Here is a 72,089-nt window from a genome sequence, read left to right on the forward strand (position 1 = left end):
ATAATCTCAACTAAAGGTTATTGACTGATACAATCTCAATTGAGTTTATCGTCATCAGTGGTCCAAAATAAAAAAAATGGCTCATAGTGGTCCTTAGTTTAAAAAAAACTTAACGGTGTTAACTTTTTTCGGAATTTCAAACTGTTATTTTAGGAATTTTGATAAGAAGGATGATATGAGTCGACTAATGTAAAAATTAGCTCGAAACATTCCTACAAACGGCTTAATTTTTGTTAATAGGAAGTTCAAACACCCGATTTGAAGCACTAATCAAGCCGTTTGGAGCATCATTTCGAGCTAAATTTTACATCAATCGACCCGTATCACCCTTTCGATCAAAAGCCCTAAAAAACAGTTCGAAATTCAAAAAAAAAAAAGTTAACGTTGTTAAGTTTTTCTAAAGGGGGGCCACTAAGAGCCAATTTTTTTAAATTTGGGACCACCAATAACGCACGATAAATTCAGTTGTGATTATTATCGGCCAATATCCTTTAGCTGGGATTATTATAATCCAATAAACCAAATTGAAATACATGCAATGTCCATAAATAAGATGAAAACTTAATACAATTTAGACAATAAAAGTATATATATCCCACCAAAGATTTGCGTATGTCATATTATACTAAAGAGGTGATCATATGATGCGGCGAGAAACACAACACACTAACACGGACAACAATAATAATCATAAATTTAAATGTTTAAAAAAAGTTTATAAGAATAAATCCACATATATACTATTAAAGCAAAACTATTTTTTCACATGTCATTTAATTAGACTCTTCACACTAAATGTACAAGTTTTCATTTTTACAATTTCTCCTTCATGAATGATAAAATGTAAAAATGAAAAATATGTTGTTGATAAAAATTGAACTCACTATTTTGCCTCTAAAATGTTTGTGACTTACCAACTCAACTAGAATTAATTGATGTTGGTCTTCTCTTTTTCTTAATTGGTATAGATTCACAAACTTCCCTTTTGATTTCTTTTAAAATACAAATACAAATACAAATTGTTCTTACTAATTATTTATATCTTATGAGTTCATAAGATATGTTATTATGTATATTCTTAAATTTAATTTTTTTTGTTTTATTTTTGTAACCACCCCTGTATCACACAGACTCTATCCTAGATATGAAAGCATAAAAAATAAAAACAATTTTGAGAATTTAGCTAAACAAGAAATTCATTGTTTACATAATTAGATTTCTAAAGGAAGTTATTAATTGTAACAATTACAAAATTGAAGTTGTAGTATAACTAATTTATGGTACTTATCTATAATTTATAATATATATATATAAATGAAGGACCCAAAAATCCTACGTGTCGCGATGTCGTTGCTCCCTTTTTTTTGAAGTCACCAGATTTGCTTGATTTTTAAATTGAGGCTTCTCATGCATTTGACCTGAATTCACGGGTATGGGTCTTACCAAACCCATATATTTCTTAAACAGGTTATAACATCTTATTAAATTAAAAACTAATCTTACCAAATATTTGATATAAAATCCTATAAAGTAGATATATACTAAAAATTAATATCTGATTTATTTAAAAAAAGATATATATTATTTATAATTAAAAACCAATTTTATAGTAAAAAAATAAACGGATCTTGGGTCTCATCAAACCCATATAACTTTTAAATCGGGTTATAACATCTCATTTATTTGTGAAACAATTTATCATCAAACCTAAGTATATTATTAACTTTCATACAATAAAAAAATAAAAATTTAAAAAATAAATAAATATTAGAAACAAATAATATAAAACAACCCCCGTAAATTTATGGTACTTATCTATAATCTATAATATATATAAACGAAAACATAAAAATCTTACGTGTCGCGATGTGGTCGCTCCCCCTTTTTTGGAGTCACCAGATTTGCTTGATTTTTAAATGGAGATTTCTCATGCATTTGATCCGAATTCATGGGTATGGGTCTTACCAAACCCAAATATTCCTTAAACGGGTTATAACATCTCATTAAATTAAAAATTATTCTCATCAAGTTATTGATGTAAAAATACTATAAAATATGATATACTAAAAATTAATATCTTATTTATTTTAAAAAAGATATACTATATGTTATTTAAATTAAAAAACAATTTATAGTAAAAAAATAAATGGGTATTGGGTCTAATCAAACCATAAGGGGGTGTTTGGTACAGAGAATGGAATTGTAGAGAAATGGAATTGCAGAGAAAGGGAATTGGTCTGGAGAATGAGAATTGACTGTTCTGTTTGGTAGTACAGAGATTTCAGTAGAGAAATATAGCTGAGAATCATTTCTCTTGTTTGGTACATAGGAAATAAACAGAGAATTATATCAACTTTATCATTAGCACAAGTATTTTTTTCATAACAAATATTTATTAAAAAATAAAAAACATATAAAAAGATGCATAAATTCCAACCAAAATATGCATTGATCAAACCAATTCACATACAAAACATAGTTTTTAAGCAAAAAATATCAACCATAGTTAAAACCAATTCACATACAAAACATACTTCAACCATACACAACTATCCCATTGAACCATCGGTATACAACTCGACCATCTCAATTTTCTCTTCTATTGTCAACGCAAGAAAAGAACGTCCTAGATCCACATCTTTACCAATCAAATGAGCTGCTTTGAACCGTTTTTCGTAGTGATACCTGGTAAAGCTTTCAACTCATCACTAACCTTTTCATAGATTTCACGAGCCTCCATACCTTCTTTGCTAAGTTGTTCACCCACCATCTCCCCAAATCGAAGCAATACTTCCTTGATATCTTTGCAAGACTCTCGATATATCTCATCTGCATCCGTGCTTCTACCTCTTTTGCGCTTGCTTGTTACACTTCCTGTTTGTCCTTCAGATCTATCAACATTTGGAACGGCTTCATCAACAAAATCAAAGTCTTCAATATCAACAGGTGAGCTTTTTTGCGTCTCTTGAACAACATCTTCTTCTCCAAGGTCAACTGCTTTACTACCAGTAGCTCTATCCTTACCGAATATGGTACACAATTTGTCATAGAAAGGAAATGACTTGTCACGAAAATTCACAGCACCTTTGTGAGACTACAAGACAATTACAAATAAATTAGACTAAAATTTTAAAATCTAAAAAATATATTTTTTAGAATATACCTTCACGTATTCATTCCAAACACTATCATCGGCAATAGTACAACATTTTTGTTCATCCCAACCAAACCCACTTGTATGCACCATATCATATACAATGCTAAAGTGTGTCTTCCATGTCTTCATCCTAGACTTTATATGTGGTTCTGCTTTGAGGCCAGAGTTAGGAAGACTTACATCTAGCAATTGTTGAACACCATTTAAATAACCTGGTTTGAATCCATTGTCAGCACCAGCATACTTTCCGGATGCATGTATCTCCACTAATGCATCAATTAGCTTTGCATCTTCATCATTTGTCCAGGTATGCTTGCTCCGAGTAACTCCTCTCACTATATTTGAATCTGCCATGTCTACGTACAAATGCATAATTATACAATTAAAAATCATAATTCATGTAACTACAAATACAAATATAACAAGAAACATTAATAAGAAACAAATAAAGTGCATAAATAAACATTAATAAGAAACATCCTTGGTTCTACAAATAAAAAATACATAATTGTCAAACATAATTAAGAAAATTGTTGGCACGCTGCGCACGCATCGCAGTCCAACTATTAAACATTTCATTAGCAAGAAGGTCTCTACGATCGGTCCATTCTTGTGAGGGCTCGATCATAGAAATAACATTGTCATGGTCATTTGCAGGTTGTGTGTGATTTACTGGGATTTCGTTATCAAGAGGGTCTTCACTCATTGTTGTTCGTATAAAATTGTGCAATAAACAACAAGCAATGATGATACGTGGCATGGACTCTATGGGATGATATGAGTTATCACGCAAAATAGCCCATCTATCTTTAATCATTCCGAAACATCTTTCTATAACATTCCTGGCCGATGAATGTCTCATATTAAAGAACTCCTTAGCATTCGTAGGAGGATGAGACCAATCGTTAAGATGATAACGTTGACCTCGATATGGAGTTAAAAATCCTTCACCATTTGTATAACCGGCATCACAAAGGTAGTATGTTCCTACAATTAACCATAAACTCTATGTTAATTATCATACTTAAATCTATGTATATTCTTTGAAAATTGTCTATCACATACCCGGAGTTATTTTAAGACCATTGGGTCTACTGATTGCATCACGCAAAACTCTACTATCAGCTGCAGAACCCTCCCATCCCGCTAAGACATACGTAAATTAAAGGTCTCTCGTACATACTCCGAGTACGTTAGTACAAATCTGCCCTTTTCTTGTCCTATAAGGTTTTCTATCAATAGCAGGGACTTTAACTTTAATGTATGTTCCATCTAATGCTCCTAAGCAACCCTGAGTTAAAAGAAAACATTACTTACTAATTTATGTTAGCAAAAAATATCTTTAATAAAAAATGTGTTTGACTAACCTTAAACCATTTCCATCTTTCATCAGTTTCATTATCTGGCAATGGCACGGGTGACTTGTAGAGTTCTTTGTGTAATCGACATATAGCATTTAAGACTAACTTGAAATACCGACTTACAGTTTCCCCGGACCGATGAAATCTGTTGACTAGTATCCTATTCTTTGCATTATGAGCAAGGGTATGTAAAAACATAGCAACTTGCTCATCGACTAGCATGTTTTTACTATTCTTTAGTCCCCCTCTAGTTTCTAGCATATCACAAAGTGTTGTAAATGCATGTATATTCATTCTTATGTTAACAACACTCGTAACATCACTTTCATAAACCATCCTCACCATGTTTTCACGCCTATTATGGTAACTCATTAAATATTTTGTACGTAAAGTCATTGACTCAATCGACCGACGCAAATGATAAGTATACAACATCCACCAACGAATCGTAACATAAATGACATAAAATGCACCTATGGCAACTATTCTTTGTCTGGAAGGTGATCTTGCCATCTACACATAAAAATATAAGAAAATTCAAGAAAAGCAAATAACTCCAAAATATAATCCAAATATTAGCAACAAAGTGATCATGAAAGCAAGAAAAATAATTACAAACTACTTTATTCACTGACTTGCTGAATGTTGTTTAATTGCCAATGTTTACATCAATATATATGTTATTTTGGATGAAATTGAACATCCAAGTTTCCATGTGAGTTACAAGTCAATGTTATACAAGATCCCTAAGATTTCCATGTGAGTTACAAGTCAATTTCTAGATAAAAATGGTGTAAAAAGTGATGATTTGTTGATATGTAGAAATCTGAGTTGTTTGGTCAGATTTGAGTTTGTAAATATAGATTTATTTATCAACAAAACAATTAAAATAAATTATGAAAATATTTTCATAGAAACTTCAACATCTCTAGGTGTTTATATATTTTTCTCAAATTTTTAAAGTATGCATAAGGTTTTCAACTAAAATGCTAATTATCAAAGGTATCTAAAACTTATTGTTCAGAGTTTGTAAATGTCAAAATTTCTCAAAAATTGACTACTCGGGATTTGCATACAAGGCCAATTGGGAAATATTCTAGACACTTAAAATGTTCATTAGAAAGAGGAATGAAGTCTAAAACTTCAAAAACAAGAGAGTTATGCTCTTTAGAAGTGGACCTAAAATCTGTCAGTCAAAAACAGATTTGACCTTCGGTTTTATTTTTCACGTTTGGATAATCAAAACTTCTCTAAAAATTACGAAACCAGTGGGATTTGAAACTAGACTCTTTGAACTTAATGTTAGACTCAAGAAACGATCAATTTGCATCTGTTATGATCAAAATATTGTTTGAACAAAACAGCATTATAGATTTCATCAGCAACAGCATTCAAGCAACTCATGTAAACATTCAATTTATCGGTTCCAACATTCAACCTAGCATCTAAATATCATTCTAACATAAAATTCATGATTCAAACTCATCAATTTCATACCATATAATGTTCAATTCCCAACCTAGACATCAAAGATTTCATCAAGAGTCGAATTAAACATAAACCATTGAAATCTAACATATCTAAATCGATTACCAACAACATACAAACATCCCACGATAACAATCGACATCAGCAGCTGAGTTTGGATGGAGGTTTAGGTCTGGTCGACCATAAGAAAGTCGAAAAAAATGAAAGTTTCATACCTGGGATCGTTGGAATCGAAGCAAGGATCGCGAATACGAACTCGGTTCTTGGATTGGAGATGATTTGTGGGTGATTAGAGGCTGCAAGTCGATCGAACAGCAGGGAGAGGCTTGAGTTTGCTGCTGTAGATCGAACAGCAGGGAGAGGCGTGAGAGAGTGAGGCTGAGAAATGAAACCCTAGAAATCCAATTCTCCGCTTTTTTTAGAGAAACAAAATCAGAGAAATGGAAATCGTTTATTTCCATCTCTCACCTCTTTCTTTCATAAACAAACAAGAGAATTATTTCCAATTCCATTTCTCACCCCTCAATTCCCTCTACCAAACACCCCCTAATTTTGTTATTAACTTTCATAAATATTATTTATAATTAAAAAAACCAATATTATAGTAAAAAAAATAAACGGGTCTTGGGTCTCATCAAAACCATATAGCTTTTAAACCTAGTTATAACATCTCATTTATTTGTGAAACAATTTATCATCAAACCATAATTATATTATTAACTTTCATATAATAAAAAAATATAAATTCAAAATAAATAATATTAGAACAAACAATATAAAACAACCCCCGTAATACGGGAGATAAAAACTAGTATATATATAAACGAAACTTTTAAAAGCTCTATAATTGTTCCCTACATTCTCTAAAGCCACCAGATGACATTATTTGTAAATGGAGGTTTCTTATCAATTTGATTCGAATTCACGGGTATGGGTCTTACCAAACCCATATATTCCTTAAACGGGTTATAACATCTTATTAAATTAAAAATTAATCTCATCAAATATTTTATATGAAAATCTTATAAAATAGAGATCGATATACTAAAAATTAATACATGATTTCTTTAAAAAAATATATATTATTTATAAGTAAAAAACAATTTTACAGTAAAAAAAATAAATGAGTCACGGGTTTCACCAAATCCAAATAGCTTTTAAACCGGGTTATAACATCGTATTTATTTGTGAAACTTTTTCATCATCAAATACTAAGGTGGTGTTTGGGATTCCTTATGGTGCCCTCCTTTTAGCTTTATTAACTTTTGGAAGAAGTTAATTGATTAAAAGATGTTTGGTAACCCACAAGTCCTTTTGGGTTTTAACTTCTCACCAAGTGTAAAATGGAAGTATTTTTAAAGTTAAGAAATCCTAACTTTATGAACTTTTGGGTTTGATGAGAAGGCACCTTGCAGCTCTTAATCATCCCTACCACCACCAAGCTCTCAACTACACCTTGCCACCATCAATTTAACACCCGCATATCTCAACTACATCACTACCATCATCAATTTAACACCAATTTAACATCTACGGTTCTCAACTACATCCCGACCATCATCAATTTAACCTTTGTAGCTATCCCTATCACCATCAATTTAACCTACCACTATCAATTTAACACTAATTTATCACATATTGACTTATTGTTTATAAGTTAATCCAAACACTTTTCTTGAAAATTCCTTTTTGAAAAGTTATATTTGATAAGTCATTTTACAAGAAGTCCTTTTGGACTTGAATAAGGAATCTCAAAAACACCCTAAGTATGTTATTAACTTTTGTATAATATATAAAATTAAAATCCCAAAAATATATAAATATTATAGACGAATAATGTAAAACAATCTACGTAATACGGGGAATAAAAACTAGGTATCAATATTATTCAGTTACTTTTTTTAATAATAATAACACAATTAGTATGTGTGTGTAAAAGATAATTAAGGTAGTTAAGTTCATTAAAAAAATTTTACTCAATTAAACTTTTGAAAATTAATGTAAAAAAACAAAACAATCTCATCCTCTTAAAATATATTATGATAGATATAAACAAACTAGAAAATCATTTTCTCTTGTATATAAAGTATGTGAATGAATTATATAGTATGTTGGTGAAAGGGGCAGTGATATAGTAGTTGAACATCCAAGTCATTCAAGTCCATGGTTAGTAAGTGGTGGCTGAAATAATTAAAAAAAAAACGTTAATAGAAAACGTCAAAAGGTAGGTGCCACCATGGTAAAAGGGTTTCAAGGTGTTGGTTCCCCTAACCCAGACTTTGGATGACCATTATATATGGTGTGCGACTTTTTCAGGTTATCTGTGGAAAAGGTATGTAATTTATTAATAATTAAGCAGTCAAATCTTTCATTTATTTTGATGAATTTTAAACTATTATAACTTAATTTATTTTTATTATTACACGCAACCCTTTTTTTAATCAAGTAACAAATTATCAGTTTATATAATAAAATTAGGCTCAGCTTTTGTGAAAAGATAAAACACCTTTTTTAACAGCTAAAATTATCAAATACCATCAAATCATGACTCAAGTGAGGCCCGAACCCTTGTCGTTTTGACCGGGGATAACATCTATACGACTATACCGTTAGGGCATGCAATTGCGGATTGCTCTTTGGTAAAAGATAAAGCACCTAGCTATAAGATAAAACACCTATCTATCTACTGAAAAGTTATATAGAAGCAAAATCTTAAAAGAAAATAAACTCATGCGATCACTTACTTGGTAAAAGCACGTGATATTTATTATAAGTGACTTGTAGCAATAACATTTGATGACCAAGTTAGTGAGATAAGAATTTGTTATTACGTAGAATTGAATTAGACAAAGTTTTTATCTATGAATTTCAGCATGACTAAAGATAATAATATTTGTCCATCGTAAGCAAAAAATTTGGAAAAACAAACTTCATTCAGCAATTCATAATTAATAATATAATTTATTAAAAATAATCTACTTTCAGAAAGCACAAACTCCTCAAATTTGACCCATTAAACAAACTACAAGCATAGGAAAGATGGTGTTCTTTTAATGTTAATGTGTAAATGTAATCTTTTGGTTTTGATGTTTTGTTTTGGTGGATTTGGTGGTGCTTTTTTGTATTGGGTCGGTTAGCTTCTTGCTATTCCGCGTTTTGGCGATGAATACAAATTTATTGTTGGTCGTTCAAAAAAAAAAAAACTACAAGCAAACCCTAATCGATCCAATAAAAAAGCAAATTGACTAAATCGTTTTCATTGAAAGTTTACTGATTTTTCAAGAAAACCACCATCACCACCAACCATACCTAGTAATAAATTCCACCAACAACATCACTAGTAGGGTAACAATATCACTAGTAGGGTTTGGAGAGGATAAGATGTAGGTTAACCTTGCATCTATCATAAACTAAAGAATAGAGATAAAGCTGTAAATGAACCAAACGTTCAGTGGACAACTCGTGAACCATTCAGTAGGAAATTCGTTTATGTTTGTGCGTCTAATAAATGAACGGACATGAACAAGAAATCTCATTTGATTAGTTAAACGAACAAAGATAAGTAGAGACCTCGTCCGTTCAATTGTGTTCCATGAACGTTCAGTAACGTGCTCATGAGCGTTGTTCATGTTCATTTGTATAGGTTGCTCAAGAAAGTTTTTGTACATTTATTTATTTTATCTAAACATTTTATAGTCTTTAATTTATTAACCCATAACATAAAATATGACCAAATTTTCATATTATTTTTGCATTGTTCCTCTTTCCTTCTAATTATTCATAATGATGAATATAACGACCTCAATCTCTAGACTTCGTCAATTTTATTTGTGGTGTTTGAGTTCGTAAACACGTTCAACTCCTTAATGAACGAACGAGAACATAAAGTCTCGTTTGGTAAGTGCTCATAAGCCGTTCGTGAACACATTACTTCTTAACGAACGAACATTAATAAGGCTTTATTTATATTCGCTCGGTTCATTTGCAACCCTAAACAAAGAGACTGTTTTTCTTTCCACGGAGGCTCCGAGCTCCAAAAACCTATATATTTATCAAGAAAACCCTTTCAATAATATTGGAAATTAAAGTACCTGTATATATATTATCTAATTAGTATAATTAAGAGGTTTGATTTCATGATTTTTTATAATATTTTGTTAATTTTGTTTTATTTTTATTTAAATCATTTTAACACGTGAAAAATTATGATCTCTTGGTATGTTGATTGTTTATAACTTTATTAAAGTGTGGGAAAGTAGATGAATGAAAGTATGTAGGTTCAACAAATATCTAAAGCAAAATTTGAAGATAAATTTTTTTTTTACATGGACACCTTCATTCTTTGAATATATTTCTTGTTTTTTTTTTCTTATATGTTAATTTGTTGAAATTGTTATTCAGGTTTATTTATATATCGTAACGAATCTATTCGATACTCATCGAATTCGCTTCGATTCATTGTCGCGACGTCCGTGCTTTATCGATCAAATAAACGCTATTCTAAATATGTTATTTTTCATATCGAAAGCTATATGAGTGCCACAATTATACCAAATTAACGTCGGCTTGCCGCCTGAACACGTGTTTTTTAATATGTTAAATGTATTTAGGTGTTGAAGAATTAATTACTTGCTTAGTTTCGGTTACGTAACCCAATACTGACCGAATCCACGTTGGCTTGCTACCGCAACACACATATACGCCAACTGCATTCGCTACATATAAGTTATATAACAGCCAAACAATACGCGCCGGGCAAGTCACCTTAAGAAATGGCGTTCCTTGATTATTTTATTTAGCCACTTTCAAACACCACTTAACGCACGACGAGTACCAATTCTTTTTGATTTGTCAACTGATTCTTACATGACGTTGAATCTATAGCTGCTATAATTTTTATATATTGATTGGCCAAATTATACTTTGATATTTAGTTTCATCATTCACACATGAATTTAACGTTAACGCCATTTTCCAAATTATACATTGTTTATATTGTTAATTTTTCTTTCTATCTATCTTTCTTTCTTTTTTTTCTTATTATTTTTTTTTCTAAAACACTTGCCACTTAGATAAATTATCTAACTAAATGTTTAATGAAGTTTGAGGTCATGCTGTAACACAAGATATGTCACGTTGTACCACGGGATACAATCGTAGCGTTCAATAACCGATTGCTAGTCCAACCAACTCTGTCAATACAACTACAAGTTACTCTCACTCTATGCAATTACCACGTCTGTGATCCAAGTGTCAAATAACAAATTTACAATACTTATATAAATCTAAAATACATTATATCAAACTCTTGATCAATATTTAGAAAAACGAAATAAAATAAGAAACAAAAGGGTGAGCTTGGGCATGGTTTATAACTTATTTAGTAGCCCCTATGATCTTCTATTGTATCAAACAACCTACATTCATATCGTATTAGGCTTGATAATGTAACCCTAGCGGGCTATCTTGAACATATTAGCTCGAGCTAAATTGAGTTATTTAAAAATTTAACCGGTACCCTTCTTTATCTTGACGTATTCTCGAATCGGGCTCCTGTATGTTGTTTGAAATAAAGATGAATGTGTCGTTACAATACCATCAAATATTAAAAGCACTAGGAGAAAAGTCAAAGAAGTTCTATTTCCGGTCTATGATAAATGTGCAAGTGGTCAAAAATGTTGTCCACAAATATATAATTTAAGATCGGCTTGTCAAAAATACTAAATCAAGCTAAAAAGTTAATTAATAAAGCTCGTTTAGTAAATAAACACAAGCACGACCTAAATTAAATATGGTTTAATAAACAAGCTCAAATGGCTTGATAAATCAAACTTGATTAGACGGAAGCACAAATGATTTTACTATTATGCAAGTATAATTATATTTTATATAATCACATTTATGGAACATTTCCATCGATAATTGAGTTGAAATCTCCACACGGGTGTTTCCTCTTGATAACAAGCAAGAAAGTCAGGATGTTGAGCAAGAACCAAGCTTTCTCTCTAGGACTCACATTAATTTCTCTCATTTGAACTTGGTCAAGAAGGATAAAACGAGGAGATGGTGGTGGCTACTAGGGGTATTCATCGGGTAAACTTGATCGGGTTTCGGGTTAATCGGGTTGGGTTAGTCGTGTTTTCCTTAAAAAATATCTAACCTGCAACACGACCCTATTAAGTTTCGGGTTAGTCGGGTTCGGGTTATTCGGGTTAGCCGAGTCGGATTAGTCGGGTTAATCGGGTTAACAATGCAACTTTATAATTTTAAGTTTTTTTTGTGTTTGTAACTTGGGGTGCAAAATTTCTCATTCCACTCAATTTTCAATATTTTTACAAGTAATTATCTTATAATTACATATATATGTCTGTAAATGAACCGAACGGATATCAACAAAGACGTGTTCGTTCATTTAACTTTTAACGAACACGAACACTTGATCGAACAAATATTTGTGTTCATGTTCGTTAGTTAAAAACTAAACATGTTCATGTTCGTTTATGCTCGTTCATTTAAAATCTAAACGAACAGTTCACGAACATAATTAAACAAAGACAAACGAACATGAAGAAACATATATGCATACATTAACGAACACAAACATACATAAACTAACATAAATGAACGCATTAAATAAACAAAACAAACAAATATAAAACATATTAGGGTGATATATTGTAACATCACGTAAATTTCGGGCAAAAAATGTCAATTTCCAAAGTCAAGGGACCAATTCTGCCAATTTCCAAACTCCAGGGGTTTAAATGAAAAATCTGATTTCTTGACCCTTCGCGCTACGCGAAAGGTCAAGAGAGACACCCATCGCGTACCGCAATGGGGTGTCTAACAGATTGTGACACGTGTGCCACGTGGCACACGGTGGCAACGTCTGCCGCCACGTGTCACCACGTGGCAACACGTCTGTCACGTGTCGCCACGTTCCGCCACGTGGCGCGGTGCCTGCCACGTGCGCCACGTGGCAAGTCTACGCATTGACTCAGCAAGCCTATATTGCGGTACGCGATGGGCTTGCCAAGGGACCCATCGTGTACCGCGATGGGGTCCAAATCTGGCTATAAATAGGAGGGGCACGGGATTCATTCCAACTCACACCAAATTTACACATACTACTCTCTCTCTAACTTCTCTCACTACCTCGATATACGTGCCATCAATCTACCTCGTTTTGCGTACCCGATTTCTCGTAATTCGTGCTATACCTCGATAATCGTGCCACCTCCCGATAATGTTAAGTAAGAAGATGGTATTGGAGTGATGTCCCGAAAAGATATCTCGTAAAGCGTATCGACGTAGAAGAGTGTCTCGGTTTGCGTGCCGAAGTGAAGTGTTGATCAAGTAAGAGTGGAAAAGATCAAGCGGCGTCGAAGTGCTGCCCAAGTGTCGAGGGTATTTCTAAACCAAGCAAGGGTAGGCATAATGCCCGACCAAAATAATAATAAAATATTATAAAGGCTTAATACCCAAGTCGAAATTATACACAATACCTCGAAAATAAAGGAAATGCATATAACAAAGAAAAGATAGAAAGAAAAAGAAATATATATATATATATATATAAGTATTCTTTGTTATAAATATTATTTGAGTGTAATGAGTATATTTAAATAATGAAGAAAGAAATACGTTTCTTAAAGGAGAAGAAACGTAGGAATTTATAAATAAACTAAAGGTTTATAAGTTACTGTTAAAACTAAAGGTTATAAAGTAAAAGAGATTTACGAACTAAAGGTTCATCGAGGTAGAGTTTATAAGACTAAAGGTCTTAAGCCGGATCATGTATCCAACTAAAAAAGGTTATACTCGTACTATAGGTGCGAGATAGCAAGAGAGACTCAAGGACGGTGTTGGAAGCCGATCCCATTTTAAAAAGGTGAATACGCCCACTTTTACAAACTTGTTTTCAAAACGTGTTATGTGTAAAACTTTACATGAGGCTACATGTCTCTAAAAACATTGTAAATAAGAGTAAAAGCCTAGCCCTCAGGCTGTGGTATACGTTTGTCTGGATCCTTACATATGTGGTATGCGGTGGGCACATCGCACCACGCCTGGTCACGACCTCCAGCCACGATGGGCCGAACCAAAGTATGTTCAAGTGAGAATGACCTTGTGTATATTTATAGTACCTAAGTACGTCGAAACGCTGCGGTGTTTTGCTGAGGTGACCTAGTGTAGAGACTCGAGTTTATAATGATTGTTTAACTTGATTATTCCTAAGCCAAGATGGGCCGAGGCTTACGTGGTCTCGAGGGGTAGTTAAGTAAAGAAAATATTTTTAGCGTCAGCATATTCACTAGCATTCGTTGCTGACGTATTTTATTAACATTTTGCAGGTAACCAAGATTAGAGCTTGAAATACGAAGAGCTCAAGAATCCGATGGCTCGGATAATTTTGTTTAAATATTAAAATATAATGTTTTGTAAACTTATAAAACAAGTAAATATTAAACGACACTTTTGTCTCGTCTTTTTTTGTAATATAAATATTTATAAGAAAGATCCTTATGTTTTATTAAGTCTTCCGCATTAACCACTACTCTGATTTAATTACAAACATGGTACCAACTATTGATCACACGCCTAGGCCTGAGATGAGGGTGTGACATATATTTTCTAAATGCAAATAATATATAATAATTTTCTATGAATATGTAATGAACATGAATGAATGTAAACAAACTTAAATGAACGATCATAAATAAACATTTACAAACATAGATGAACGAGTGAAAAATGTGTTCATGTTCGTTCGTTTATTTAAATGAACACAACATAATGAACTTTCCGCCAAACGGTTCATGAACAAACAGAATAATTAACTTCTCTATATTGCTTAGAATATTGCCTTGATAGTGTTTATTTCATCTTTTCATCGATGTATTTAAAGTTAAATATCCCCACTAATCGGGTTAACCTGAAACCTGACTGTTTTCCAGAAATGAACCCGAACCGGTTTTCCAGAAATGATGAATATTCAAGTCTTGTAGTAAATAATGAATGCAAATATAAAAAAGTAGTTATATAAAAAGTTAAAGTTAAAAGGATAAAAGAACTAAAATGGAATTAAAGTGGGAGGGTAACCTAATTAATCAAGTTAAGGACTTGGTGCACTTTCATGACTTCATCATGATGTCTTTGGAGCAAGACTGATTTCCTTATATTTTAATTATGCAATTTGTTTTTATAAATAAAGAGAAGTGACTATAGGTATTTAATTGCTAAGGCTAAAACCAAAATTATGGTAATTAGTGAGTTGTTTTATGTAATTATGTAAAACTCTGCCAATATAGAGTACAAAGTAATAGTGTTTAAATAGCATAATTTAAGTTTGTTTTTACTTCATTTCAATAGCATAATATTATCCGATTAGCATACCCATTATCACAAAAAGTTCACCTTAAATAACAACTTCAAATACTAAATACTACATTCAAGATTTAATGTAATTTTAATATTCAAACCACTTTAAAATAATATTTGTATTTTGTAACATCATATGGGGGTGGGGTGGGCTGTTGGGCTAATATATAAAGTTAAAAAAAAAGTATAAAAAAAGAGAAAATAAAACAAAGGTGGCCCTCAAAGTTAGCTATAACTTAATCCAGAAAATCTGTCGTAAGCATATATCAGAATAATTGCATAGACTATATATATGCATATATATATATAGATAAGAGTCGAAGAAGAAACAAGAGAGCGTGCACAAGAACTAGGGTCAATCATAATTCATACATGCTATAAATAGTTAAAAAGTCAATTATAAAGATGGGAGGAGGCCGTTCACCATGCTGTGACAAAACTAAGGTGAAGAAAGGGCAATGGAGTCCCGCAGAGGACGTCCGACTCGTTTCGTTCATCCAGAAACACGGCCACCCTAACTGGCGTTCTCTCCCTAAACAAGCAGGTTGTTACCTTCACTATTATTATGATCTATATGTTAATTTAAGTTTAACAAGTTAACTAATACTATACATATATGCATGCATCAATATGTAATGATCGAATAATTAAGTTGTTTAGTTGATTAAAGTGTTGGCTGGGTTGATTTTGATTTGCAGGTTTGCTAAGATGTAGTAAAAGCTGCCGTTTAAGATGGATAAATTACCTAAGACCTGACGTCAAGAGAGGCAATTTCACTCTAGAAGAAGAACATTCAATTATTCATCTTCACGCCACCTTTGGAAACAAGTAATTAGCCATCTCATGTTTTAGTTACTTAATTATAATATATACTAACATGTTATTATGGTGATTTTTCTTGGAAACATTTATGATCATCCAAATAAGTATATATATCTAGACGGTTAATTTTTTCTTTTTCATTTTCTTTAATTCTTGTAATTCTAGCTAGTTCGCTATCCATGCGAGCGAACTCGACAAGTTCTCACTTGCCACCCATGCTAACTTGACACCAACAAATCTTAAAACCATTGTAAGAACTCGCATGGGTTGGGTTATAGAGATTAGAGGTAGTGAACCAACTATATGTGCAATAATTTTAGAAAACGCCTAAAAGTAGTTAACTAAATCCTAAACTATCTACTATAAGTTCCTATCATAGTTTTTTTAACAAGTTGATGGGTGCATGGGCGCAGGTGGTCGAAAATTGCTTCTCACTTCCAGGAAGAACGGACAACGAGATCAAGAATGTATGGAATACTCATTTGAAGAAAAGATCACTCCTCATGAATAGCAATAATGATGCCACCAAAATTCTAACACCCTCATCATCATTTGCTTCCAACGTCTCAAACGAGCTCACAAATCAAGAAAAAACATTGAATCCGAAAGTGACAGAATCGACAGAAGCCGCAGGTGCAATATGGTTGAAGATATAAATGATCAACCATCAACCCCATCTTCAACCATATCCTTCAAATCCTCCAACTCATGTCAAGACAAACCTCTAAATCATGACGAAGAAATCAAGAACATTAATCTTGAAACACCATTAGAGTATGAGGTTGATCAGTTATGGGACATGTTGGAGCCACAACTAGCAACCGATGATGAAATGTTGGAAGTTGAAAATTGGGTTAGATTGTTAGAGAAGGAGCTTGGATCAGAGGGTCCAACTAGTCTACCCGATGACCAAAATGATCAAAATAAAACCATGGGCGAGGAGCGAGCCATATGGTGCAAAATAAGTGATCAATTATCTCCATTGTGGCCTACTTCACCTATGAATTTTGGGTTTTAGTAGTTAGGTATGGCTTGAAAATAATTAGATGTTCATGTTAGAATTGGCAACCTTGTTGTGATAGGACATCTAGCTAGCCATAGCCATAGCTAAGTCCACCATTGCTGTACTAGTCAAGGGAGCTACATACTTATGACTTGATCAAATTCTAGTGGGTAGGAAGGGGCCAGACTTTTTATTTAAAAATGAAAGTTGAAACTTTGTATAAGTAAAATATAAAGTAATACAAAAAAAATTATATTTATAAGACAGTAATAAGCATGGTTATGGACTAGAATTGAACACACGTATCATATATGTGTGTTTTGGTTTTATATTTTTATAAGCGATCGGTTTGGTTATAAACGATACGGTGAACGTGTTTAAACTAATTTCAAGTAATAAATCTGGTTATATATTGAGTCAAATATAATATTTATATTTTTTTTTAATTTGTAAGTGATAACTAATATATTATTTATAAAAAAAGTAAAATAATAATAATAACAAAAACTTTTTTTTGACATATATAACGTCATTTATAAAACAAAGATGGGTTAGTTTTAATGTTTGTTTGGTGGATTGCCATTCAAAAAAAGGTAAAATATAAATATTAGTTTTTTTTTGTCAATATGATGGGCTAATTCGATTACTTATACACGTACATAACCATAACCATGTTAGTTTGTCAGCTATAAATTGATAACTTCACGTAGGGTTAAGTTATTCGATATTTTAGCTCACTCTCAATAAAACCAACAGCAAACGCATATACTTGGGTAAGTTGGTTTACAAAATGTTATCTTTTTTTCCTTTTTTTCCTTTCTAAAACTACTTCAATTATTATTAACCAATATCACGTGATCATATAAATTGTGATGTTCCAGTTAAATCGTAAAAGATCGATTGAACCTGAAACTGGAAATATACATAGAGTCTAATGTGTCGTTATTATTCGATCTATTATAATGTTTATTTTAACTTATCCATCTTTTTTTGTGATATCGGACATAATGTTTGGTTACCATAAATATACACCAGAATAAAGTTTTGTCCGATAGCAACATATACTTTTCAAATGCTAATTAAGGGTTTAAGGCCACGAAAGTAAAAGAACTGAATAATTAGTTTATGAATATTTTTGCGTCATGCTTATCTATTTTACCTTAAGTTTAGCGTTAATCACACAAACGGCCCTTGTATTTTGGTCTACTTCTCGTATTTGGGATCTAATTAAGATTTAAAAACTGTAAGTTTAGGGTTTGTGATTCCCGCTTTGTAACATGTTTAGTGTCTAATGTCACACACTAATTTATGGAGAAACATGTCGGGCGTGACAAATTTGTATCATAGCTCAAGACAGTAAAAATAATAAGTGCTCAATTTCTAATTTATTCATTTAAATCATCGTACACAAGACTTTCACAAAACAAAATAATTCAAAACATTACATCAAACTCAAACTAACAAATTGTTCTTTGTTTTTATTAAAACATAAGATCCAAACTAAGTCTTCAAAACTTCACATCATCCCAAATAACTACCTGTGAAATGCGTAAAAATTGATATATTTTGTCAACATAATGTTGAGCATGTAATAACAATTTAAGATATATATATGATAATAAAAATGACAAATCCTTGCGTTAATGTGCATTACATCAACTAACATAACATAAATAAAAGTGCCTTTTCAACATGCCACTAGATTCGAATATGTTTACTCAGACGGCATATGATCATACTATGAGAATGAAGAGGATGATAAGATACTAACCAACCATAAAAACTGTAAATACATAGTCATTTAGCAATTATCAACTAATCGAGCAATATCACAACTACGAAAATAGTGAAATTGTGTTTGACTATATACTTGTATAATAAGTAAATAATAAAGTCGTGTACGTATAAAGCACCTAAAATGTAAGATAGCAAAAGAAAGGAGTGTGATTACTCACCTTTATTGGTGAATGAAAAGATTAGGTCTTTGGTTAAGTTTGGATGAGTCCTAACAAGTAATCCTAAATCCAAGTAATTAAGTCTTCTTTAGGATGTGTTGGATAAATAAAGGTCAAAGAAACATACATGTATTAAAATAACACAACTAGAAACTAAAAAAGAATCAAGAAAAACGAAATCAGTTTTGGACTGCAGATTTCTGTCATCGATTGCATAAATGTTTCAAAATATAAATAACTTCTCAAAAATTATAAAAATCTCTAGTAAACTAAATTAAAAAGTAAGGAACAACTTTGCTTTAGAAAGTTTTTCCAGATTCGGACTCAAGATAGGCTAAAATAGTTGATCTTCACATAGAGTACAAATCTGCGCACTAATTTTAAAATAATGATTGTGACGCCATACAAAAGAATAAAAATAAAAATAATAGTCTTTAGAACCGTACTCAATAAAGTTAATGATATTCTCTATTTTAAAATTAGTACGCATATTTATACCCTCTGTGAAGATCGACTATTTTAGTCTATCTTGGGTCCGAATCTGGGAAAACTTAATAAAGCAAAGTTGCTCCTTATACATTAATTTAGTTGAATGGAGATTTTTATAATTTTTTGAGAAGTTATTAATAATTTTAAACATTTATGCAATCGGTGATAGAAATCTATCCAAAATTGGTTTCGTTTTTTTTTGTTTCTTTTCAACCTCTAGTTGTGTTATTTTAACACATATATGTGTCTTTGACCTTTATTTAACAAACACATTCTAAAGAAGTCTTAAATTACTTGGATTTTAGGATTACTTGTCAGGACTCACTAAGCTTAACCAAAGACCCGATCTTTTCATTCACGAATCAAGATGAGTAATCAGATCACCTTTTTACTTATTTTGTTTTGGTGGCTTTATGCGTACTCGAGAAGACTCAATTTGTCATTATACTAAATACTCAAGTACAATTCCATTATTTGCGTGATTGCGTAATTAAACGATTCGTTATTAAATGCTAAATGACCATGTGTTTACTGCTCTTTGGTTTGTTGGTATCTCTTCATCATTCTCATATAATGATAATACGCCGTCAGAGTAACTTGACCCACCGTGTGAAGGAGAAATGTCAAACTTTATTTATGTTGTTCGTCTAATAGTTGGAGTAACTTGACCCAATCTAGTGTCAAGGGGAAATGACAAGTTTTAATTATGTTGTTATACTTGTTGTGATCCACATGTCGTAAGAAATTGTTTATTTTATTATTACAAGGATATCAAATTGTGGTTATTCACTCTATATGTGTTGTTGACAAATTATTTTTATGCATATAGCAGGTTGTTATCTCAGATGAATCGAAGTGGAGAATTTAGATTGGACCTTAAGATAAAATAAAAGATACTTTAGTGAATTAAGATTGATGTAATAGTTTTGGTTTATTTTATTTCTTTGCTAAATGGCATTGTTGTAATTTAATATGAATGGAATAAATTATATATTAACACTTATATAATTTTAGTGCCTGAGCTATTATACAAATTTAATCACGCCCCGGCATATTTCGCTGTTAGGTTTAAGTGTGACAGCTGAAAGCTATCAGAAACCCTAATCATAAACACACCATTGCCACAATCTGTCGGCTTCTTCAGTTTTTTTTACTCATTCATCTCCTCAGGATCTTCAACTTTTCTTCGAGTATATTCGTTTGGTTTCCGAACACCTATGTTCTTTAATTTTGCTTTTGTATATTGATAAATGACCAAAAAAATGGAACTTGTGGCTTAAGTTCAGAGAATTAGGTTAAAAACATCTTTGAGATGTAGCTTGTAGGTTGTAACACATTATTTGTTAATTGCCCTCTTAATTTAGTTACATAATTTGAGCAATGTTTTATACTTTTAACATGTAATATGTCAATTAAGCCAATGGCCAATAGAGCAAGTACATTGATCAAATTAGACTCAAAAAACTGAAAATTCTATTCAAATCGATTTGAATTCAAGGTTCAAATTCCGTTCAATTCAATTTGATTTCAGTAACTAAATTTCAAATTGAATACAAATTTATGATTTTTTTGATTCAAATTCAAATAATAAATTTAATTTTTATTATATATACACACATATTTATAAAAATTATAGAAGTCATTTAAGTTCTAATGACTAAAAAGATGGAAGTTCATCATTATGACTATTAATTAATAATGTTTTTCTCAATTGCTATGAATATGTAATTAGATTTTACCACTTAGAATATTTTGGATGTTGCGATTGTGGATGGTCTATTTTTTTATAAACTTGAATTTATAGTTAACAAATTCAAGTTTGTATTAGTTTCTTTGTAACAACCGTTCAATTGATATAGACCCACGTTTTTTAGTAATATGAACGAGGATGCGACATAAAGAATAGTAGCTTAGTTTGTATAGCAAAACACTGAAAATTCTTGTGTCATCAGTTCATTAGAATTAAAATAAGTTATTTTTCCTTGAACTGAAATTACAAACTCGAATCGAATATCAAATTTGCTATTCTATTAAAATATTTTGAATATTCGAAATTAGATTTGTTGAACGTACATCCTATAGAGAAGTAGGATTTATTTATGTTTATATTCAACTTTATTAGATTTATAATAAAGGGGTCGAGATACTATACAATAATGCCTTAACGTACGATTGGTACGTGAGACGCTCAAAGGCAAAAAGCAAAGGCAACAATACTAAAACGTTCAACTAAAAACCTAAAACGCTCAGCCAAAAGCTAAAACGCTCAAAACGGTTTTCGTGAAAAAAAAGTAAAAATTGATCGATTAACGTTCCAAAACTGTTTTTTTTCGGTGAACCAATGATTAATTGGATATGTATTGACAATTCCGAGATGTTATGATGTGATTTCATGGATCGATTTAGTGAAAAAAGGGATTTACGTACCTATTGTATGATAAGCTATTATTGTATTGGATATTTTCCTATAATAAAGATTTTATCTTTATTTACACTTTATTTCCCATGCTGCTTCTGCTTGAAGTTGAAGTGGACTGTATATCACCAAAGGGGGAGATTAAAGAAATGCCCCCTAAAATAAGTGATGCTATTGCAGAAGGCGTGATTCAGCGTTTGGGGAACCTTTAAAGAAGTGTCATGTAGGATTTGTGGATAAGGTATTTGAATAAATTTCGTTTTTTAATTAAACAAAAATCAGTATTTATTTATATTATTTTATAAACCACATATAGTTGTAATTATGAAAAAACTAACTAATGTGGCATTGTTATCTCCATGAGTGCATGTTTCCATTCAAAACACCTTGTTTTACCCAAAAAAAAATAAAAATAAAAAAGTAAAATATTGTGTAAGGCTAATATTATATATTAGTATTAGGACTGTGTATGTTTTTATATTTGCTATTAGTCGGTCTATTACGTACCTCAGTACGTTTATTTTGTTCGGTAAAAGCCCAATGGGCAAGCCCACTTGGGCCCATGTAATGACCTAGATATGAAGTATATTCTAGTCAACGACCCTTGGGAGTAAAACACCTACTTCAAAAACCTCTCTAACTTTCTCTCTTTTCTTTCTTTTTATTTTTCAGACTAAGATCCGTGATCCAAGTGTTGTTAATGATTTTCGTTAGCTAACAACACGGATTGATCCGAGTAAAGTTGTTAGATCATAAAGACGACCTACACATTGAACACGTGGTAACTACTTTCATGTTGAAAAAAACTTGCATGAAATCAATTACCAGGTTTAAAATCATAAACCGACACAGATCAGTTTTCACCACCACTGCCTAGATTCACAAAGTCACAATGATTATCCAAAGTCTGGATCAACATGTAATCTCCAATTGCAAATATTTTTATTTTAAGAAAATTACAAATATTATATGTAACCTAATTTACATAACTACAATTTCTGAGGACGGTGGGCTTCTACAGTTGTACAACATGCTTATGCTTTTGTACATTCCCTTATTCTCTTCCTATTTTCATCATTATAAACCTTTGCCCATGTTCGATCCTTATTCTTCTTCACGTGTTAGGCTTTTTGTTTGTGGCCCGCTCATTACACGCATCGTTATTTATTCAAAACACTTGTCCTTCGTTCTGAGTCATTATTGATTTAGTATAATGTTAATTCATCGTTCCGGTTTTGGTTATTGTTGTGTGTTCGCCGGAGGTAAATTTCCCTAATTTGTTCGCTTCATTGTTTCCTGTGGTTTATTTGATTTTGATTAGGTTGCTTGACGTTAGGGGCGAAGCTCAATGGGGACCGGGGGTGGCCCCAGCCACTGCCGTTTTCTCCGTTGGTAGGGTAAATTTCGCGATTTTCCTTGAAAATTTTTATAGGTATTAAGCGTGGTCACCTCTGATGTATTTTTTCCAAAATGCTACCGGTCATCACTGATTTTTTTTTTATAAATATAATACCCCGTCGTTTGGTTATTTTTTCTAAAATCTCGCATTATTTATAAACAAAAGTTACAAAATAATAGTCGAATAGTAAAAGATTTGTTCTTATAAATATTTTAGGTCTTTGCAATTCTTCTTCTAGGTATTCACCCATAGGGATGAGATCGGTACCATACCATACCGATACCGATACCAAAATATTCGGTTCAGTACCTGTATTGAAGGTAAAATTTGAGATATACCGGTACCGAAAATCAAAACTTTGGTACCTATTCGGTATAGACGGTACCAATACTGAATTTGCTTATCCCTACTCACTCTTCCTCTCACGTTATCATGAATATTTTAAGTATTTATTAGTTAAAAAATTATTTTGTGTTTTTATTATAAGAACAATTGTTTGAATAAATGAAGAAAAATTAGATACATAGTTGTTATATTGTTTGATCCAACCCTATCATAGCTTTGCTATTGCTGGGATATACTGAGTTTGATGATGATGATGATGATGATGATTGTTTGATCCGACCCGACCCGAATCACCGACACGAACCAAATCGTCGACCCGAAATTTTTTGAGTTCGTGACTTCGGTCACCCCTGTGACTAAGCCCAAGCTTCGCCACTGCTTGATGTGTACAATATTGTCTATGATTGTAGGTCTATCTGTTTCATCGATCGTTGGTAAAGCTATTGGGCTGATCATTATCTTTCGTCACCAGTTCCAGACTTCGTCTTCTTGGTATGAAGCCTAAATCTTTATTTTTACCTTTTTTTTTGTTAAATCGTTTACTTTTTGGAGTTTCTTCTCTGTGTTCATGCATTAATGAAGCAGAGCGAAAAAGCTAATTTGTCTAATTATGCCTGGTGAAGATTTTAACTCCAAACCCAGCTGATGGAAACCCCCATACACATACAAGTCAATTTTAGGTATATGTCTATGCTTAACTTAACGTTAAGTTGATTTACTTCAATGGTACTTTTAGTTAGAGCATTCTTAATGGGTTCTCTATCTCCATCTTTAAAAATTAACCAAAAAATATAATTTCTTTAATTTATACATCATTTTCTAATAACCTTCCCTAACCCATTCTCCATTACCATCTCTATAATTTTTTCTCTCTTTCTTTCATTTATAATCTTAACTCCTAACTATTTTATCTTATTATCATTTTCAATATAAATTGATTTCTAATATATATTTATAGAATGGTACGTAGTTGGAAATGGAGTATTATGACAGCACTCTAAATTTGGAGGTTTCTTATATCATTTCACTAAAATTTAAAGATGGAGTTTGGAGGTAGAAAATGGGTTGAAGTGATTATTTAGATGTTTTTTTTCCAAATTTTAGAAATGAAGATGGATATAAAAAACCCATTAGGAATGCTCTTAGATACTCTATTTTGAATTGATTAGGAGCAATCATAACAAGTTTCCATTAGATTTGAGTTAAAGTACTACGGTAAATATGGATTCGTATTTAGTAATTACTGTCAACACGTAAAATGCATCTTTAGTGAACTAAACGAGCAACCTTATATTGTGGAGCTTGATCCTCGAGGTATTTTTTGTATAATCTCTTTCTTTGACCACCAACTGTTAACATTTTCTTGAGTTAACTTCACATGAAATTATGTCTAATGGTCAAATGTTATGTTCAGATGACGTTACAAAATCCATAATGCACTTTTAGACTCGGATGGTCGTCACACTGCTCCTCGGATATATTTCTTCTCTTTATTGTGTTATCTAAAATTAATGTGACTAGTTTGATAAACCAATTTAAGGCTGCTGTTTTATTTTAAACTGACAAAAAATTTACATCTCATCACGGCAAGTCAGCCTACTAGTTATTGGATAAATAATTGTATTAATTATAAATAACTATTAATTACGTGTATTTATTAGGAATGTTTTGATCATCAAAGAAGTGCTATGTGGAAGGTATGAAGTATATTGTTTTGTTGTCATTAAAAATATGCAAGTCAATTTATCGATGAATAAATTTACCAAATGGATCAATAAATTCATCCAATGGATTGTTTAGAACATACCATGTAATTTACAAATCTCACCCACATTATTTTAGAAAATGAATTGAGAATTCTCTTAAAACGACTTTATGTTGTTTGTTTGAATGACCGTCTGCAAGCGGTGTGGGATCAGACAACTTGCCCCTATTATTTTCTATAAAAATATGATAAATATCTTAACGATTTTTACATATCTTAAGATAAAGAAAGATCTAACCATGTTCTCAAAGAACCTTCAGATTGTCAACAAAATCTGCAATATACTTATCATGTACCACATTATTCTGAAAGAACTCTTTCCATTTCTTGTGATTTTCTCTTATGGATTTTGCTGGTTCTTTTTCAGTCTCCATCATAACACTTTTCACAGCTTTGAAGATATCATCTTTCCCAAAATACCCATCTTCATCTCTCCTGTTTACTTCCACTCCAGCCTTCCAATCCAAAGCAATCACTTTAGAGTTAAACACCTGGTCACCCTTCAATGGCAACAACACCAGCTGACAGTCATTAACCAGACCTTCAATCACTGAGCTAAAACCGGCATGAGACACATAGCATCCCACACTTTCATGCGCAAGTATGTGTCGTTGTTGCACCCACCCTGGGTGGACAACCCCTTTACCCTTCACTCTATCCCGAAACCCTTCGGGTAGTGTTCTTCAGCGTTGTCAAGGTTCGTTGGAAAGTTCAACACTAGGAAGAAAGGAAGTCCGGTGAGTTCCAACCCTAAAGCTAGTTCTCTAATCTGGTCGTCGCTTAGAAAAGTCTCACTTCCAAAAGAGCAGTATATCACCGATTTGGTTGGGAACTGGCTCAACCAGCTGGCCCATATTTCATCTAGTTCGTCGGAATTTGGCTCGGGAACCACCGGACCGATCAGAAGAACCGGTTTCTTTACTTGGTAGCAAAAGTAATCGATGTACGGTCCTTCCATTTCTCCGCATGTCTTGATGAGCACAGCGTTGCATCCGTTGAAGCATTTCGTGAAGCGATCAAATACGCTTAGTGTGCCATGGAAGCTTTTGAAGATGTACATTAGATGTTGAGCTTCAAAAGTCTTCAAACTTAGGGTTCTTGGCAGTTCTAGAGCTGAAAAATTAATAAATTATTATACAACAGTTAACAGAAATTGTACATGAATAAAGTTAACTGGATGATAGGAATAGTAAAATAATAAAGTTAAATAAACATTATGATATTATCATTATTAATTAAAGGATAACTATGATTTTTGGTATTGTTGTTCTTATGTCGCATATTTAGGGGGTGTTTCAGATTGTTTATTTTCATCGATTTATAATTGTTTATTTTCATCGATTTATAAATTATTAGACCATCCGTAGTCCATGAAATTTTGTGGCGTTATGGGATAAAACGGCGGGGCACACCGCCCCCAGTATTATGGCTTACTTTTTTCGGCGTTTTTATGTAACGCGGTTGGAAGGCAAAAAGAAATTATAAATAATGGAGTTTGAGGCATTATGAAGGCTATATGACTGCACCCTATTTTTATAGGGAACCATAACTCTGACTGACGCCACGTGTCGCATAATGGGTGAGGCTTTATGACTTTAGCCTTTTGAAAATGAATAAGCGTTTGGAATTGCTTTTGATGTTATTGTAACTTATTGAAAAGTTATAAAAAGTTTTCATAAGCCATACGTTTAGAGATATTTCGAGCAGGTTCCTTCATTTCCTCTACAGTTGGTAGCCTGCCGTGGTTGAGCCAACGGGTCACAAACGCGCAGGTACTCGCCATAAAAACAGAGAACTCGATGGTTTTTATGCCGAGCTCAGACGCTATTTCCGGCAGCCACCATTGCGCAAAGTCGAAGAACACGAAATCGGATTTGAGATTAGCGAGTAAACTTTTGATCTGGGGTTGCGTTCGGTCTAATGCAACTTTAAGTAGTTCAACAGTGGCGGGTGAGGTGTCTTTGGTGTTTTCGATGCCTTCGGGGAGACCGTCGACATGCGGTAGCGTTAGAGGGATGACTTTGGTGGTTGGGTTGCTGAGCATGGTTTCGACACGGCGGACGGTGGCTGAAGCAGCCAAGAAAGAAATCTTGATGCCTGGATAGGATGATAACTTGTTGGTTAACTGCACAAAAGGACTAATGTGACCAAATGCAAAGAAAGGAAACATCACTAAGTGGAGCTCCTTATCTGTTTCATTTGAAGTCATTTTGTTGTTTATGTTTTGTGTATACAAAGGTTGAAATATATAAGAGTGGTGAACTAGTGTCATATTTTTCGACACGTGTACATGAAAGAAAGGCAGGTGTCATTTGGGAGGATGATCTGCATGTAAGATAGTGAGGTCTTGGTCAATTGGAGTCTGGTCCTCTTTACACGTCAATCTTATGTGTACAACTAGTATGTTATTATTATGTGTATTGAGTTAGAATCTTAATCTGATGGTATTAATTAATAGTAAGTAGGTATTAACCCGTCGCCTTTTATCGGTGCGGCGACGCGAATTCATTATCAGTTACCTTTGTAATGACAACAATAATAAACCTAAAAATGTAAACCTATGGAATACTATTTGATATAACTTAAAATAAAAAACACTATTTAAAACCACTAGTAGTTGGTTAGTAAAACATATGCAGTGCTACTGTGTGTTGATGCAAATTTGGTCAGTGTAGGGTTATGACACTAGAACTAAACCAAAAAAATAAGTTCGTCAACACCCAAATATAACAAATTAACGTACCCAAAGAAACATGCGTGTTATCGTGGCTAATTGGCACGAATCTGGTGGTATCAAAATACTGCACCGGAACTAAACAAAAAAAATCGTGAAACCCAAATACAACAAAATATTTTTTTTTTTAATTTAGGTTCGTTACGGTACCAAACTAAACCTAAAAATGATTTCATCAAGATAACATAAATACAAAAAAAACATATTTAAACCAAAACCAAAAACAAAATCATTTAAAACACACAAAAGAAAAAAAAAGTAAAAATAAGAAAATAAAAGAACTTAATTTGGTGACACATGAAGAAAAATAAACAGAAAGTTTGGTGACAATTGAAGAAAAATGAAATGAAGTAAATATGCCGGTAGGGGTCTCGAATATGGGCAGAGAGAATACACTTCCAGTACTTTCAAAAAGTCACACTAACCAACAGACCAAATAAGTAGATTGTTGAATGGATGAAGTAACTTACTTAAAACCTCAAGAAAAGATCTTAAAAATGACTTTGTGAGAGCGATATATTTATCTATAGTTATAACTAGGTTAGTTCCCGTGTGATACATGGGTTGAATAAATAATAATTTATTTAAATTATTTTAGTGAATGATAATAATGATAAATTTATGAAGTTAAATAAATTACAAATTGCAAAAGATAAAAAAGAATTACATGATGAAGTTATCATAAATCTTTTAAAGTTTTTTTATATAATTATATATAACATTTGTTGTCTTATTTAATAGTTTACCACTTTTATAAAAAAATAGTATTTCAGATTTGTCTCTGTCTTAACTTTGGGTACTACAGCATACAGCTGACCACAACACGATTAAAAACTCATGTTACATGTAGTGTTGTTTGAAAGTTTACCACCTTCATAAATGACTTTAGTTTCGATAACATGATTAAAAAGGTTTTTTACATGTAGTCTTGTTTCATTGCATATACCAAATTTTTTGTCCACATTTCTAAGAAGCATAACAGAATTAAAAGCATGATCTCCAATTTTTTTAAATAAAGAAAATGGTTTTAATGATTGAACAAAAAACTTATCAAGTGATACGAATATGATACAATTAGATGTCATGTAACATAAAGAACTTGATTATTTATTACTATTACATAAGTTGAACTATCATGCTACTCGGGGTTTAATAAAAAAGAAGATGTCTAACAAATATATATGACATATCAATATGGATGAGCTCAATATTGGTACTGAAAGTACCCATATGTAAGTATCAATACCTAAAATACTTGGTATAGTACAATACTGGTTTTGAAGGCATTAAATTCGGAAAAATATCAGTGTCATACCAAACCGTATCAATGCATATTGCATTAGTAACATAAATTTAGAATTCACAAGTTTGTGATTATGACAAATTTACAACTAATTGCGAATAAAAAGCCCGTACAACTTAAAATTTAATTTATAAAAGTAACATCAATATATAATTTATTGCTTCCTGAATGCCTCATTTTATAAAACCTTTGAAGTTCTATTGGTAACCTTATTGTTCTTTTTAAAATTTAATAGTTTGAACCGGCCTCCAGTTTTTACCCTAGACAATTTTATGTCCATTTGATCATGCGTAAAAACTAATTGACTCAAAGTAAACCTACTATGGTTTTTGATTGCATTGATTCTTATTAATCATCATTGCAAAACATGTTGCTAATAGAAATTGTCTTTATTGAAATTTGAAAGAAACTTTTTGTTCGAAGGTGTCAAACCAATTATATAAAAAAACCCGACTATCAATATAATATTTCTTGATATAAGTTATAATTATTTTTTTTAATTCTTTATGGTTAATATCGAGTTATCATAAAGAAAAAATTTATCGCTTGAAAGTTGATAACTATAACTACTAAAGATAAAAGATGGATAATTAATTGATTTAATTTCAATTTTTTCTACCTCAAATTATTCCATTTCATTAGTTAATGGAAATAACAATAGTAACTACTATTCAAATTTGAAATAACATATGCCAAATTGTATAATATCACGAATTTAAGGAAACGTTATGAAAAATATTTTTAATTCCTTAAATTTTGTTTTGTAATTAGAGTAGCACTTAATAAATAAAAAATTGCAGTATCAAATTCCGAGCCAATTTTATACTTTTACATCGTTAAAAGTCATTAAAAATTATTGACCGTAACTAGAGATCATATATCATAATTAGAAAAAACGTGTTGTTATATGGTCTTAAACTTTAGAGAGTATAAAACAATCTTATATAATATTAAGTCAACAGTTGACCATTTTCACTTAATATATGAAAAGTGCTAAAATACATCGTATATGTGCATGTTATGTAGCTAAAACGCGTTGTCAAAATACATCCGAAATTAAAATTCGACCGGCAACTAAATCTCTAATTTTTAACGTATCAGTTTACCCCTACACCAAACAAACTAAAGAAATTCAAACTACATAAGAAAAAGTGCATGCATTATCTCATCTCAAGTTAAATAGTATTTCATGTAATTCAATAATTATATTTCCAAAGGTAAGAATATTTCATGTAATTCAATAATTACCTTCATATGCATATGTTTACCTAATAAGATTTGAAAAGTTAGAATATTTTTAATGATAAATCTATGTATCATGGTAAAAAGGCTAAAAATAAATTATGAATATCCTTAGGTGAGGATTTTCAATTCGTGGTCGATTAATAAACCGAACCGAAAACCAAAATTTCAATCCGAATTGGTACTTTCGAGTTTTTGTTACGGATACGGTTCGATTAATGGATTTTTTTGGTTTTCTTTGTAAAGGTATTTGAAATCAAACACAATTTATGAAACAGACAATATAACATAATTATATCCCGGTGATTATTCAAAATCAATACATACACCAAAAAGTTTGATAAACACATATCCTTATTATTAAAGAACTCTCCCTTTTATCCTTAATAATTCAAAATCAAAGAACTCAAAATACATAGCAAGAAAATACAAATAAAAACTTATATATTACATATGAGCAACGATATTCACACATGAAATATGTAAAAACATAGAAAATTTTGAGAATTGAAATATGCACAAGGTAAAAAAAAAAAATTAGTTACACTAAAATATCAAAAACTTGACTTACGGTTTATACATCACTGATAATCGAATAACACACTTGTTTACATTAGAGCAGCAATTAGGCTACTGAATATGCAAGGAAATATTAATTATTTTGGTAAGTAATGAGTGGGTCTATGTGAAAATAATTAATTTTGATAAGTAAAGTATTTATTTTAATAAAAATAATTAGAAAATAAAGGTTAAAAGATGGGAGTGCCACTTGACAAAATAATAGGCCAAGTAGGTGATATGTGGTTTAACCAACATTTTTGTTTATTACAATAGAAGATTACAATGGATTAAAATAATGAAGCATCCAGGTGTAATCAATTTACTAGTTTGGAGGGATTCCAAATGAATTTGAACCCGAGTTTGACGGGTAAATTCAAAACTCTAACTATTTAAGATTGGTAACGGGATTAATTTTAAAAATTTCTTGGCATTGGACGGGTATGATATTAAGTATGTCCAACCTAATTATCTAAAACATGCATATGCAAAAAAAAGGTCAAAGTGCAGGATGTTTAGGACCCAAAGTTTGTTGGTGCAGAAAGAAAAAGAAAGACGTATCACGACTGAGATACAAGGTTGAATCCTCGCGCCTTCATATTAAGATTTTGGTCTGCTGACATGATAACATTATATGGGACGAGTGAAAAAAAAAATCTTGCCGGTTTCAAACGAGGTACCACGGTTTGTTTTAGGGAGACTTTTGATAGTTGCTATAATACCTTTTTGGATGTTTAATATATGAATATAAATACTAAAAATGAAATATTATCTAGTTGCTCTTAACACTATTTTACAATTATTATCTCATTATAGTAAAAACTGTTTATATATAAGTTTCTATTTTAAAGGCCCATTTTTAGTAGCTACTCACGGCATCAAAGATCTTAGGATTGATCTTGTACATATTCGTTACCCCATTTGTATCGGTGTAATAAAATACTAATTCAATCATTTTAACTTTTATAGTTCTTGTTGTCTTGGGTGATGAAGCTATATAAAAATTATAACGGTAAAAAATGTATTTGAAAATCCTAACAACTAGATATTATGATGAGTATCGAACACGATTTTACAATCGGGCATACTGAGATTAACAATATCCATCCTAAATACATCCAGTTATTATTATTCGTATTAGTTTAACACCAAAAAAATATAATATGATAATTGCCTCTTTGATAACTATACATAAGAACATTCTCAATGGGTTCTTTATTTTCATCTTAAAAAATTAACTAAAAAACACAATTTCTTTAACTTATACATCAAAACCTCCCCCAACCCATTCTCCATTCACATCTTTATATTCTTTTTTCTTATTATTTTTCTCTTTCTTTCATTTATTATCTTTACTTCTAACTATTTTTTTTATTATCATTTTCAATATAAATTGATTTCTAATATATATTTATAGAATGGTAGTTGGAAATAGAGTGTTGTGGCAACACTCTAAATTTGAAGGATTCCTATACCATTTCACTAAAATTTAGAAATGAACTTTGGAGATAGAGAATGAATTTGAGTGGTTATTTAGATGATTTTTCTAAATTTTAGAAATGGAGATAGGTATGAAGAACCCATTGAGAATAACTTCATAACTCCACCGATTACAATAAGCATTAACTAAAGAGTTGATTTTTTTTTTGAATAGCCAACAAAAAAACGACTATATTAAAACCACCACGCTTACAACAAAGATGAGCTTAGCCAGAAGCTAAAACCACACCACCGAACCACCATCAGGAAATAACACAACCAAACAAAACTATCTAGTTACACATTAAATCCACTCCACCCTTTCCATGACAAAGACACACTACCCGATCTACTTTTAACCCAAAGAAAACTAAGAGCCTTAATATCCCCCACCACCCTTTCCACAGTAACTGCATGGCCGTTAAACACCATCTCGTTTCGTGCCTTCCATAAGCACCACATCAAAGCAAGACAAACCGCGTGAAATAATTTCTCCTTTCTTTTAGAAACTTAGTATACTCGTATAAGTCAAGAATATCTTGAATGTTAAACGCGAAGATATGAGGTACTTTACACCATAATGTAATGGCATGCCATACCGCCTGAGCCAAACTACAAGGAATAAAGACATGCTCGCTTGTCTCGTCCGATTCTTCGCGAGCCGGACAGTCCACCTGGCCAATCGTAATACCCCGTTTAGCCAGCAAGGCGCGAACCGGGACCCTGTTGAGCTCCGCACGCCAAGAAAGAATACCACTTTACCCGGAACCCAATTATTCCATACAAATGTATAACTTTGGGTTAACATAACAAACTTCTCTAATTTTCTCTTTCAATGTAGAAGTTGAATAAGCTCCTGTATTATCTAAAACCCAATTTACCGAGTCGGATCCGACCGCTAGAACCACTTCTTGACATAGCAGAAGCAATTGTCTTAGCTCCTCAAATTCCGGCCCCAGTTGCGGCGCTCTCACCCAAATCCAAGTGTTGCAAATAACACCATCCACCATCACCAAACGACTTGCTACATTACACCCTTTCTGTCTCTCTAACCCATACAAAAGGGGGAATTTAACCCTAAGAATATCATCCCCAATCCAGTAATAGAGCTAACATAAAGTGTTATTGTCACACCCCCATCTTAGGCCTAGGAGCGTGACCCATAAGTTGGTATCGTGATTGTAAATAAATCAGAGTTACGTTTATTTGCGGAAGACTTATAAAACTTTAAGGATCGAAAATGTAACTTATATATATAAAAGACGGGATTATAAAATACCCGTTTAAGTTAACAAAAGTATTACTTGTTTATATTTACAAACCACCATTTAATATATATTAAGTTTACAAAATAAATCCGAGCCATCGGATATCATAGTACTTCGTCATTCCAAGCTCTATCATTGTTCACCTGCAAAATGTAAGAAAATACGTCAGCAACGAATGCTGGTGAACACGCTGACGCAAAATAACTTCTTTTACTTTATTACCCCTCGAGACTACGCCTGCCTCGGCCCAACGTGGCTTAGGAATAACAAAGTCAAATAACACATTATAAACTTGAGCCTCTACTCTAGGTCACCTCAGCAAACACCGCAGCGTTCGACTTAGTTAAGTACCCGTAAATATACACATAAGGTCGTACTCCCTGCAAGAGAGCTTCCCACGACCAAGGGTGGTGCGATCATGCCCATACATCGCATAGTACCACCTATGTAAGGATCCAGACATACGTATACCACAGTCTGAGGGCTAGGTTTATACCCATAGTTATAACGGTTTTAGGAACACATAGTTCCTTGTAAACAATTTCATATAACAAGTTTGACTCATTTGAAAACAAGTTTAAAAGTTTGGGGGCGTATTCACCTTATCTCTTTAGGATCGGCTTCACTCACCGTCCAAGGTTCTTTCCATTCTTTACCTCGCACCTATAGTACGAGTATAAACATTTGTTAGTCGGATACACGATCCGACTTAAGACCTTTAGTCTTATCTCAATCCTCGATGAACCTATAGTTTATTTTCTTTTACTTAAAAACCTTTAGTTTAAAAGTAAATTATAAACCTTTAGTTTATAATAAAAACCCGACGTTTCTTCTTCTCTAAGAAACGTAATCTTTTTCTTTTATTATTTAAGAATACTCTTTATTCATTAAATAATATTTTCATAACAAAGAATATATACATATATACTTACACACACATATATATGTAACCACAATATTCAATACTCATTCATGTCTTTGTTATATTTTCTTCTCTTTTATCGAGGTATCGAGTATAACCTCGACTTAGGGCTTAAACCTTTAATATAATATTGAATTATATTGAATTCATTATTACGCCTAACCTTAGCGGCGTATAGAAACTCTAGAGAATTGAGCAGCACTCAGACGCCGCTTTACTTTTCTCGTTCAACTTTGATATGCCAACTTCAACACTCGTCGGCACGTCTTTCGGGACTCTTTGCCATTATAACAACACCTTCTTGATTGAGTAAGGGTGGAGGGTGGCACAAATTTCAAGGAATCGTTGGTACACAATTGAAGGTTCGGGACACGTTTTACGAGAAAACAAGGCACAAATTTCGAGGTATTCTAGTGAGAGAGTAGAGAGAGGTGGGAGCTGTTTTGGTGTGTAGAAATGAGATGCCCATGGTCGCTATTTATAGGCAAAATTTTGGTTCCCATCGCGTACGCGTACCGCGATGTAGGCTTGCTGACGCACAGTGTAGACCTGCCACGTGTCGACACGTGACAGGCACCGCTACACGTGGCAACACGTGGCAGCAGTGTTTCCACGTGGTGACACGTGGCAGCACCTAGTACCACCGTGTGCCACGGGGCACATGTGTCTCACATTGTCAGACACCCCATCGCAGTACGCGATGGGTGTCTCTTCTGACTCATCGCGTATCGCGATGGGTCAGGAAAACCAAATTTTCATTTTTAACCCTCCAGCTTGGATTTTGGCAATTTTAGTCCCTAGACTTTGAAAAGTTGCTACTTTGAACTCGAAATTTTTACGTTGTTACATCCTACCCACCTTGAAACAAATCTCATCCTCGAGATTGCTTTACTCGAATAAGTGGGGGTATTTCTTTCTTATTTCCGATTCGAGTTCCCAAGTATATTCGGGCCCTCTACGCGAGTCCCATTTAACTTTCACAATTTTCAAAGTTTTTCTTTTCAATTTCTTTGTTTTCGAATCTTCAATTTGTATTGGGCGTTCTACGAATTTTAAGTTTTCGTTTATTTCTATGTCTTTCAATGGCATAGCCAAAGAATCGTCGGTCAAACATTTATGCAGATTCGAAACATGGAACACATCATGTATCCCTTGCATTTCCTCAGGCAGTCGCAATCGGTATGCAACAGTGCCGATTCGTTCAAGTACCTCAAAAGGTCCAACGAATCGAGGACTCAATTTTCCTTTCTTACCGAAGCAAACAACGCCTTTCCAAGGCGTGACTTTCAATAACATTTTGTCACCGACATTAAACTCTAACGGCTTACGACGAACATCGGCGTAACTCTTTTGGCGATCACGTGCCGTCTTAAGTCTCGTATTTGGAGAATCTTGTCGGTGGTTTCTTGGACAATCTCGCGTCCAGACAATTGATCGTCTCCGGTTTCAGACCAACACACGGGCGTTCTACACTTACGACCATATAATGCCTCGAATGGTGCGGTTTGAATACTTGCGTGATAGCTATTATTATACGAGAATTCCATTAGGGGTAAGTGGTCGTCCCAACTTCCACCTAAGTCGATCACACAAGCGCGGAGCATATCTTCCAACGTTTGAATAGTCCTTTCACTTTGCCCATCGGTTTGTGAGTGATAGGCAGTGCTAAGGTTCAACTTTGTACCAAGAGCTTGTTGGAAGCTTTTCCAGAAATGAGACGTAAAACGACTGTCTCGATCAGATATTATTGACATCGGTACTCCATGCAAAGCGACAATGGTGTTTACATAGATACGCGCTAATCTATCCATAGAGTACGACTCATTATGGGTATGAAATGTGCGGATTTTGTTAAACGATCCACAATTACCCATATTGCATTATGTTGTCGAGTCGTCTTCGGGAGTTTGGTAATGAAATCCATGGTTATCAACTCCCACTTCCATACGGGAAGTTCGGGTTGCTGAAGCAATCCCGAAGGCTTTTGGTGTTCAGCCTTGACTTTCAAACAAGTTAAACATTTCGCAACATGCTAAGCGACATCCCTTTTCATTCCGTTCCACCAATAGTTTGCTTTAAGATTATGATACATTTTATCACTTCCGGGATGCATCATGTATTTCGACTTATGAGTTTCGTTCAAAATTTTCTCACGCAACCCTCCAACGATTGGTACCCAAATCCTATTACCGAGTCTAAGGATACCATCATCACCTTTGACTAGCGAGTCAATGGTGCCATTACGTTTTACGTCGGAGATTTGATTTTCATTGATTGCCTGAGTTTGATCTAACTTGATTTGTTCGATGAGATCAATTTGAAGTACTAGACATAACGCTCGGACTCTTTTTGGCTTCTCGTGTTCCTTACGATTTAAGGCATCAGCCACAACGTTGGCTTTACCTTCGTAATAAACGATCTCACAGTCGTAGTCATTGAGCGTTTCCATCCATCGCCGTTGGCGCATGTTAAGCTCTTTTTGGTCGAAAATATGTTTCAAACTCTTATGATCGGTGTACACGGTAAATCTTACTCCATAGAGATAGTGCCTCCATATCTTAAGTGCAAATATTATGGCGCCTAACTCTAGATCGTGAGTCGTGTAGTTCTTTTCATGTACTTTGAGTTGACGAGAGGCGTAAGCGACTACTTTCTTGCGTTACATTAGTACGCATCCCAAACCCAAGTGTGATGCGTCACTAAATACTACAAAATCCTCAGTACCTTCTGGCAAAGCCAAGATAGGTGCTTGGGTGAGCTTTTGTTTAAGTATATCGAACGCTTCTTGTTGTTTCGTTCTCCATTCATACTTGATGTTCTTACGAGTCAAAGAGGTTAAGGAAACGACGATTCTAGAAAAATTCTCGATGAACCTACGGTAGTAGCCGGCTAAATCTAAGAAACTTTGGATCTCGGTTGGCGACTTCGGGACCTCCCACTTAGAGATAGCTTCAATCTTAGCGAGGTCCACTTGAATACCGTTGACGTTAATGATATGACCAAGAAATTGCACCTCGTGCAATCAGAACTCGCATTTCGAGAATTTGGCGTACAACTTCTCAGTCCTAAGAATTTTAAGCAAAGTTCGAAGATGAATTTCATGATCGTCCTTGGATTTAGAATAAATAAGTATGTCATCGATGAAGACGATAACAAATTTATCTAAGTACGGTTTATAGATTCGGTTCATCATGTCCATGAATGCGGCCGGAGCATTAGTAAGTCCAAACGACATAACCGTGAACTCATAATGCCCATACCTTGTTCAAACGTGGTTTTGGGAATGTTTTCGGATTGAACTTTGAGTTGGTGATAGTCGGAACGAAGATCAATTTTAGAAAAATAGCTAGCACCTTGAAGTTGGTCGAAAAGATCATCAATACGAGGGAGTGGATATCGGTTTTTGATTGTGACTTTGCTCAACGCACGATAATCGATACACATTCGCATAGATCCGTCCTTTTTCTTGACGAATAGAATTGGTTCTCCCCAAGGCAACAAACTTGGTCGAATGAAACCCTTCTCAAGTAACTCGTCGAGTTGTTTCTTTAACTCCTTCATTTCGGTCGGTGCTAAGCTATACGGAGCTTTGGCGATCGGAGCAGTACCGGGAATAAGATCGATCCTAAGATCTACTTCCCGATCGGGAGGGATTCCAGGAAGTTCATCAGGGAAGACGTCAGAATATTCAGAAACAATAGAAACGTCTTTGATTTCTTTAGGCTTTGACTCTTCAGTGACGTAGGCCATGAATGCGAGGCATCCTTGATTTAAACATTTGTTAGCTCTAATCATAGAGATTATTCTAACTTGGCCAGCGTATTTGTCCCCTTCAATTCGAATTGTTCGTTTATCGGGATTTGAAGTTCAATGGTTTTGCTATTGCAGATGATACGTGCATGGTTATCGGATAACCAATCCATACCAAGTAAAATATCAAAACCAACCAGACTCATGGGTAACAAACAAACAGGTAGAATATAACCGGCTAAAAGAATTTTTCCATTTTCAAAAGCTTCGGAGATTTTAACAATTTCACCACTAGCAGTCTCGACGCTTAGAGTTTTATCTAATTTTCTTAATGGTTCGTTTAATAGACTACAGAAATTATAATCTATAAAACTTAAATTTGCACCCGAATCAAATAAAACTCTAGCATAGGTGTCGTTGACTAGAAATGTACCGGTTATGGTTTCCGGCACATCAGCGGCACTTTTTGTGTCGAGCACGAAGACTCGAGCGTTTCCCTTTTTGTTCTGGCCACTTCCACCCGCACCACCAGCAGCAGGCTTGTTCTTTGGGCACTCAAAACTTAAATGGCCCATCTCCTTGCAGTTGAAGCAAGTCATTCTCTTCTTCCAACAGTTAGCAGCATCATGTCCCGTACGATTACAGGATTCACAGACTTTAGGAGACGGGGAGAAATTGCATCGGCCCTTATGGTACCTCCTACAGGTCTTACATGACGTAGAGTTATTTCGGTTTACGCCCTTGCCTTTGAAGTTAGAACCTCCTCTAGTTCTTCCTTGAGTAGTCGTTAGTGTCACCTTCTTTTCCTCTTCCGTATTGCGGACCATGCCGCCCATCAAATAACCGGCTAACTCCATAGCAGAGTCAACGGTTTGAGGCAAGTGTGACCTCACCATATCGCGGATTTCCCGTGGAAATCCCCATATATATCGAGTTACTTTGCTGGAATCAGGGTTAACCAGCTGGGGAACAAGGCGACAGTACTCGAGAAATTTGGTATTGTATTCTCGGAGGTTTGTCCCTATGACCTTATGATTAAGGAACTTGGTTTGGATCTGATAAGTCTCGTGCATGGGACAAAACTTTCCCATCACCATGGCTTTAAACTCTTCCCACGTTAGGCCGTACATCACATCTCTGCCTTTACTCATCAATAGCGCATTCCACAATTCATGCGCTTCACCCTTGAACATGAGAGCGGAGTATTGAATTTTCTCCTCCTCGGAACACTTGCTTGTGATAACAAGAGTCTCCATCTCCTCAAGCCACCTCACGGTTGTGATGGCTCCTTTGTCGCCATGGAACTCTTTCGATCCATAGTATTTGAAATCTTTGAACGCACACCCACTAACTTTCAACTTCTTAAACTTTTGCCTAACACCTTCGTCGGCATTAGACCCAAGATCGCTCTCTTCATCACGGAATGGTTTAGGACGAGATTTAACGGATTTTGATAGATGAACGAAAGGATTAGCAGTTCGAGAATGTCTAGATTGAGATATAAACTCAGATTCCTCCCTAACGGCTTTCTTTATCATCATTTGTATTTTGTTCATATATTTCTCGGGAATTTCTTCTTCCCTTTCATTTTCATTCTCGGGACCTTTCCCCTTTTCTTTTATCTCTTTTTCTCTACGAGCATTCTCGTTGTTGTTACTTTGTTCAGACATTTTTTTTTCTTTTCAATTTGGTCTGAAATTTTAACAACATTTCTTTTTATTCAACACACATTTTTATTTATTCACATTTATATATATCACATGGATATATATTTCATATTACACATAAGTATATATATAGTTTCAACGATACATATAATTTGCCCAATCATTACATAAGAACGTTTCATACGTTCTTTTATTCATTCTTATATTACATATAACAGGCAAGGTCCTATTACATAAACAACTTCATGTTGCATCTTTTTCCACCATATATAATCTTTCATAAACTTCTTCACGACTTTCGTCAACTTATTGAATTTGTGAAGAAGTTTCTCCCCCATTGTCTTCTTCTTCTTTCCTTCCTCATGCACCTTCTTCCTCCAATCGTCGGTTTCGTGCAGTGCACGATCCAGATGTTCTTCATACGATTGCGGGATTACATTGGGGTATCCATACTGCGGAGGTGGGTCGCGGTAACCCAGGGTCACCATCTCGTTATGATTCCTCGGCTCTGGATACAGAACATAATCCATGTCGGATGAAAGGTAGAGGTAGGTCTTGGCAGCTTGGGTATGCTCTCGGATCTCGTCGGCTTACTCTTGAATTGATGGAATTTCTCCTTAAAATGGTGGGAAGCTTGACGAAGCTTGATTCCTAAGTTTCTCAAGATGCTGGACATATGGATCCACAGAGCCATAACTTGCGTTTTGGGAAGTGAGTGATCCATTCATTGAGTTTGATATCTCGTTAGGATTCTCAGGATGCTCTTCTTCCGGTTCTTCCTCAGACTCTTCCTCGGGTTCTTCTTCTTCTTCTTCAGGATCTTCCTCCTCTTCTGGTTCTTCTTCCCCTTCTGGTTCCTCCTCTTCTGGTTCATCTTCTTCCATGGGTTGTTTGGTTTCATCGTTTATTGGGATCATTTGGAAAGTCTCAGAAGGCATCTTTATTCTTATCTTGGGTCTACGAGACGGTCCTTCACTGTTGTTTGGTTGGGAACTAACTTCTTTGAAGGTGGAACTTCCGGCATGCCACTCTTGTTGTTCAGAGAGATATTTCATCCACTCGGAGGATGGTTGAGAGTTTGGTAAGTATCCGGTTGGATAGTATTGTGGTATCTCCGAGGGTTGGTAAGTCGGTACTTCGAAAGGTTGATACATCGGTAATGTTGGTGAATGATAGCTTGAGTGTCTTGGTGGCTCAATTCCTTGTTTCGGTGGACTATCGAGAACATCTATTGGGTAGTGCCTGCTTCCGGGGTTGTACACTGGTTTGGTCAAGTCGTGTTCCACATCTTGGTTGAAGTATGCTTCATAATAACCATTGCTCATGTTGTCTTCGGGGTAAGGTTCGGCGATTCCGGCTTCCTTTGCCTTGCGCACATAATTCTCCATATGAGCTTTGAACGACATTTAATATTATGGGTGGTTTAGAATGTAGAGTGGGAAAGAAAGGTTACCAGCCTAACTTATCCCTAAAACACATAAACAATTATTTCCTAAAACTTTAAGGATCGAAAATGTAACATATATATATAAAAGACGAGATTATAAAATACCCGTTTAAGTTAACAAAAGTATTACTTGTTTATATTTACAAACCACCATTTAATATATATTAAGTTTACAAAATAAATCCGAGCCATCGGATATCATAGTACTTCGTCATTCCAAGCTCTATCATTGTTCACCTGCAAAATGTAAGAAAATACGTCAGCAACGAATGCTGGTGAACACGCTGACGCAAAATAACTTCTTTTACTTTATTACCCCTCGAGACTACGCCTGCCTCGGCCCAACGTGGCTTAGGAATAACAAAGTCAAATAACACATTATAAACTTGAGCCTCTACTCTAGGTCACCTCAGCAAACACCGCAGCGTTCGACTTAGTTAAGTACCCGTAAATATACACATAAGGTCGTACTCCCTGCAGGAGAGCTTCCCACGACCAAGGGTGGTGCGATCATGCCCATACATCGCATAGTACCACCTATGTAAGGATCCAGACATACGTATACCACAGCCTGAGGGCTAGGTTTATACCCATAGTTATAACGGTTTTAGGAACACATAGTTCCTTGTAAACAATTTCATATAACAAGTTTGACTCATTTGAAAACAAGTTTAAAAGTTTGGGGGCGTATTCACCTTATCTCTTTAGGATCGGCTTCACTCACCGTCCAAGGTTCTTTCCATTCTTTATCTCGCACCTATAGTACGAGTATAAACATTTGTTAGTCGGATACACGATCCAGCTTAAGACCTTTAGTCTTATCTCAATCCTCGATGAACCTTTAGTTCATTTTCTTTTACTTAAAAACCTTTAGTTTAAAAGTAAATTATAAACCTTTAGTTTATAATAAAAACCCGACGTTTCTTCTTCTCTAAGAAACGTAATCTTTTTCTTTTATTATTTAATAATACTCTTTATTCATTAAATAATATTTTCATAACAAAGAATATATACATATATACTTACACACACATATATATGTAACCACAATATTCAATACTCATTCATGTCTTTGTTATGTTTTCTTCTCTTTTATCGAGGTATCGAGTATAACCTCGACTTAGGGCTTAAGCCTTTAATATAATATTGAATTATATTGAAATCATTATTACGCCTAACCTTAGTGGCGTATAGAAACTCTAGAGAATTGAGCAGCACTCCGACGCCGCTTTACTTTTCTCGTTCAACTTTGATATGCCAACTTCAACACTCGTCGGCACGTCTTTCGGGACTCTTTGCCATTATAACAACACCTTCTTGATTGAGTGAGGGTGGAGGGTGGCACAAATTTCAATGATCGTTGGTACACAATTGAAGGTTCGGGACACGTTTTACGAGGAAACAAGGCACAAATTTCGAGGTATTCTAGTGAGAGAGTAGAGAGAGGTGGGAGCTGTTTAGGTGTGCAGAAATGAGATGCCCATGGTCGCTATTTATAGGCAAAATTTTGGTTCCCATCGCGGTACGCGATGGGTCCCTCAGCAGACCTATCGCGTACCGCGATGCAAGCCTGCTGACGCACAGCGTAGACCTGCCACGTGTCGACACGTGGCAGGCACCGCTACACGTGGCATGAGTGTTTCCACGTGGTGACACGTGGCAGCACCTAGTGCCACCATGTGCCACGTGGCACACGTGTCTCACATTGTCAGACACCCCATCGCGGTACGCGATGGGTGTCTCTTCTGACTCATCGCGTAGCACGATGGGTCAGGAAAACCAAATTTTCATTTTTAACCCTCCAGCTTGGATTTTGGCAATTTTAGTCCCTAGACTTCGGAAAGTTGCTAGTTTGAACTCGAAGTTTTCACGTTGTTACAGTTATTTCCACTTTTAGTACTAGTTTTATCAATGCATCCAATCTAATCCCCAACAAAGGCAACTCATCCACTAACCTCTTAATCTATTTACATGATCCTGGAACCGAAATTTTCGCCGGAATACTTTGCCAGTCCTTCGATGAATGAAGTATTTACCAAACCACACTTCTCCATAATCTATCTCGCTCTCCTTTAAATCGCCACCACCATTTTGCCAACATAGTGGAATTTGAATCCTGGAGTGAACCAAGGCCGAGTCCACCATATTTCTTTGGAGCGATAACCCAATGCCAAGCAACCCAGTTAATATTTGATTTGTCTCCCGACCCCCCCCCCCTCTCCAAAAGAAAATTCTTCTAAAACGCTCCAACTTTTCTAACACTCCATCTAGGACCCGAAACAGAGAGAAATAGTAAGTTGGTAAGGCGTTCAACACCGACTTAATAAACGTGACCCGCCCCCAAAAGACAACACTTTCACTTTCTAAATTGACAACCTTTTTGGAAAATTTCCACTACCGGATCCCACACCGAGATGAGATTCATATTGCCACCAATTTGTAGGCCTAGATGTTTGAACGAGAAATTCCACACTTGACATCGGAGCAAACTCGCGATCTGTTGTATATCCGACGGAGACACACACGTCCCAAAGACCCGACACTTTGACATATTCACTTCTAACCCCGACACGATGCGAAAACATCTAAGTACACGACAAATATTTTGAGCGTTTAAATCTCCCCATTCCCCCACGAAAACCACATCATCGGCATAGATGGGATGAGACACGATCAGCCCATTAAGACCACATCTCAGCCCCCGGAAGACACCCGTATCCTCTTGCCGCTTCATCAGCACCGTTAAAACCTTTATGGAAATGATGAATAAGAATGGTGTGAAAGGGTCACCTTGGCGGAGACCCTGACAACAAGTAAATTCCCGGGTTGGGGACCCGTTCACCAAAACTGACGCCCGACTAGCCTTAAGGATCGCCGAAATCCAATTCCTCCATCGAACCGGAAAGTTCATATGAGACAAAACTGAGGGGAGGAATCCCCAGTTTAACTAAAATATTTAATTTTGAGTTGTCCACAAACTAGCAGATTTAACTTAATATTAACGTTTAGTTATTTATTAAGTTTAACAATTCCATCAATCGAAACAATTTCATAATTAACTAATGAATAAGAAAAAACACTTTAGATGGATCAGAGGAGTGCTAGATATATATTTAGGGGTGAGTTAATGTACAATAAGGGCTTATCGTACATTACTTACGTGACCTTCCAGAGCATTAGATTTAAAAACACGTGGTGACAGTTTCATAAATAACCCAACATTTGTTCGCGATCAAATACATCGATTACAAATCGACTATGATCCAAATTCGGAACTCATCGCTCCATCCCATCCAATTTCTAAACTCTAATCACAGCTTAAAGTATGAAATCTCTAAAGTCAAAAACCAAATCAAAATCGAACATTGTAGAACATCAAGAAATCTTCAAAATTGATTAAAAAATGGATGATTTAATCAATCGAATTGATGTGTAGAGGTATTTAGATTCATCAATCGATTATGAAATTGCAGAAATAATGCACTCAATTGAGCTCTGATTAGGGTTCAAAATATTACGTTTTAAACATTCTCAACAAAATTGAAGACCTTTAAACGTTCTGACAAAAAATGAACATCTTTAAACGTTCTGACCAAAAATTAACAACTTTAAACGTTTTAATACGCTCAAAAAAGTTTAGAAGTTCTGAACTTCTAAAGTTTAAAGCTTCTAAATTAACAAAAAAGTCTAGAACAAAAATCTTAAATGTTCAAGCCAAATTCTTACCCTTAAACATTCAAATGTTAAACCTTTAAACGTTTAAGGTTAAAAGTTTAAATGTTCAGGCAAAAAAGACAAAAAAAATAAACGTTCAACTTATACGTTCAGACCTTTAAACGAACACCTTTAAACGTTCTGAAATTCATATATACAATTAAACACTTGTAACATGAAATTGGACACTAAAATCACTTTATATAATCTCGCAATCATCAAACAATTATCAATCGACCGTCAATTTGATAATTGATTCCATCATATGAACAAATATGGAAAGTCTGCAACTGGGTTTTTGCAAATGGTGTAACACCCCGGCTTTAGCGGAATACGCCTGGGTGCGACGTACAGATTGCCCAAAACACATGTGACACTATTAAGTGGCAATAATATCATTAATTCATTGATGATTCAAATAACAAGTATTTTTGCAAATAAGAAAAATTACAAGAAAATAAACAAGCCAAACACTTTATTATTGATAATCTTATTTCTAGTGTCTTCTCTTGTTTCATCCTCTAATAAGCGTACCTGTAACATATGTATAAAATAATGTCAACTAACTTAATAGTTGGTGAGTTCCCACATTTTTTATATAATACATAAAACCATACAATTCCATGAAACTCGTGAAAGCAAATAAGGTCCTTTCCAATTGGGATTGTGCACCAATATACTCGGTTAATGAGGCCCTTTTCCACTCTTAACAACAAGGTCTTGAGTGCAAAGGGGGGCGTATGATCATACTATATTGAAGTAATCCATGAGCAAGTAATATTGAGCAAGTAACAAGTAAGCACACAAGTCCATGTATGAATTGTAGTTTGTAAGCAAAATCATAAACAATTGGATTTTTTGTAGGATACATATGCTACCCCAAAACAATAAAAGAGTAAAAAGGGGGTTGTGAAAAACACACCTTTGAGATTGGATGACAACTTGGAAAATAAACAGAAAGCGCGTTATATGAAACCGAAGAATCGAATCTCGCGAGCTAAAATAATAAACACGATAATTACTAACTAAATAATGGAAAAAATAAAGGTTGGTTTTAAGGTTCATGTATTATTGATTATTTATATACCTTTACCTATTTTGTTGTATTGAAATATTAAAGTTTAATGGATTTGACGATTTATTATTATAATATTATTTATGAGTTTTATATTAAAGTTGTATATAATAATGTTACGGGATTCTAGTATTACCGGTATATTTTAGTTTAACGATTGACGGTTTAGATTTTATAAAGTTACAACAATATTATATATATGCATATTTATGTATATATTTTACGAGTTTTAATAAGGGTTCGGGTTTGTAAAACTTGGATTCTTGGATCAAAATGTTAAAGAAATTAAAACAACTTTTATTTAACCATAAAATAATTTTATTGATTTTGAAATGATTTATGAATATATATATATATATGATTTATTATAATTAATAAAAATGGTTTTAAAAATAAATAACATGGGTTTGCTGTGACCCGGGTCTCCACGTCCACAACAAGCAGACACAACCACTGAACCAAACCATTTTGTTCTAAACAGACGGAAATAATAATTTATAAAGATCAGTTCAACTTCATCTTCTTCACTATAAACCTTAGGTGTTCAATTCTCCATATCCAGACCATGTATGATGGATTTAGGTTAGGGGTTTTGTTATACACTCGAAACTAATACGGATCCATATAAAATTTACCTTGGATGGTGTCAGAAAATGGGTGGACGACGGGCTGGCCGGAATCGGATGTGGGTGAACGAGCCGGAGGTTATAACAGTTTGTTTGTATATTTCAAGGCTTGCGGAACCTTGGGACGAGGATTAGGGTCCTTTTTATATTGTCAATTGGTTTAATTCGTGTTTAATTCGAGTTATTGCGACTTAATAATAATTCCGACGAGTGGGTGATTAATGGGTGTTAATTAGGTGATAAATGGTAAAATAAATTAGTTAATAATGTTTAGGAGATGTGGAGACGTCGTTTGGTATGTTCAACGGATCAAAACGAGTTATAAACGGGTATTTTAGGGTTCGCCGGCGCCGGAATCCGGCAACCGGAAAACCCACCGGAAAACCGAGGACAGGAGAAGGGGACGGGGGGCTGGGCTGGGCTGCTTTGATATTATTATTATTATTATTTTAATTAATTTACACTATGGCCCCTCTACTTTATAAGCATATATAAAACAAATTTTAAACTTAATTTACTTTTAACCTTGATCTTTATAAATTTACTAAACTTGACAAAACTTTATATTCTTTAATATAAATTTAGATTGTTTACATTTTATGCTCGAATCGTTTGAAGCTTGATTATTTTATTAATGTTTAAGGCTCGGAGTTTCGTAGATTGAACGATACGAATAGATAATGAACGAATACAAACTTTAAATCATTGAAATTTATATAACTTGACAAATCTCATAAAAACAAATACATTGAAACGACTAACGGGTCGGTTCAACAAAAACAAATACAAATACGAATACGTAAAATTGACAAATGTCACAAATGGCGTATTTCAGTTCAAATCAATTGAAGTGTGTGTCTGTAAATGACGCCGATGATGATGGTTGAATCGATGCAACGGTTAATTGGGATGGAAACGATTTGAAATAATTTACAAATTTGCCACTGCGTGTTTTTTTGAAATCTAGAGTTGAGGGTATCGTGTATGTAATGTACGATAAGAGATTATTGTATTTTATCATTTCTCTCTCTCTCTCTATATATATAGCAAGGTTAAAATAAGAAGTAAACTATCCTAAGAAGTGTAAGAAGTGTTTTTGACCCTTAAAAAAATAAAACACACCGAACTAACAAAATAAAACACACCGAACTAAAAACACACTAACAATATCCACCATCAGATGATCACATCCAACGCCTGATATTATTTCTCTCACTTCTTACAAATAACTCACTTCTTATTCTAACCCCACCCTATATATATATACACACACAAATTCATTAGAAACCAATGTTCTCTTATGAACAAGATAAGTAGCTACAAACTAAAATATTCAAACAATATATTAGAGTTAAATATGTATATGCATATTTAGATACACACATACACCACATCAACGTGCACATCATGTCTAAAAAGGTGACGTCAGCCATGGTGCAACTTTTTGGGGATCCGAGGTGGCCTCGGTCACTACCATTTTCTCCGTTAGTAGGTATATTTCGTGATTTTTCCAGAAAAATTTATATGTATCAAGCGTGGTCACCCCCGATGTGTTTTTCAAAAATGCTACCGGTCACTACTGAATTTTTTTTAATATAATACCCCATATTTTGGTTTTTTAATATAACCTCGCAGTTTTTATAAACAAAAGTTACAAAATATAGTAAAAAGCTTTATTTTATAAAACTCAAAATTGAGAGGGCTATTTGTAAAAATAAAAACTTGTTTAAACAAAACATAAAAAAAGAACAGGGATTGAGGTTTGAATTTTTAATAAAACTCACATTCGCCTCTGTAATCTGTTCGGCTGTTCTTACCGGACCGAAGACCACCACAGGCCACAACCACTGCCATCCGCCATCCACCGCTTACCACCCAATGTTCAACCTTGTCAGCAAGGTAATAATTCATCTTTGTGTGGCTAAACAATGTATTGCATTTATATTGATTAATGTTCAAGGATTATACAATTAGGGCTTATAGTTGTGGAATTGGGGATTTGGGGAAATTAATCAACTAAGCTTGTAATTGGTATTGTGTGGTGAAATTTTACTTTAACTCACCCTACTGAATCTTCTTAATTAGGTAGATCATGCAAAAGCAAGATACTATTTATTCTTTAAAAAAACGAATGATGAACAAATGAGTAAACATCACAGAGCTTCAAAGTTAATTCTGAAGCTCCACAACAACCACAATCAAATACTAATGATGTGGATCTTAACCAAGTAAATCATCAAGAAAATCATGGTGATTCGGAAGCTCCACAAGCACAGTTAAATGCTAATGAAGTGAATCATGGTGATTCAGCAATAAGAATATTCAAGAATTGCATTCTCAATAAGATGTCAGATGAGTATTTTGCGAATAGCTTTGTGGTTTACACAGAAAAAGAAATTGCTGAAACATTTGATTTCGAATCCATAATTGAGGAATTCAAAAATCTTTAAGGTCCTCGAGCTGCTTTGTAATTCTTCTTCTAAGGTGCTCACTCTTTCTCTCGGCTCTCGCATTATTATGAATCTTTTAGGTCTTGCTAGTTAAAAATATATCTAGTTTTTTTTAGTTTTAAGAACAATCGTTTGAATGAATGGAAAAAATTAGATATATAGATTTCATATTGTTTGTACCGACCCGAACCATCGACACGATTGAATCGTCGACCCGAAAATTTTTGGGTCCGTGACTTTTGTCACCGCCGTGACGAAGCCCAAGCTTCGCCATTGATGTCAGCAAACTAAACAACTTCTAAAATGTCTCGTGTAACTAATTAGTATGTTCTTAAAAGGTGACGCCAGCAAACTAAACAACTTCTAACATTTCTCATGTAACTAATTAGTATGTTCTAAAAAGGTGACGTCAGCAAACTAAACAAATCCTAACGTCTCATGTAACTAATAAGTGATCAAAGTGTGTTGATAGATTGCCAAAGCGCGTATAGGACGCCCATGTCCCATAAAATGTTGTTATATTTGACTTGGATATATATGCTAATCTTATGTGGAAATTTATTGATTGATATTTTTATTATTTAATACAACTTTTTATAATATTATTGATAATTATATGAAAAAATAACCTTAACGATTATTTAAAATCATATAACTTGAGATCATAAAGCAAGGTCTAACCATGTTTTCATCACAAAGCCTTCAAGTTGTCAACAAAATCTGCAATATATTTATTATGTATTGCATCATTCTGTAAAAACTCTTTCCATTTATTGTGATTTTCTCTTATTGATTTTGCTGGTTCTTTTTCAGTCTCCATCATAACACTCTTCACAGCTTCAAATACATCATCCTTCCCAAAATACCCATCTTCATCTCTCCTATTTACTTCCAATCCAAAGCAACTACTTTAGAGTTAAGTAGCTGGTCACCCTTTATTGGCAACAACACCAGCTGACAATCATTAACCATACCTTCAATCACTGAGCTAAAACCGGCGTGAAACACATAGCATCCAACACTTTCGTGCGCCAGTATTTGCCGTTGTTGCACCCACCCTGAGTGTACAACCCCTTTACCCTTAACCCTATCTAGAAATCCTTCAGGTAATGTTCTTCTCAATTCTGCAGAGCTGTCAAGGTTTGCTGGAAAATTCAGCACCAGGAAGAAAGGAAGTCCAATGAGTTCCAACCCTAAAGCTAGTTCTCTAATCTGGTCATCGCTCAGAAAAGTCTCACTTCCAAAAGAGCAGTATATCACCGATTTGGTTGGGAACTGGCTCAACCAGTTGCCCCATATTTCATCTAGTTCTTCGGAATTTGTTAGAAGAACCGGTTTCTTTACTTGGTAGCAAAAGTAATCGATGTACGGTCCTTCCATTTCTCTGCATGTCTTGATGAGCACAGCGTTGCATCCATTGACGCATTTCATGAAGCGATCAAATACGCTTAGTGTGCCATGGAAGCTTTTGAAGATGTACATTAGATGTTGAGCTTCAAAAGTCTTCAAAGTTAGGGTTCTTGGCAGTTCTACAGCTGGAAAAATATAGATTAATAAATTATCATACAACATTTAACAGAAATTGTACATGAATAATTTGAGATATGTTGTACATGAATAATTAATTTGAGATATATACTATATAGTGCCCAGTCGACTACTAGAATTTTCTTTTGTTTGAGTCACTTGTAAACCTATCTTGTTTGATCGAGGCTATGTTCATGGACAACTCGACCGTCATATGAGACGGTAAGCTTTAATGAGCGGGAACCGGATGAAAACCATAAACTCTCACCCTCTTTCGGGTTCGAGCATAAGATTAAAGGCCTAATTATATGCCCCTTCACCCTCTTTTGGGTTTGAGCATGGATTAAAGGCCTAATATGTCCCTTCACCCAGATGTCTGTTGAACTAGCCCAAACGAAAATCTGTCACGTGTCTCCACTAGGAGATCATGCGTCTCCACTAGAAGAGCAGGCCTCTTACCAGTGATATAATTAATAGTAATATAGTTAACTGATGATAGGAATAGTAATAATAATAAAGTTTATCATTATTAACATAATGATATTATCATTATTAATTAAAGGATAACTATGATTTTTGGTATTGCTGTTCTTATGTCGCATATTTAGGGGTGTTTTGGATTGCTTATTTTCATTAATTTATAAATTATTAGCTTTTTGAAAATGAATAAGTGTTTGGAATTGTTTCTGATGTAAATTAGATTTTTGTAACTTATTAACTTATTTTGTAAGTAATTAACTAGTTTTCAGAAGCCATACATTTAGAGAAATTTCGAGCAGGTTCCTTCATTTCCTCTATAGCTGGTAGCTTGTCGTGGTTGAGCCAACGGGTCACAAACACGCAAGTACTCGCCATAAAAACAGAGAACTCGATGGTTTTTATGCCGAGTTCAGACGCTATTTCCGGCAGCCACCATGCGCAAAGTCGAAGAATACGAAATCGGGTTTGAGATTACTGAGTAAACTTTTAATCTGGGGTTGCATGCGGTCTAATGCAACTTTAAGTAGTTCAACAGTGGCGGGTGAGGTGTCTTTGGTGTTTTCGATGCCTTCGGGGAGACCGTCGACATGCGGTAGCGTTAGAGGGATGACTTTGGTGGTTGGGTTGCTGAGCATGGTTTCGACACGGCGGACGGTGGCTGAAGCAGCCAAGAAAGAAATCTTGATGCCTGGATAGGATGATAACTTGTTGGTTAACTGCACAAAAGGACTAATGTGCAAATGCAAAGAAAGGAAACATCACTAAGTGGAGCTCCTTGTCTGTTTCATTTGAAGTCATTTTTTTGTGTAACGATTGTGTACACAAAGTTGAAATTTATAGGAATAAAAATTGATGTGTTTTGAAGGAAAAAATCATGTTAATCGACTTTTTTTTTTATTACGTGACCTGAGGAAAGATCTCAAAAGATATCACATTCATAAAAAAATGTACAATCAAACAAGAACCTCAAATAAAAAATTTTAAATGATTAGCGGTCACTTATTTTTATATACATATTAAAGGAAACCTTAGATTTACTGTAGCAGCTACAGTGCTCAACATTTTTATATTTAGTTTTAGTCCCTTATTTAGTAGTAGTGATACTCTATGACCCCTGATGTATTTTACAATTTGTTTGCCATGTTATGCTTCCACTGCTCCTGTACTGTACCATGCTTTTGAGCTTCATCGAACACGCAAATCACCGTCAAGGTGTACACCTTACTACCGCCTCATCTGCTCGCGCGATCTTCTCGAAGGACCAACGACTATCGCCGCCTTTTAACCCGCCATCGCCACCAGGTACGTTATTTTGGGGATTTTGCATGAAATCCATGTTTCTAATTAGTTTGCAATTCATTTGCAATTATATATAGTATAATGATTAGAGGCTATGTTGATGAAAAAAAATGCAATTTTTGTTTGGGTGTTTGGGAGTGGCAACCTCGATGGCACTATGAAAGCATTTGCCTTTTCGCATGCAACCGCTACCGTTTGGTTTGCAGCCACAAGGAGTCTATAATTCTAAGCTCAAATACATGACAGTGAGTACGTTATTACATATATTTTTATACTAATTCGGCTGATTGACACTCGATCTGGGTTGGGTTACTGGATATTGAGTCAATCCATGGTTGAATATAAATGATAATTCAGGTTAAAGAAGACACCTAACAATGTTTGAACTTTTGTGCATACAATGATTTCCGGTAGTCACTAACCTTCAAATATTAGAGAGATCCTTTGATATTGCTGGTCACATTTTTAAACGAGCCAGATTTAGGATCATTTTTTTAGACCAAAAGTTTTAATTAGAAAAGAGGAATATTCCACATACCTTAAAATTATATGTGTGTATCTGGTTTCTGTTTATGCTAGCATGTTTTTACCTTTTTTATGCAACTTTGACTTATTGCCAGATACTTTTGATGCTTTCTAGCAGGTTTAACTAATGTTCTCAACGGTTCGATTATTAAGTATATACTTTTATTTAGGGGTTTGCAGGAACCATTGGTGCCTACTGATTTTATGGAATGAAGTTATTCAAATGCAAGCTACAAAAGGGCTCTATAACAAGATGACCAAGTTCAACCTATATACCTGAATTTGAGATTTGTTTATGTTGCGTACATTTGTAATATATACATGCATTAGACGGACCTTACACTACGCGTCTAAACAACCTCGGCGCAACGCGCCGGGGCATCTACTAGTTTGATTTAACGAGCAAACAACTTTGTCTACCTACTACCACTAAGGTAGCGTTTGGTATGCAGGAATGACAGGAGAAATGAAATGATTCATTACGTGAGAATGAAAAAGTGGTTTTTGGTTACTCAGTGAATTAAAATCAACCATTACACATGGAATCTTATTCCATTAAAACCATTCATTCCTACCCCTCTTTTTTTTTTCATTCCATTCATCCATTACCCTACTTTCTCAACACCACTACCACCTAACAACAACATCCACCACCACTACCATCTCCACCACCACACCCTAACCGTCACCACCACCTCTACCACCGTCGTCGCCGCCACCACCACCACCTTACCACCAGCGCTACCACCACCACTTGACCATAACCGCCACTAGGGATGAGATCGTACCGAAAATCCCGGTCCCGAAAATTACAAATACTTGGTACCGATCCCGGTCCCGAAAATATCGGTTCGGTACCGGTACCGGTATTTCGGTATGGTACCGGTTTGGTACCGAATTTCTAAAACACAATGTCCCAATTTGGCTCAATTTACCAAACATTTCGTTGACAGCAGCATTAATGAAGCAACAAAAGACATAGGGTAGATGGGTCTAACTCCCCTAAACGCAGGTATTTAGACTTGATTTGCAGATCGTGCACATATACGCGGGTAATGTTATAGATGCACTGGGTCTAACGCCCCTATACGCGGGTAATGTTACAGACCGTTTGAAGAAACACTAATTGACCCCGGGCAGATTACAGATAATCTGGGGGTTAAATAGATGTTTCCCACGAGGGGTTAGGTCCGGCAAAGATGGTTCTTCTGATGACCTGCAAAACAGACACCGTGAGTTCGTCACTGAGAAGGGGGGGGGGGGTACCTCCTTGTGACCACCCTGCGGCGTGAGAATCAGACTAGATTGCTCTTGAATATAAGTGTATATTAAAAGATTGCTAGAGAAGATAAGATAATGAGATATCAGATAATGTAAGATAATGTAATGTGTCCATACCATTCCAAGGTGTTGGAGTATTTATAGCCGAATGTAGGTTTCCAAGAAGGTACAGCCGGCTGAATAGTATTCCTGTTCTGCCAACTGTGGGCTACGCACATGCCATGCTGGTAGTTGGTGGGTAGGCAGCGGCTGATAGTGACCAGGCCGGCTGTGTACTATTCTTTTCCACCAACTGCAGGCTATGCACGTGCTACGACAGGTTGGTGAGTAGGCAGCGGCTAATAGTGACAGGGGTTGGTGAGTAGGCAGCGGCTGATAGTGACCAGACCGGCTGTGTACTATTCCTTTGTCACAGTGAGATGTCGCTGCTTTGGTCAGACCTTTTGTCCATACCTCGTCAGGTACAGTACAAATAGTCCTCCAGTAGCGTACGGACTGGCTCATTTGGGCGGGAGTATTCCCGGCTTTGGGCGGGAGTGCTCCCGGCTTGCTCACTCCTTCAGGTGACATTACTGAATTATTTAAGAGTTAAGTGCCTTGTGCGTGTAGCCTTGCTGCGCGGGTAGCCTTCCCTGATGGCTAGTATCCGTTACTGCGGGAACAGGCGGAGTACGTCGACCATTGGGAGGCTTTTCCTGCGGGAACAGCTTGCGTACTGCGCGTAAGGACGTCACGTCTCTGAGCATGGTAGGTCCTGCGGATCCAGTTGGTTTCTGCGCAGACGTCTCTCTTCAAGGTGAGTCTTGCGAGTTTAGCCTTTGCGCAGATGTCCCTGTTGAAGGTGAGTCTTGCGGTTTCAACTACGCAGACGTCCCTCTTTGAGGTGAGTCTTGCGGGTCCAACTGGGCTCTGCTGGGACCTACCTCTTCAAGTCCCCCCAGTCCAATGTTCTTCTCATGAATTGTTAATAAGTGAGATGAACTTTTGGACTTAAGCAAAGGGTTTTGAAAAGGGGTTTAGTTTTAAGGTTTTCCATGGGGATTCTTCCCGCGGAAGTCCTAATGTCACATGCAGAAATTCCCGACTTTTCTGCTTGATCTTTGGGTATGATGCGGGTAGGTCTGTAACCTCCTCGCAATTCAGGAGCGTTGAGTTCCACTTGTGTAGATTCTCCATGAGGTTTTGGTAGTTTTGAACATAGTGATCAATTATGTTTAAACAACCAATTCCATCTTGGAGCTTCAAACAATCTAGTTCTCGACGTTCCCGCTATGCGGGGATGTTATTCCCGTTTCCGCAAGCATGGCCCAGAAGATCCTTCTTGGTTTCAATTCCCTGCGGAGTGCTAGGTATGTGAAGGGTTTCGCCTTGACACTGTACCCGCACTCGTCTTATAGTTACTTTACTTCCAAGGTATTCCTAGCTTCAATTCCCTGCGGGTGCTAAGTATGTGAAGGGTTTTGCCTTGACACTGTACCCGCACCCGTCTTATAGTTACTTGGTTGCCGAGGTATTCTTGGCTTCAATTCCCTGCAGGTGCTAAGTATGTGAAGGGTTTTGCCTTAACACTGTACTCGCACCTGTCTTATAGTTACTTGGTTGCCAAGGCAAGGGGTATAGTCCCGCTTACTTTTGAATCTTTTTTGAATCTTTTTGTATCTTTTTGAAATTTGAAGAGTTGGTGAAAGGATAAGAACAGTCCAAACTGTTGAAACGTCGTCCGACGGTTTCTTCTGACAGTGTCAGGACGTGCAGGAAGTTATGGCGACGTGACAATATATGGTCATTCCAGACGCTTTTTCAGGCGCGTGGGCGCGAGTTTTCGGGCGCGTGGCCGCGAAGTTTACGGCACGCCTCCTGTCAACAGTTGTTGCCATCTTGCATATTCCACGTGTCATAGTTTCATTGCACCTGCGCTTTCCTCTCTCTTCCGCATTAAATTCATCGCATTCATTGCGATGAGTATATAAAGGGAGGAGAGGATGCATCTCAACTTACAGTTTCACCTCTCTTCTTCTTCTAAACGATTTCCGGCGAATACTCTAACTTTTCTGTCGAGCATTCTCCTGAAATCATTCTTTACATTCAAAACATGTCTTCTCATGATCTTGAAGTTACTACTGAAGAGTCGGACGTGTATTCCGAGAACCCGACGTCCACTTCTGATAGGGACGATAAGAGTACTGCTAGCGAGTGCTAGTGTGCTCTTCCCGTCGACCAGTATCAGTACATCGTCAGGATGTTCATGCTCGAGCCTTTCGAGCCTGAGTTTCCTGAGCCACACCAGACGGTGTACGATGCTCCCAAGGGCAAAATAGGGGTGTATGCTGCATTCTTCATCTATGGGAATCTCAGGTTCCCATTGACGAAGTTTGTGTACCGTGTTTTGGAGAGACACGGTGTACATCTGACGGAGGTACACCCAATGGCGATCGCCAAGATTCGCCATTTTGAATGAGTGTGCCTCATTCTGGGCGTGGAGCCCCATGTCGACCGCCTGATGACCTTCTATTCCTGGAGGTGCATCCAGGGGTGGTATACCTTGGTCACTCGGATCAAGGGTTTGAAGATCTGCGCTACCGAGCGCAGTCTTCGGTCTTGGAAGCGGGAGTTCTTCTATATCTCCGCTCGCGTCGTCCCCATAGCGATGACGTTCAAGAACGGGAGAGCTCTCCCGAACCTTCACGCCTTCAACTACGAGGAGGCGGAATGGTTCTCCAAGATTTCCCGGGTCCAGTCTCCGGTTTACCGCATTGCGGAGTCCGGGATGGTGATGCTCGGGATGAGCCGGGTGTGGAAGGATGCTGGGGTGGAGGCGCAACAGATTCCCATCGTCCTTGAATACGGTTTGAACTCTATCCCTTACGGTATGCTCTGTCTTCTTTGCTGATTTAGGGTTTTTCTTCTAACTGTTTCTCTTTTTGTTTCAGAGGGAAACGATCTACAATCGCTCCTGTATCCGCGGGAAGCTGGTGGTCCCGCTCGGATGGGTACCCGTGCTCTTGAGGAGAACGAATTGCCTATCTTGGAGCAAACGGCGGATCGGTTTGTGGAGGTTTACCCGCCGGGCCACCCGATTCTGAGCGCCACGCGGCCAGGTAAGGAGTTATTTAACCCTCGCCCTGTCAATGCTCAAACCTCTGCTGGAATTCCTCTAATTTTGTCATCTTCTGATGAGGAATCCGCAGATGGTCCTTTCTTCACTCGGAAGAAGAAGGCTGCTGGCGGGAAGGGTAAGGCGAAGGTTGCCTCTACTGCCGATCAGGGGAATCGGTCAGAGTCAGAGACCGAGAGTGAAGAGGTGGCGGGGAACCCTGGTGGTGATGAGACCACTGTTCCGGAGGTTGAGACAACTGTCACCTCCAGGCCGCCTAGGATGACGACGGTGAGCGGCGTGAAGAGGCCGGCTCCATCGGGTTCGTCCCCGCCTATCAGAACCTTCAAGCTGAAGAGAACTCGTAAGTGTAAACTTTAACTTCATATCTTTCCGCCATTATATTTAAATATGTTTTCATGCAGGCGTGGATGCAACCGCATTTCAGGGTGGAGCGGGAAGGAGCAGTTCTGGACCCATGACGGTAGGTTTGGTCAACCTACCCGAGGCGACGACCCAGGCGGCTGCGCCTGTTTGCAGTATTGGTTTAGTTGCTCATCCTGTTGAGGCAACTGTTCCAACTGTAACGTCATCTCCGCCGGCTGTCAGTGCCATATTCACGGCGTCCTTCACTGAGCCGGCGGTGAGTTTTTCTGCGGGTTCTTCCCAGCGGCGGCCACGGTTGTGAGTTCACCTCCAGTGAGTTCACCACCGATGGTCTCTACCGCAGCGGCTTCAACCGTGCCTCCGGCACCGGCGACTACCTTGCCCCCGGCCGGTTCAGCAGGTATGTTTGGGGCTTCTAGCCAATCTCTGCCTCCTTCCCATCTGCCTGACCTCTTGGATGGATATCCGTTAGGTTCGGGTGATGGGTTCGGCGGCTACCGGCCTGTTGTCGACCCTACAGGTGCGTAGGGTTATTTTGGCCTTTATATATATATTTTTGTTTTTTATCATCTTTTCCTAACTGCTTTTTGTTTTTGCAGTGTCGGATTCGAATGAGGTGTTTGTTCCGCGGTGGAACATCCGCCGGGGAACCTCCCTTCGGACGGCTGTGGATTGCGTCGAGTGGGCGCGCCACGCCGCCCCCAGTGGTGCACTGGGAGAAGCTATGTCGAGCTACCAAGAGGGTAGGCTGACAAACGAGCTTCGAATTCTCCTTGCCCGGATGCAGCCGCGCGTCGAGCTGCTTTGTCGTGAAAACGACAAGTTAAAGGCGGCTCGTATCCAAGAAGTAGCTCAGGCGCGGACTATCCGGGAGGAGAACAGGAGACTCTCCGCCGTTGCTGCGGAGAAGGAGAAGGCCTTCAAGGCCCTCGGGGTTGAAGTTCAGGCCCGTCTCGAGGCCCGTTCCAAGGCTACCCAAGCTGTTAATGAACAGCTTCGGTTGGCTAAGGAAACTGCACGGAACGCAACTGAGAGGGCCACCAAGGCTGAAGCTGTTGCTGAGCCTCTACGCACTGAGAATGAGGAGCTCAAAACCAAATTAGAGAGGCTCCATCAGGCTCATGATGCCTTGGCCATGGAAGATGCCAAGAAGCTCCAAGAGATCTTGGACCAGAGGGGGGTGCTTGACCACACTGAGCGTAAGCTAAAGGGCGTCGAAGAGGCTGCAGCCAAAGATGTGTTGCTTGCCAACCTTACAAAGAACGAAGCCGAACGCGCCCGTAATGAAGCTCAAGCTGCCCTCCAGGAGGCTCTGGTTACCAAGGAATGGCTTCTACGAGAAGCGTTGTCGCAGGTATGCATAGCTTCATAATATCTTTACGCTTTTCTTTGTACTTAGAAAAGGTTTTGATACTTGTATTTTTGTTTTGTAGGTTGTGCATCGGGTCTTCACGGACACATCATATGACGATGCCATGAGCGCAGCCCTCAACGCTTCTCATGAGGATGGGGAAAAAGCTGGCTTCCTGCTTGGTCTAGGGTTCGTTGAGAAGGGCATCCCGCCTTCCAACTTCCCTTTATATGATGTGGATACTGAAGCTGTATATGACCAAGCAGTGAACCAGTATGCCGCCTTCCCGCACCCGGTGGTGGAGAAGGTGAATGAAGTTGCTGCTGCTGATGATGGGCTAACCATTCTCAAGACCTTCCTTGAACCGCCACAGCCAACTGATGGTGCGGGTACAAGTGGGTTTGGAGGGAGTGGCCCTGAAGCTTGATCTTTTAAATCCTTTCCCACTGTTAGGATAGATTTACGTCTTTGTATAGATTTATATTCTTGTAGGCGGGTAGATACCCGGCCATTCTTGTGACAGTTGAATTTTTATGGAATATAAATCTTTTGTGCGGGTAGGACCGTCACTCTTGCTTTATAAACGTTATACGACTTGCTCATGCATATTATAGTTTAATTTGGCACTTGTTTTGCCGCATAAACAATATATGATTCGCTTGTGCATACTTTAGTTTAACTTAGCAATTTCTTAAGTACTTTGGATAAGTTAACCTTTCAACGTGGCAGATAATAGGTTAAAGTTTTGCTTCCTCTTTCGTGATTGTGCGGGTAAGACCGTCACTTTCACTTAGTAGGATGGCTAAACTTTACCTATATCTGACCTGCGTGGAGGTTTTCCTCATTTTTTCCTTAAGAGATTTTCTAAGTGTTCTGAATAAGTTAACCTTTCGACGCGCGGTTGTCAATAGGTTAATGTTCAGTTTCCTCTATCATGATTGTGCCGGTAAGACCGTCACTTGCATTTAGTAGGATGACCAAACTTTACCTATGACTGACCTGCGTGAAGGTTTTCCTCATCTTTTCCTTAGAAATTCTTGCCGTTTTTTGTGTTTATGCGGGTTTTGCCGCCTTCCACACGCAACGACTTCTTTTCACACTTATTTATGCTGTGAATACCGGCATATCAGTGTTTTGGATAAGTTAACCGTTCGACGCGCGGTTGTCAATAGGTTAACGTTCAGTTTCCTCTATGATGATTGTGCGGGTAGAACCGGCACTTTCATTTAGTGGGATGACCGAACTTCACCTATGACTGACCTGCGTGAAGGTTTGCCGTTTTTTGTGTTTATGCGGGTTTTGCCGCCTTCCACACGCAACGACTTCTTCACACTTATTTATGCGGTGAAGACCGGCATATCAGTGTTTTGAATAAATTAACCGTTCGACGCGCGGTTGTCAATAGGTTAGTTCGGTTTCCTCCATCATGATTTGTGCGGGTAGGACCGGCACTTTCATTTAGTGGGATGACCCAACTTTACCTATAACTGACCTGCGTGAAGGTTGGCCGTTTTTTGTGTTTATGCGGGTTTTGCCGCCTTCCACACGCAACGGCTTACTTCCCCACCTATGTATGCGGTGAAGACCGGCATATCAGTGTGGAAAGTTCATAAGTATAAATGTAAGATTATCAGCGTCAATGTGATAAGGAGAATCATTTCCATTAGAAGTGGCTCTGGGCCTTTTCTTTTACAAGTTTGGAATTGATCTACATGCACTGTGTAATTGAGCTCCCTTCCATGTTGTTTGGATGGGAGTGCCATCGAGCCGATATGCACTTGGTTCGGAATCTCGTTGTTTACGCAGTATGTAGTCTCCAACATTGTAGCTGTAGTTTCGTGTTTTTCACAACTGGGGTTCTACACGCGTTAGCCTGCTCAGCATCCTTTACGCCACGAGGTGTGCGAGTTCTCCATCTCTGACGAATGTCTCGATGATGTCTTTCAAGTCTATGCATTCGTCGGTGTTGTGGCCTTTTGTCCTGTGGAAGTCACAGAATTTGCTCTGATCAGCGTTGTGACGCTCTCGGATTATTGGAGCCTTTGGCCATGGGAGCCTCTCGGTGTCGAAAATCTCGGTGACGCTTTTGGTGAGCGGCGTCCACCGGGGGTTCCGGTTCGACGACTGCCTGTTGTCCTTTCCGCCTAACCGAGGGTGCGAGCCGGATGAGGTGTCGAAGTTTACCCTTGACTGCCAAATACCTAGCTTCCTCTTTTTGTTTAGTCGGGCGGTAAGGACGTTATTTTCTCTTGTTTTCTGGGTGTAGAGGTTTGTGCTTTGGGGAAGATCTCTACCCAGTTGCTTTTCCGTTTCCGCGAAGCGTTTAGCTGCTGTCATGATGGCATCCCATGTGGATGGCATGCCATCTTTACCCGTTAAGGTGCGGATGAGCTCTGGGTCTTTCACGCCCTGGATGAAAGCAGCGCGAACAAGATCTTCGCTAATACTGCCCAGACTTAGCTTCTTTGAATTGAAGCGCGTGATGAAGTCTAGTAAAGACTCATCTTCCTCTCGGATGCAGTTGAGGATTGTCCATTGCTCTTCAGTGTACTTTCTTTGTTGACTGAAGTGTTGGCTGAACTTCTGTTGGAAGTCTGCCCAATCGTAGATGTGGTGGACCGGTAGACGGTCGAACCACGCTCTGGCTGCTCCAACCAACGTCATCTGGAACATATAACACCACGTGGGTTCCGTCCAGTTGCTGACGGTTGCCCCCGCTATGAATCTATTCAAATGATCGTCTGGGTCGGATATACCATCATAGGTGCCGATGTTGGACATCTGTTTGGCACTTCTTGGGGCGATTGCTTCCGCAATGTCCCTTGCAAACTTGAAGGTTCCCGCATTTGCAGCGGTTGGTCTGAAGGTTTTAGAGAAGTCACGTGGGTTTCCACCCGCGTTTTTTGGTTTGAAGGTTTCTCCAAAATTCCTTCTTGGTTGGAAGTCCGTTTCCTTACGCTTCCCTTTCGCCTTATGGCGAGGGTTTACGTCGGTGTCGGATTCCTCCGAATCATCGTCCAAGTACTCGCACTCATTGCTCATGTTGAGCGGTTGTCGAGTGCTTCTGAATTCGTCAGCCTGTTGGAGTGAACGTAAGCGTTCATCCAACTCAGCTTGGAATTCCCTTTGACGTTTTTCCGCCCACGCTTTAACTTGTTCAAGTGTTTGGCGGGGGGGCCTCGTCTGTTGTCTTTCCACCTGGGTATCAATGAATCCCAGGGGAGGATTGTTTACTGCACTTGCCCCGGCTCGGGTAACCGGGGTAGTGTTCGTAAAATGTGTGTATTCGCCGGTGTTCCCCCCAGTAGCTGGGGTTGTGGTTACTGGGGTTTCTTGGTTACTCCCTGGCCTGGGGACCGGAGTAACGTTAACCATCTTTTCGGAGGTTTTGAAATAACTGAGAGAATTAGTTCTAGCTTTTATGCACGGATGGCGCCAATGAAGAAACACTAATTGACCCCGGGCAGATTACAGATAATCTGGGGGTTGAATAGATGTTTCCCACGAGGGGTTAGGTCCGGCAAAGATGGTTCTTCTGATGACCTGCAAAACAGACACCGTGAGCTCGTCACTGAGAAGGGGGGGGTACCTCCTTGTGACCACCCTCCGGCGTGAGAATCAGACTAGATTGCTCTTGAATATAAGTGTATATTAAGAGATTGCTAGAGAAGATAAGATAATGAGATATCAGATAATGTAAGATAATGTAATGTGTCCATACCATTCCAAGGTGTTGGAGTATTTATAGCCGAAGGTAGGTTTCCAAGAAGGTACAGCCGGCTGAATAGTATTCCTGTTCTGCCAACTGTGGGCTACGCACATGCCATGCTGGTAGTTGGTGGGTAGGCAGCGGCTGATAGTGACCAGGCCGGCTGTGTACTATTCTTTTCCACCAACTGCAGGCTATGCACGTGCTACGACAGGTTGGTGAGTAGGCAGCGGCTAATAGTGACAGGGGTTGGTGAGTAGGCAGCGGCTGATAGTGACCAGGCCGGCTGTGTACTATTCCTTTGTCACAGTGAGCTGTCGCTGCTTTGGTCAGACCTTTTGTCCATACCTCTTCAGGTACAGTACAAAAGGTCCTCCAGTAGCGTACGGACTGGCTCATTTGGGCGGGAGTATTCCCGGCTTTGGGCGGGAGTGCTCCCGGCTTGCTCACTCCTTCAGGTGACATTACTGATTTATTTAAGAGTTAAGTGCCTTGTGCGTGTAGCCTTGCTGCGCGGGTAGCCTTCCCTGATGGCTAGTATCCGTTACTGCGGGAACAGGCGGAGTACGTCGACCATTGGGAGGCTTTTCCTGCGGGAACAGCTTGCGTACTGCGCGTAAGGACGTCACGTCTCTGAGCATGGTGGGTCCTGCGGATCCAGTTGGTTTCTGCGCAGACGTCTCTCTTCAAGGTGAGTCTTGCGAGTTTAGCCTTTGCGCAGACGTCCCTGTTGAAGGTGAGTCTTGCGGTTTCAACTGCGCAGACGTCCCTCTTTGAGGTGAGTCTTGCGGGTCCAACTGGGCTCTGCTGGGACCTACCTCTTCACCGTTGCAGCTCAATTTGCATGTCCATGCACGCCTCTAGCATCTTCTGCATGACAAACAAAAAGACTGAAATGACTATACAAGCCTCAACAATTAAATTATCCTTTTACCATATCTTCTGGTAAAGGGTAAAAACTAAAATAATCAAACCTATCAATTTAGTGATGTACAACTGGTGAGCCGAGTTAAGCCTTAGCTCGTCTAGGCTCGAGCTCAAGCTCGTTTAACTTATTGATTCAATTTAAACAGTTAGGCTGTACTTGTAATATTTGGGGAAACTATTAATCTTAGCTTATGTTAGTGATTACTGGCTGATTGTCTAATCTAGTTTCATTTAACAATATCATACCTGCAACAATAGTGTATTGTCAACATGTTTCAGTGGTTTATCAAATAATATTAGAAACTAAGTTCTTACTTGGATATTTATGCTTGATATAGAAACTACTCTTAAAGCTTATAATAGTTTGTTTCTTTATTAGTGTCTTTTTAAATGCTTCCGTTCGATTCTTCAGAGTTGTAAACAAACACTGCTGGCTGTAATATCATGCAACAATATCAGTGCATGATACAGGTTAGGATGAAACATATTATATTAAAAAGAAGTATAAATATCGGTACTCAACCGGGACTCCCAAAAAAAAACCGGGTACCGGTACCGATTTTCCCGGTCCCGAAATTTACAAATATTTGGTGCCGGGGTACCGGTACCGAACTCAATCGGTACGGTACTTTCGGTACCGGTACCCGGTACCAAATGCTCATCCCTAACCGCCACCACCATTGTCGGTGCCTGACTAGTACCACCACCACCACCTAACCGTCACCACCACCTCTGCCACCACCGCCACCACCACCAGCGCCACCACCGCCACTTGACCATAACCGCCACCACCATTGTAGCTGCCTGACTAGTACCACCACCATCGCCGCCACCCTACCATCGTCATCACTACCAATGCTACCACCGCCACCCACACCACCACAACCACCCCACCTAACCGCCATCACCACCATTTTCGTCGCTGAAGCTACCACTAGCACCACCGTCACCATTTCAGGGTTTTTTTTTCTGTAAAATAATATATCTTTTAGGATAGGAATATTTTTATTATTTCTATTTCATTACTACAATTTTTTTTGAATGCCAAACAACATAAAGTAATTATTCATTTCATTTCCATAGGTTAACCAAACAACACAAAGGAATGATAATGATTCATTTTATTCTCTTGTTCATTCCATTTCTTTTCTCATTCTATTCCATATTCATTCCATTACTTCCAACGAAACATACTCTAAATATATTCAAATTTCTATTAATCACATTAAAAAAAACATTATATTTGTCTTTTCAATTAAATAATTAAATAATACATTTCTCTCTATATTTCTCTTTTATACTGTCACCAGAGGGCGTGTTACTGTCAACATGACTCATGCTTTCATTAGTTTTATCTGTTCCTCTTGTTCTTTCACTGGGGGGTGTCAACGTGTGTCGTGTTGTGACTTCTGATTTTTGTCTTTTCCTCTTATGCTTGTAATATGGCTATGCCTTACTTCAACATGGGGTGTGTTGTGTCGGTTTTCATAGTTTTCTCTGTTTGTTCTTCGTATATCATCTCGTTTTATTCTCTAAGGTTATATTTAGATATAAAAATTATAAACATTAGTGGTTATTAGTCTAATATTATTGTCGAAATTATGTTACTTTGGAGATATTTTAGTGCCAGAAAGATGTATAAATTTATATATACTGATATATATATATATATATATATATATATATATATATATATATATATGATATATAGGATAATAATGATGAACTCAAATTTAGAGAGATTTAGATTCGCATATGCTTGGTGTTTTAGTCAACAAGGTTGAGAGAGAAATGCCATATTCTATTTAAAAGACATCAATATGAAATCTCGAAGAAGATATCCATATCTTTAAATATTGTGTTTTAAACAAACTAGACGGATGCCGGCGCGATGCAGCGGGTGTTTAAACGTTAATCACGTACAAATATAAGTGTTTATGGTTTGGTTAAAACCTTAAAATCGTTTAAATCGGTAATTGGTTTGACTTTTTTTTTCTTTTACTTTTTCTTTTTTACTTTCGGTTTGTTGGTCGGTTTCAAAATTTTCAAAACGTAGTGACCGTTTGGATCGCGGTTTATATCGATAACCGACCATATGAAACCAGAAAAGACTGTAAATTATCCTAATCGCAATATGATTCCTTTTGTAATCTTTGTCGTTATTATTTCACGTCCTAAATCTTCCATTAATATTTATCATTTATGTGCTAAAATTATCATTTTTTTTATTTATGATCATCTCAAGTATCATATTATGTTGGTTTTTAGTTAAAATTGATGTTACATTTAAATTATTAATTATTTTAAACTAAATTTATTATTAAAGTTTAAACTATGAAATCAAAATGGAACCAGGCCGTTAGTAAGGATTCGGTTTCAACTTTCAATGGTTGAGTTTGTTTTGGACGACAAAAAATCAGTATTAACGGTTGGACTCACAAGTTAACTTAAACCCCATCAAAACCGACACTAAACACCCCTACGTAACATATTAATATATTTTAAAAAAAATTATAACAATATCATATCCAAATTAAAGAGAATAAAATGCTCGTTTTTATGGTGCAATTTATTTATAAAAACATTAACGTATGAAAATGCTATAGTCGTTTAAAAATCATGGGTGAGAAGTTAGTTTACAAGTTAAATTAAAAACATAACATGGTTAAAGATGAGGGACCAAACTTGTAAGTTGAATGGATTGTGTTTAAATGACATGCTTACCCTTACTAATACATGTACCTCATGCTTTAAGTGTTGTAAATTACTTAAAAATGAGTGTCTTAATTTGCCCTTATTTAATGTATTATATATAGTATAGATAGATAAAAGAAAATTAACAATCTAACTATCTATATAATTACCTACCTGAATAAAGACCTCTCATTAAATTAACCCGGTTTGACCCGTTTAATTCTTACACGGGCCATAAAAATAGCAAATAGGATAGCCAATGATCCAATATAACGTCGCCTACCATCATTGTTTAACCCTGGAATATAATTTTCGTTTTTATCGTTTACTGATTGATAACCTTCATGTCATCGTCGATCTCCATTACTATCTTTCTCTCCATTGTCATTCAACTCTTAACCAGGTATCAATCGTGTTGTTGAATTGGTTATATCACTAAATTGATTTGTGATTTGTGAACATATTTAATCGATTGTGACTTTGATCGGAAGGTTTAGTTAACTTTATCTCTAACTTTTTTTTTTGTTAATTTTGATGGTGAATTTGATCAGCCACCATAGCTGTTGTGATTTGTGTTTGATTATTTGTAGGCCCTAATTGTAAAAGGGCAGTATTCGATTTATTGTAAACAATTGTGTTTGTGTTGCCACAAACCCTAATCACTACATACCTTTTAGTTTTGATTTGTTTAACACGGGATTATCATAGGTTGAGTTTTAAGATGATGGGAAAACAATTGAAATACCTAATTTTAAAATCATATATTGTTTCTTTAAACTACAGTATATAATATACAAAACTATATATTGTTTAGTCATATTATTACATGCACCACATATTGTTTAATCATTGTATATAACCGTTGTATATATTGTGTATAATATATAAAACTAATTGTTTAATCATATTATTTCCAGATATCAAACTTGAGTTAACTTTTGTTTGGTCATATTATTTCCAAATACAAAACTATGTATTTACAATAACCTATTTGTAAATACATAAGTTAATATGGGCTTAGTTATTAAAATTTTGACCTCATTAATCCTTTTTCATGTGCATTATTCTTTTTTACCCATAAATGGGTCAAAATTGAAATGAATACTTTCAAATGGCAAGTTATTGGCCTACTAAGGTTTTGTGATGTTAGGATTAAGGATGTATAATTTGGCCTATTATTGGCCTAAATGGTGAAATCTTATTAATTTGGTCTATTATTGTTTTGCATATGTTATCTTCATTTTACCTGTTTTTTTTTCTTTTATAGTAGCAGATTAATTAAACATTGGTATAAGGATTGATTCAATTCATATGGCATAAGCACAATTTTATGGACTTCAGTTTTTACAAATTTCTTCACAAGAACGGGTTTAAAACACACGAAATCGTACATCTAACTATGGGCGTTAAGAAGGTCGATGACAATATTAATTTGAATCTAAGGTAACTTATACTAATTGTATAGCGATGTTGAGACCGTGATTTTGTTTTGTGAGGATAGGCTAATGGTTAAGTTATCCTTCAGGTTTACGAGACTAAGGTAAGAGTTTGGTGGTGATCGGTCGACAACACAAATGGCAGATTGGCGACATGAGTTTGATATGTTGTAGAATAATATGCAGTTTTCATGCTTTTAGTTCTAACTCAGTATTAATGGATTCAAGACTAAACAAAGTAAAGGTATTTCGTTTGGTTAGTAAGTATTACTATGTTTAAGTTTCTTTTTTATGAATTTGCAAGAATGAAAGTGGGTAAAAGAATAAGGTTTAGGTGTACTTAAGTTTGAATAAGAGGAACAACCCAAACTTTTGACTACTGTAGGTGATTCTAAATCTATTAGACATATACTAAGGTTAATTAAGTACTTGGCACGTAGCAGTGCAAATTTAATTACTTCCTCTTTTGTAAGATCAAAGCTGAGGAGTAAAGAAACATGCTTAAGAAAGTGGGGAGATGTGACACTTATATTTTTAACTAACCTAAATGTCATATACGCATATGTATGAACATTTCATACAAGTTGTTTGACAGATGGTCCCACCATCTATTTACATGGGCCTGGTACTTTAGCCGGGTTAGGAGTACACTTTCCAGCCCCCCTTATTTAAGGTTAAACCCATCATTGTTTGCATCAATCCATAACCGGCCACTCATGAACTTTAAGAGATTAGCGTGTGTGTGTCTGTTAAAAGAAGGGGGGGGGGGGAGGGGGGGTTACAAATATGCTTTCTTACATTAGGCGTTTTAGAGATAGTAAACTAAGTCAATGATGGTACAGTTAGTTTTATGAAGTGGCTTACTTGAGTAACCCTTTTTGGACTATAAATAGCCATTATGTACTCGTCGATATTAATCATTCAGAAATATAGAGTTACATGCACATAAATTTTATCAATTTTGGGTTAATGTTTGAAATACTCAATCAAGTCAAAAACTTATCAATTGCTCAAGTGCCTTAATTAGTGGTGATAGTTATAATTTTGTGACTAGCTGATGACTACTCCCTTTGGGACTATAAATAATCAGAATAATTGAAAGTTATATACATACACTTTTTTCTTCACTTTATTTTAGTGATTTAAAATAAATAAATACATATTTTTGGTTGTATCAATACACACAGTTTAGTGTGTAAATAGTTATTTGATTATTGTTTCCATGATGTAGCAATTTATGAAATATGATGTCAAATTGGTAAACTACTAAGAATAAAATAGATAAAATCTTGAAAACACATTATATGGCTAATCGAAGATACTATAATCTTGATGGCTTGATGCATATGGGTCTTTAATAATTTACGTTTTCCTCGTTCGCCCGTTGTTTTAATTTTATTATAATACTTTGCACTCGGCTAAAAGCTAGATAACTCAAACATTAGTCATGCACGGCGGATCCAGGTCAATATCTTTCTGACCTGTTATTTGTATCGTCTCATTTACCGAACTCATTAAGATAACTGCTCAAAATTCTTTGATTGGGAAAGGTGGAGCATTTACATGAGAGATCATGTATTTGTTTTATGTAAAATAGTATTTTACTTTATATATGTTAGAAACTATGATCAAAAGCTTGATCAGGTTATGTTGGTCCCATCTTTATACGTTTTTTTTTAAAATGATTTTACAAATTACACAGGAAAACAAAGAAGCCACCAAGTCTAAAAATACATTAAATAAATTTTAATGTAAACGGACTCCATTTGTGTTAATTGAATCAATACAATAGATGCACACGTATTTCAAAACATAAGATGTCGTACACAAATATATATAGTAGTGTGGGCGATAAGCTTTAAAAGTATTGAATATTTGTATTTTTGAGATAGTGAATGCATGATTGTATCGTGAATGATTACGTGCTTATAGTTCCGACCTTTTTATCATTCAAGGCTAAATGTTTGAATATATTATAGTAGAATTATGTCAACATTTCAAATAAATTTTATAGTTCAAACAAAATTTACCTTAAAACAAAATGAAATTTTACAATATTAAAAGTTATTTAAGGAAATTGGGACTACATATAATTAGTGGTGTTCATTATTAGTTTAGGACTCACTCCAACTCGACTATAAACCTATCAATCTCAATTTAAAGATCTCAAACGTTAACAAATATAATGAACGTAATAAACTAATATATACGCATCAAATCAAAATAAAACCGTTGGAAAATAAAACAAATCATTATAAAAAATAAAATAGCAAAACGATTGAAAACAAAAACCTAAATAAACCCCCGTAACACGGGGGCTAAAAGCTAGTTGACAATATACTATTACTTAACCTTTAAAGTGATTAACTATGGATACTAAACATACAAACCCCTCACAAAATTTTGGATTAAGTTTAAAATTTTAGAATCTAAGGAACTTGCTGTAACATCCCGAAATTTCTAAAACTAATATTCAATATATTATTTATTTATGATGGAAAAGTTTACTTGAGTTAGTAGAGAATTAATAAAATAATAAGGATGGAAGGATAAGTAGGCAAATTAGGAGTTAATTATGGACCAAAAAGAAAAGATGGGTCTAAGGTCTATGGGCTTAAGGGAGTATAAATACCCCTTAATACCCTAATCCTTTCAATTTTCATACATCTCTACACCATAGTCTCCACCATCAAAACACACACTTAACTCAATTCCCGTTTTTGAGAAAACCACCCACAATGACACAAAGATTCCCGGGGATCTAGCCGTCGGATTGGTCCCAAATTTTAACCGAGTGTTCACGGTATACAAATGAAGATTCCCACCGATTAGATCTTCGATCAGAGGTTGGGAAGTACGGTTTTTATCAGCAAAACCGTAGCAGCTCAAAATGAAGATTTCCGGCCACTGTTACACTATTCCGACGACTGTAGCGGCGGTTTTCGACGAAGGTGAGCTGATGGGTTTGTAGATCGGGACGAGACGGTTCCGTGGCCGCTTGAATCACTCAAATCGGAGTTCGTTTGATATGGTTTTGACCATCTCGAGTGATTTCAAACAAAAACCTCAAATGTACGTTTTTGTTAAGAAGGTTTACTTTTCATGAACGGATTTACATGAAGTTTGGTAGGATGATAGATCGGGTCTAGACAAATCGTAAAGTTGCAAACTTGAAGATTAAAATGGACTTAACGAACTTATGGTTATAAACGGCTTGTTTAAAAGAAACCCTAGATCTAGTGTCGAACATCTTTAGCCTAAAGTGTAACATCCCGAACTTTCAAAGGTAATATTAATTATATTACTTATTAATAGATGGGAAGTTTACTCGGGTTATCAGGAAATAAATAAAAGAATAGGAGTTGGTATGGGTCGGGCTAGTGTCGGGTAATGGAAGTGGGTTATGGACTTGGGTTAATTGAGATAGGTTAAATGAGAATGGGATTTCAGGGATATAAATACCCCCAAAATCCCAAAATATCTCATTTCTCACCAAACTCCCTAACACACACTCCTTACACCCTCAAAACACACACATTCTAACCGATCTAGATTCGAAGCCG

At 36.1% G+C, this 72,089-nt stretch overlaps 3 pseudogenes across 3 annotated transcripts; 1 reads left to right on the forward strand and 2 right to left on the reverse strand.

Moving 5' to 3' along the window:
- Positions 1-15,792: 15,792 nt before the first annotated feature.
- On the forward strand, positions 15,793-17,584 carry LOC143588150 (transcription factor MYB58-like; annotated as a pseudogene). Its single transcript, XR_013145042.1, has 3 exons — positions 15,793-15,931; positions 16,086-16,215; positions 16,623-17,584. The product of XR_013145042.1 is annotated as a transcription factor MYB58-like (transcript).
- Positions 17,585-25,777: 8,193 nt separating this feature from the next.
- LOC143588147 (UDP-glycosyltransferase 79A2-like) lies at positions 25,778-27,792 on the reverse strand (annotated as a pseudogene). Its single transcript, XR_013145040.1, has 2 exons — positions 27,268-27,792; positions 25,778-26,694 (listed from the first exon to the last, which is right to left on the reverse strand). The product of XR_013145040.1 is annotated as a UDP-glycosyltransferase 79A2-like (transcript).
- Positions 27,793-50,469: 22,677 nt separating this feature from the next.
- On the reverse strand, positions 50,470-52,735 carry LOC143588151 (UDP-glycosyltransferase 79A2-like; annotated as a pseudogene). The gene is made up of 2 exons (XR_013145043.1): positions 52,102-52,735; positions 50,470-51,351 (listed from the first exon to the last, which is right to left on the reverse strand). The product of XR_013145043.1 is annotated as a UDP-glycosyltransferase 79A2-like (transcript).
- Between the last annotated feature and the right edge of the window lie 19,354 nt (positions 52,736-72,089).

This window comes from Bidens hawaiensis, unplaced genomic scaffold (genome assembly GCF_021521415.1).
Source record: "Bidens hawaiensis isolate Kalapana, Puna unplaced genomic scaffold, B.hawaiensis_p1.1 tig00036041_1, whole genome shotgun sequence".
Lineage (NCBI taxonomy): Eukaryota > Viridiplantae > Streptophyta > Magnoliopsida > Asterales > Asteraceae > Bidens > Bidens hawaiensis.